Below are 68,522 nucleotides of genomic sequence, written 5' to 3'. Positions count from 1 at the left end.
GCCTGAAAGAGAGCCCGTGAGACCCCAGTTAGCAGCCCTCCCACCGCACCTGCACAGGAGCAGGGCCCCCCGGGGTCAGCTTCCCGTCTCAGTCTCCACCCACAGCCGTGCCAGACGCTGAGGGTACAGAAAAGCACGAGACAAACACGGCCGTCCCCTCGGCAAGCCGGCAGTCCTGGGGACATGCGTGTGAGAGGCCACGCATGCGGGATGGACGTGCTAAGAGCGGGGACAGGATGTGTGTGCACCTGACCCAGCTGGGTGGGGCACCACGGCCAGGCTGGGGTGCTGCGGGAATGTTCTATAAACTGAAATCTGGAACGTTACCAGGATTTTAGCCAGACTGGCAGTGGGGGCAGGCGGTGGGGAAAGGACGAACAACAGAAATACAAAGCATGTGCTCTCTCTCTACACACACATACACACACACACACACACACACACACACACACACACACGATAGCTGCTATCCCAAAGGTGGCATTCATGGGAACATTTTTGCTGAGCTAATTTGCACTTTGGGGGCAAATCAGAGTGGTGACAGCAGGTTTCTGACTTGCACAGCAGGGTGGTGAGTGGTGCTGCTGACCGACGAACGCAGGAAGCATCAGGAAAGAAGCAGGCTGGGAGGCAGAGGCTGGGTGCGGTCTTGACACGTGGAGTTTAAGGAGCCTCCGAGCCCCCCACGCGTGATATCCCGTCACCCGGTGTTCCGTTGCAATGTGATTTTCTTCAGGTGCCACACAGCCAGACGGATTGGGAAGCACGGCGCTGTGTGTATTCCTACGCTAGCGGATCTTAGGCGAGATTTTCCGACATAAAGGCGCTTGGTTGACTCTGAGTTAGCCTGACAACCAAATAATTCACCACCCGTATTCCTTCCTCCGTGACGGGAGGGGACGGTCACTTTCTTTGGCAGGAGGCCCACTCAGCCTGCGTTGCTCCTTTGAATCGCCACCCCGAGATCCGCCTCCGTGTGAATCCCATCGGCACGTCCGTACTTTTCAAGTCCTGCGCGCCCATGACAGCTTAGCCCCCAGGTAAGTTGGTTCACGTCCCGAAACAGGGGGTTACCGCCTTCTCTGGAAAGACACATTTGGGACTCTTGCCTTAGAGGCCATCATTCAGACCCATGGTCACAGATGAGAATAGCTAGGGAGAGAACATAGAGAGAGCAAGGGCCCTGGGGCCTGGGTCTGTAGAACTCATCTAAAGCTCCCAGAGGAGGGAGGCTGAGAGCGCGGGAAGGAGTAGCCAGGGAATGGGGAGGAAAACAGGACAGGCGTCCTGGTGTCCCCGTGCCCCGTGTTTAAGGACGGACGGGGTCGTCTGCGGTAACAATGGGAGCACACAAGCAAACACAGCAGGAACCTGCCCGCCAGATAGGCCTAGACAGAGAGTTAGTGTGGCCCTGGAAGTCCACGGCGCCTAAGAACACGTGGGGGCAGAATTCACTCTCAGGCGGAGGGACGGGAGTCCAGATGCTGCGTGTGTGGAAATGTAATCCCCCCCGTGATACTAGAAATCTGACCGGTTGTACAGCGGAGGTCAGTGACACTAAGTCGCAGCCCGGGGTCCCCTACTTAAGAAGTGGCAGAATCTGGATTAGAGCCCAGATCTTTCTGATTCCAGAACTCCTGACGGTTACACTTCGATGTGTCTAGAAGCTCATAGCGTGCGCGGCCTGGAGACACCGACAGGAAGTAGACTTAGCCTCGCCTTTGAGGAGGTCACGGCCTAGAAGTCGAGAAAGGCAATGAAACAATCATGATGCATTGTGACAAAATAGAATAATGGAGGCATTTAGGAACTACTGAAAGGGGCACCTGGTGGCTCAGCCCCCCTTCGGCTCAGGCCACCATCTTGCAGTTTGTGGGTTCGAGCCCCACGTCGGGCTCTGTGCTGACAGCTCAGAGCCCGGAGCCTGTTTCGGAATCTGTGACTCCCTCTAGCTCTCTGCCCCTCCCCCGCTCTGTCTCTCTCTGTCTCTCAAAAAATAAATAAACGTTAAAAAAAAAAAAAAAAGGTAAAGAAGCACAAAGATTGTACCGAGTATAAGCCCGTCTCTTCCCGAGCTCCCCAGGCAGGGCTGGGCTGAGCACTGACCAAGAGCTGAACAAAGAAAGCTGGGTGGGTGGCGAGCCACCTTCCAGGACGAATTCCCTGCTGTCCATGTGGCCACAAGGGGTCGCTGCAGACCTGATACGCTCTCTCCACGGGTCCCTCGGCCTCTCTCCAGCAGCTGCTAGAAGGAAGGAGAGCAAGGCGGGGAGGGAGAGTGTGGTGACCAGATGCCTCCCGGCGAGTCCTCCCCCTACAGACCAGCTCGGACCTCCGTCCTCTGTCCGGTTCCATCCTCATCGACTCCTGGTCTACCCAGCTTCTGTCCTAAGGACTAGGCTTTCGACCCCTTTCTGCAGCTTGCTGTTTTTCAGACTCAGGAAATGGCTCCGGGTCTTGCCTTGGGCCTCCGGTCACAGCCAGGGATGCGAACCGGATCCTGGCAGCCTTCGTGGCTGACTACCTTCGCACACATCACCCCACCTCTCTGGGACGCGCTAGTAAAAGCCGACGGGGGAGGCAGGGTCGGGGGCTCAAGGCTTCCGGGCTGGCTCCCTCTCTGGTCAGACAGCCCAGAGAACAGCTCCACGGCCACAGAAAGCTCTGGCAGCACCAGGGGCCTCTCACGTTTTTGTCTCACGGAACCTTCACAACAACCCTACGATGCAAGGGTAACCATGCATCCACCGGAGGTAAGGACCCGGACATGCACAGAGGTTGCAATCGCAGCCCGGCCCTCAGCGGGTTGGGGTCCAGAGCGAGGATTTAAGCTCAGATGGGTAGTTCCAGGGCCCAACACGCTGTCTCTGCACCCAGAGCTGCCCCTAATCTGGGCTGTGGTTCTTTCCCCCCAACCTCCTATGAGTGGGACTGACCTTCTGGTCCTCAACACCCACTGTCCCTCACGGCTGACCCTGAGTGATGGGGACACTGAGGTTTAAGCACCCCCCACCACCACTTTTAAAACTGAAGTGGGATTGCCGGATGGCTCAGTCGGTTGGGCGTCCGACTCTCGACTTCGGCTCAGATCATGATCTCACAGTTCGTGAGATGGAACCCCCCGTCGGCCTCTGCACTGACAGCACGGAGCCTGCTGGAGATTCTCTCTCTCCCTCTCTCTCTCCACCCCTCCCCTGCTCATCACCACCCGCCCCCCTCTCAAAAAATAAATTAACAAATTGAAGAGTAGTTGACAAACAAAATTATATTAGTTTCAGGTGCACGACCTAGGGAGTCACCAGTCCTAGACATTATGAAGTGATCGCCATCTGTGGTTGCCACACCGAGTTGTTACAAACTGTTAACTGGATCCCCCATGCTGCACATGGTGCCCCTGTCGTATTTATTTTATAACCTCAAGTGTGTGCCTTTTAGTCCCCTTCCCCTATCTTGCCCACCTCCTCCCCCTTTGGCGGCCACCGGACGCTTCTCTGTCTTTCTGAGTTTTTTTCTGTTTCAGGTTTGTTGTTGTCCTTGTTCATTTGTTTCAGTTTTCAGATTTCAAACGCAAGTGAAAACGCACTGCGTTTGCCTTTCTCTGACTTATTTCATCTAGCATGATGCTCCCTAGGTCCATCCACGTTGTCACAAATGGCAAGAGTCCCTTCTTTTTATGGCTAAGACTCCAGTGGGTATATATACCACAGCTTCTTTGTCCCTTCATCTGTCAGTGGACACTTAGGTTGCTTCCATAGTTTGGCTCTTGTAAATAATGCTGCAATAAACATAGCGTTGCATGTATCTTTTCAAGTTAACGTGTTGGTTTTCTTCAGATAAATACCCAGAAGTGGAATTGCTGGACTGTAAGGTCTTTCTATTTTCAATTTTTTGAGGATGGTCATCCTACAGGTCATCCACAGCGGCTGCACCAGTCTGCATTCCCACCGACCGTACGTGAAGATTTCCTTTTCTCTGCATCTTTGCCAACATTGGCTATTTCTTCTCTTTTTGAGAGGGCCCTTCCAACCAGGTGTGAGGTGGTATCTCGTTGTGGTTCTGATTTGCATTTTGCTGATGATGAGTGATGCTGAGCATCTTTTCATGTGTCTGTTGGCCATCAGGATGTCTTCTCTGGAGAAATGTCTGTTCAGGTCCTCTGCCCATTTTTAAATTAGATTGTTCGTATCTTTTACGTATTGAGTTGTACGAGTTCTTTATATATGTTGCATATTCGCCACTTATCAGTTATATCATTTGCAAGTATCTTCTCCCTATAGGTTTCTTTTTCATTTTGTTGATGGTTTCCTTTGCTGTGCAGCTTTCTAGTTTGATGTAGTCAAACTCTTTTGTTTTTGTTGCCCTGGCTGGAGGAGACACACCCCAAAAAACATTGCTACGACTAATGACCCAGAGCTGACTACCTGTGTTTTCCTTTAGGAGTTTTATGGTTTCTGGTTGTACATTTAAGTCTTTAATCCATTTTGAGTTTATTTTTGTGTATGGTATAAGAAAGTGGTCCAGTTTCATTCTTTTACAGGTAGCTGTCCAGTTTCCCAGCATGGTTTATTAAAGAGACTGTCTTCTCCCCATTGTATGTTCTTGCCTCCTTAGTCAAAGATTAACTTGACAAAGCGTGGGTTTATTTCTGGGCTCTCTATTCTCTTCCACTGCCCTCTGTCTATTTTTGTGCGAGTACTATACTGTTTTGATGACTGTAGCTTTGTAGTATCATTTTAAATCAGTGAGCATTATGTCTCTCACTTTGTTTTTCCTCAATTTGCTTTGGCTCTTCAGGGACTTTTGTGGTTCCATACAAATTTTAGCATTATTTTTTCGAGTTCTGGGAAAAACACCATCAGTATTTTGATAGGGCTTGCACGGAATCTCTAGATTGCTTGGGGTAGCATGGACATTTTAACAATCGATGAGCACAATACATCTTTCCATTTATTTGTGTCTTCTTCAGTTCTTTTTATCAATGTTTTAGAGTCTGCAGTGTATAGGTCTTTTGCCTCCTTGGTTAAATTTATTCCTAGGTATTTTATGCTTTTAGATGTAATTATAAATAGGATTGGTTTCTTAATTTCTTTTTCTGATAGTTCCTTATTAGTGTATAGAAATGCAACAGATTTGTGTGTATTTATTTTGTATTCTGCAACTTTACTGAATTCATTTATTAGTGCTAATAGCTTTTTGGTGGAATCTTTAGGATTTTCTACATCTATGCAAATAGTGACAGTGTCACTTCTTTTCTAATTTGGATGCCTTTTATTTCTCCGTCTTGTCTGATAGCTGTTGCTGGGACTTCCAATAATACGTTGAATAAAAATGGTGAGAATGAGCATCCTTGTCTTGTTCCTGATCTTAGAGGAGAAGCTTTCGGCTTTTTACTGTTGAGTATGATGTTAGCTGTGGGTTGCTTATAAATGGTCTTTATTATTTCGAGGTATTTTCCCTCTATGCCCACTTTGCTGAGATTTTTTTTATCATGAATGGATGTTAAATTTTATCAAATGGTTTTTCTGCATCTGTTGAGATGATCATGATTTTTTTGCTTATTTTTTTATTTTTTAGAATTCAAGTTAGTTAACATATAGTGTAACATTGTTTTCAAGAGTAGAACTTAGTGATTCATCACTTACATATAACACCCAGTTCTCATCCCAACAAGTGCCCTCACTCATTAATGCCCATCACCCATTTAGGCCATCACCCCACCCAACACCCCTCCAGCAACCCCTACTTTGTTTTCTGTATTTAAGAATCTTTTATGGTTTGCCTCCCTCTCTGTTTTTGTCTTATTTTTCCTTCCCTTCTCCTTCTCCTTCTCCTTCCCTTCTCTTCTCTGTTTTGTTTCTTAAGTTCCACATATGAATGAAATCATAAGGTATCTGTCTTTCTCTGACTTATTTCACTCAGGATAATACACTCTAGTTCTAACCACATTGTTCCAAATAGCAAGGTTTCATTCTTTTTGATTACCAGGTAATACTCCACTGCATATATGTATCACATCTTCTTTTTCCATTCATCAGTCAATGGACATTTGGGCTCTTTCCATAATTTGGCTATTTGTAATAGCACTGCAATAAACATTGGGGCGCATGTGCCCCTTCAAATCAGCATTTTTGTGTTCTTTGGATAAATACCTCGTAGTGCAATTGCTAGGTTGTAGGGTAGTTCTATTTTTAATTTTTCGAGGAACCTCTGTACTGTTTTCCAGAGTGGCTGCACCGGTTTGCATTCCCACCAACAGTACCAAACTGTTCCCCTTTCTCCACATCCTTGCCAACACCTGTTGTTTCCTGAGTTGTTAATTTTAGCCATTGTGACAGGTGTGAGGTGGTATCCGTTGTGGTTTTGATTTGTATTTCTCTGATCGTGAGTGATGTTGAGCATCTTTTTATGTGTCTATTAACCATCTGAATTGTCTTCTCTGGAAATGTGTCTATTCATATCTTTTGCCCATTTCTTCACTGGATTGTTTTTTGGGTGTTGGTTTGATAAGTTCTTTAGATTTTGGATACTAACCTTTATCTGATATGTCATTTGCAAATATCTTCTCCCATTCCATCAGTTGCCTTTTTGTTTCGCTGATTGTTTCCTTCACTGTGCAGAAGCTTTTTATCTTCAGGTCCCAGTGAGGGAGGCTTTTGTTTCCCTTGCCTCCAGAAATATATCTAGTAAGTGGTTGCTGTGGCCAAGGTCAAAGAGGTTGATAATTTCCTGTCTCATGTTTAGGTTTTTTATCCATTTTGAATTTGTTTTTGTGTATGGTGTGAGAAAGTACTCCAGTTCCATTCTTCTGCATGTTGTTGTCCGGTTTTCTCAACAAAATTTGCTGAAGAGACTGTCTTTTTCCCATTAGATATTTTTTCCAGCTTTGTCAAAGATTAGTTGGCCATACATTTGTGGGTCCATTTCTGGGTTCTCTATTCTGTTACATTGATCTATATGTCTGTTTTTGTGCCGGTACCACATTGTCCTGATGATCACAGCTTTGTAACACAGCTTGAAGTCTGGAATTGTGATGCCTCCAGCTTTGATTTTCTTTTTCAACTTTAGCTATTTGGGGTCTTTTCTGGTTCCATAAAAATTTTAGAATTGTTTGTTCTAGCTCTGTGCAGAATGCTGGTGTTATTTTGATAGGGATTGCAGTAAATGTATCGATTGCTTTGGGTGGTATAGACATTTTAACAATATTTGTTCTTCCGATCCATGAGCATGGGATGTTTTTCCATTTTTTTGTGTCTTCTTCAATTTCTTTCTTAAGCTTTCTATAGTTCTCGGTGTACAGATCTTTTATTTCTTTGCTTAGGCCTATTCCTAGATACCTTATGGGTTTTGGTGCAATTGTAAATGGGATCTATTCCTTGACTTCTCTTTTTGCTCCTTCATTATTGGTGTATAGGAATGCAACCGATTTCTGTATGTTGATTTTAGATCCTGTGACTTTATTGAATCCATGTATCAGTTCTAGCAGTTTTTGGTGGAGTCCTCCAGGTTTTCCACATAGAGTATCACGTCATCTGCGAAGAGTGAAAGTTTGACTTCTCCCTGCCAATTTGTATGCCTTTTCTTTCTTTTTGTTGTCTAATTGCTGAAGCTAGGACTTCAGCAGCATGTTAAACAACAGTGGTGAGAATGGGCATCCCTGTTATGTTCCTGACTTTACAGGGAAAACTCTCACTTTTTCCCCATTGAGGATGATATTAGCTGTGGGTCTTTTGTATATGGCCTTTAGGATGTTGAGGTATGTTCCTTCTATCCCTACCTTATTCAGGGTTTTTATCAAGAAACAATGCTATATTTTGTCAAATGCTTTTTCTGCATCAATTGAGAGCATCATATGGATCTTATCCTTTCTTTTATTAATGTGGTGTATCACAGTTGACTGATTTGTGAATATTGAACAAGCTCAAGATGATCATGATTTTTGTCTTTCATCTTGCTTATGTGATGTATCAGGTTGACTGATTTGTGTATATTGAACCATCTCTGCATCCCTGTAATAAGTCCCACTAGATCATGGTGAGTGATCCTTTTAATATATTGTTGAATTTGGCTTGCTAATACTTTGTTGAGGATTTTTGTATTAATGTTAATCAGAGATATTGGCCTGTAATGTGTGTGTGTGTGTGTGTGTGTGTGTGTGTGTGTGGTGTCTGTCTGGTTTTGGTATCAGGGTAATCCTTGCCTCATAAAATTAGTTTTGAAATGTTCCTTCCCCTTCAATTTTTTTGGACTAGCTTGAGAGTAGGTATTAATACTTCTTTAAATGTTCAGTAGAATTCACCCATGAACCTGTTTTGTCCTGGACCTTTGTTGGAATTTTTTTTTTTTTTATTACTGATTCAATCTCCTTACTAGTAATCAGTCTGTTCAGATTTCCTATTTCTTCATGATTCATTTTTGGAAGATTATATGTTTCTAGGAATTAATCCATTCCTTCTCGTTGTCCCATTTGTTGGCATATAATTGTTCATAGTACTATCTTATGACCCTTTGTATTTCTATGGTGCCAATTGTAACTTCTCTTTAACTTCTGATTTTATTTATTTGGCCCCTCCCTTTTTTTCTTGATGAGTCTGGCCAAAGTTTTACCTACTTTCTTTTCTTTTCAAAGAACCAGCTCTTAGTTTCATTGACCTTTTCTATGTTTCTGTCTCTGTTTCATTTCTTTCCACTCTGATCTTTATTATCCCCAATCCTTCTACTAACTTTGAGCTTTGTTTATTCTTTTTCTAGTTCCTTCGGGTATAAGGTTAGATTGTTTATTTGAGATTTTCCTTGTCTCTTGAGGTAAGCCTATCATGGCTATGAACTTCCCTTTTAGAACTGCCTTTGCATCCCAATGATTTTTGAAGGTTGTTTTCATTTTCATTTATCTCAGTGTATTTTTTATTTCCTCTTTGATTTCCTCATTGACCCATTGACTGTTTAGTTCCATGTTGTTTAGCCTCCATGTTTATGTTTTTTTCCAATTTTGTCTTGCAACTGATCCCTAATATCATACCATTATGGTCATAAAAGATTTTTGATATGATTTCAGTCTTCTCAGATTTATTAAGACATGTTTTTTGGCCTAACATGTGGCCTATCATGGAGAATGTTCCATGCACACCTGAAAAGAATGTGTATTCTGACATTTGGGGATGCAATGCTTGATATGTATCTATGAAGTCTATAAACCCATCTGGATGAGAATTCCCTCGCCCCCATTATCCTCCCCACCTCCTTTTAACCCAGAATTTCCCTTAGAGTTTTAGTATTATGGGTTTTGATCCCTCTCCCAACCCATTTCCATCTCAGTTCAAGGTCAGTCTGGGTTCTGGATAATTCCTAACCTAGCAGCAACCCACCTTCATCCCCAAAGCAATGGTATGCAGCCAGCTCAGCTTGGAGAGCAAATCCCACTAACACCTTTAAAATTGCAGCAACATCTGGGGCTCCTGGGTGGTTCAGTTGGTTAAGTGTCCAACTTTGGCTCAGTTTATGATCTTGCAGTTGGTGGGTTGGAGCCCCACGTCGGGCTCTGTGCTGACAGCTCAGAGCCTGGAGCCTGCTTCAGATTCTGTGTCTCCCTCTCTCTCTCTCCCTGCCCCTCCCCCACTTGTGCTGTCTCTCTCCCTCTGTGTGTGTGTGTGTGTGTGTCTCTTTCTCTGTCTCTCTCTCTCTCTCTGAAAAATAAATAAATATTAAAAAAATAAAAATAAGATAAAATAAAAGAAAATTGCAGCAACATCTCACTCTTCAAGGGTAGAGTGAGAAGTCAGGGAGAGTTCACATGCCCAAACTGCTAGAACCTGGTGAAAATAGAAGCAGCTAGGGTAGAGGCCTCAACTGTTCTGCATGCAAAGCACAGTAAATGCTTGCAAGCTAGACCGTTTGCGGTTGCCCCATCTACCCTAGCTGCAGCCCTGCAGAGCTGCTGCCCCACACTCTGGACCTGCAGCTGAGCAGAGGTGGAGTGGAGACAACTCAAGCCAAGAGATATGGTGGGAAGAGAACAGTAAGGGAAATGCATAAATGTTAACATCTTAGGGAGACTGGATAAGACACCGGTTTCCTACATTACTTCCTCGCTAAGTGCACCTCTCTCCCGATCAACAGAGTCATGACAGAATTGCCTGTCATTGTCGGATTGGTTTCCCATTTCCAGTCAATCAGAAAATCTAGAACACAAAAAGTTAGAAAGGTCACACTCTCCATTCCTGTCTTTGGCAATAAGCACATTGAATTCTTTCCAGACTCTATGGAACTTCTCACCTAAAGACTTCTGAGAAAAACCTTACTCTCAGAAACTGCTTCCTGGCATTTAACCCGTCCCTCCATGCTTCAGTTTAAACTCACATGTTCTGTCTTTAGAGGAGATGAGGGTTCATGGCCTCCTTCTCTGTTGAGGGCTCATAAAGTAGCTTCCAGATTTTATCTATTTTTTTAATGTTTATTTATTTTTGATAGAGAGAGAGAAAGAGAGTATGCGAGCAGGGGAGAGCAGAGAGAGAGAGGGAGACACAGAATCCCAAGCAGGCTCCAGGCTCCAAGCTGTCAGCACAGAGCCCGACGTGGGGCTCGAACTCACAAATCATGAGATCATGACCTGAGCTGAAGTTGGACGCTTAATGGACTGAGCCACCCAGGCGCCCCTCCAGATTTTTATCTATTAAAAGTTATGCTGCAGTGAGCAGTCCTGTGTATGTCTTTTGGTGCCAATACATATGCATTTCTGTTCAGTATGTACCTAGAAGCAAAAATGCTGGGTCATCGGGCATTCGTATAACCCATTTAGGAGATTTTGCCATGCAGTTTTCCAAAGTGGTTGTACCAATTTACACTCCTACCGGAGGTAGCCATTCTTATGGGGAATGTAGTGTTTTCATTTAGTTTAAATCTGCATTTCTACAGTGATTTATGAAGTCAAGCTTCGTTTTCTGTTTATTCGGCGCTCAGGCGTCTGCTTTTGTAAATTACCTATCCAATCATCGTGCCCATTTTCCTAGTGGGTTGTCTGTCTTTTTCTTACTGACTTGTAGAAAGTCTTATATGCTGGATATGGATCCTTTTTCAGTCATATGTATTGAAAATATCTTGTCACCCTGTGGCTTGCCTAATTGCTCTCTCAATGGTGTCTTTTTAAGGCATAGTTCTCAAAATAATAGCCTGACAGTCTTAAAACCTCAGATTCTGGAACTCTAGCCTGATCTACTCTGACCTCATCGATCTCTGAGCTCCTCTGATGGTCTTGTGGACCATTTTCAGGATTCCTCTTTTCCACCTCATTGCAGTGTCCAAACACATTTCTCCTTGGATAGGAGGGAAGCTTGGAGAACTGGAGGTCACTCAAGGTAGGGAACAGATCTTAGTGTATCCAGAACTGTGCTGCCTTGCAAGCTAAGTGATGCTGAAATCACACAAATTCTGGTAGTCTCTGGATCTTCCCATAGCCGTGTCCCATCCTGGTTCACTAGCATGAGCTTTTCGAAGCCATGGAGAATGTTCAAAAGTGCTTACTAGTAAATTCCCTGACTCCTTCATGCTTCATGGTGAAGAAAGTTCACTTAAATAATACCCCCTCAACCAGAGAGGAAATTTGAACTTTTGAAGTTTCTTCCCCACTTCCTCTATATAGGCTATGAAGCAGTAACACCACCTACGTCACAGGGGTCACTCACCCACCCCTGGGCCTGTGGCTCAGATGCTCTCCCCTCCACCCCGACTTCTCATCTGCCTTCGGTCGGACCTGTATCCCCGCTCTGTGCCAGGCCAGGCCCCATGCTGCTCTGCAGGGTTCTGCTGTTTTTCGGTAAGTCATCGAGCATGGGCTTTACTTCCTGGGCACCAAAAACTGTAAATTATTTATGGGAATCCTAATTTCCCCTTTCCAGGTTCAAGTGGGTTTTATGGCTGGAGCTTGAAATGAGTGTGTGCACATGGGGTGTGGTGGGGGGCTTCCCTGATGTTTCCCATTGCATTTTCCTGGGTCCTTGGTAGGGCAGGCCTTCAGTGTATCAGAGCTAAACTAAGGAGGCAGAAAATCACCTTCTGAGGCCCACCCACATGTTTACCCCATGAAATAAGGTTAAGTTACTCATTGGGCTGCCTCAAAAGGAAAATGAAGTTATGGAAGAAGGAAGGCTTTGGGCAGGGGTGGGCTGGAGGACCAGGGAAATGGGAAAACGCAGTTCTCTGCATTTTGCTCAGCAGTAGAAGGTGGGATTGTACAAAAAGTATTTTGGGGGGCACCTGGGTAGCTCAGTCGGCTAAGCATCTGACTCTAGATTTCAGCTCAGGACATGATCTCATGGTTCATGAGCTCGAGCCCCATGTGGGCTCTGAGCCCACAGTGTGGAGCCTGCTTGGGCTTCTCTCTCTCCTTCTCTCTGCCCCCTCCCCACTTGAACTCTCTCTCTCTCTCTCCCTCTCTCAAAATACATCAATAAACTTTGGGAGAAATCAAAGATAAATTTTTATGAAACCTCCACATTTTTTTAGAACCACTCTACAATGTCCAGGCTGCTCACCTGATTAAGAGGCTTTGCCCAGAGTGTTCAAGCCCTTTACAAACTGGCCATCCTCCTTCTGCCTCTATTGGGGATTGTGGTGGGGAGGTCTGTTTCAGGTCTGACTGGTCCTTGGGGATGGTTTGAAGAATCAAATCCATTCTCTCTGATCTATATCTCTCTCTTTGAGCTACCTCCCCAGGGGCCACCCGTCACCCTCACCAGAGACTGAAGGGACTGGTCCTCCAAGGGCAGAGGATTATGAGAGTGGGGAGAGGGCCACTGGGCCTCCCCGACTCAACTCAGTCTCAGCCACTATCACCCTGCCACACTTAGAAGGAACAATTCTGGGCATATGTTTCATGTTACAATTTCTGAGTTGACTTACTTTTTATTTTAAACTTGTTCCCAATAGTTTGTGTTTGTTTTTTTGTTCGTTTGTTTGTTCGTTCGTTTGTTTGTTTTTTGTTTGTTTTCATTGAACCAGAAAAGCAAACCATTCCTAAATGTGATCTCTTCCTGGACAGGATTTGCGGGCATTTGACCCTGTAAAGAAACACTTGTTCCGCCCAATGCTCTTCCTTCTCCCACCTCATTGTTACCCTGTGTGCTTACAAATGGCCATTTGGACAAGGGAAAAGGTCTAATGGTCATACTGGACAAGGTCAGGATGGCCTAGTGCCTGGATATATTCCAGAAGAAAGGTTATCATGGGCAAATCACCACCTTGTAAGAGGAACAGCCCTTGGACTTGACTGGATAAAGTCCAAGCGTTTCCCAACTTGGAACCCAGTATCTGGATGGGGAAGACCAAAGCAAGAGAGGAGAGAGTCAAAAGCTGACTGACTAGGGGACAGAGTGGTGGAGGACCCAGATCTGACAGGGTCATGCGTGATGCTTGGGGACCCCAGAAGACCAGCCTAAAATGGAGACCCCATGGCTAGATGTGGAGGAACAGAGTTACCATACGTGCACAGCTGCTATTTCCTCTTAGATGTGGGCAGAGAGACAGAGAAAACACCCTGCTCAGTAGTACACATATTATCTCATCTAACCTTTCGAATCTTATTGGGTGGGTATTTTTTGTCCCTATTAAGCAATTGAGGAAACTGAGGTTCAAAAAGGTTAAGAAACTTGTGTAGAATTGCTCTGGCAACAAGAGCAAAACAGAAATACAACTCCAACTGCACTTGTTGCCAGATTCATGCTTTCTCCATCCCACCCGGATGCCTCGGGCAGGACTCTGGTTGGGTTCTTTTTTTTTTTTCAACGTTTTTTATTTTATTTTTGGGACAGAGAGAGACAGAGCATGAACGGGGGAGGGGCAGAGAGAGAGGGAGACACAGAATCGGAAACAGGCTCCAGGCTCCGAGCCATCAGCCCAGAGCCCGACGCGGGGCTCGAACTCACGGACCGCGAGATCGTGACCTGGCTGAAGTCGGACGCTTAACCGACTGCGCCACCCAGGCGCCCCTCTGGTTGGGTTCTAATCACGTAAGACTGGAAAATAAAATTCATTTAAAGTGCCTGGTGGGGCATGTTCACACAATAAATGGTGCCCGTTACTCTTACTGGCCATCAGGGACTCGACAGGCGAGGGGACCCTGGCCCTGAACGTGCTGGGACACGGCCGTACGTTAAAGGTGATTTGAAGTTTAGGAGATGAGACTTAATTTCCTTCTGAGCTGAGCATCAGCCAGGTTCAGCCCCAGGACTGGAACCCACCACCCGTAGACACACACACCGTCCATGACAGGTGTCTCTGGGCTTCCACGTCACGGCCACCCCTAGCACCACGGAAGCCATAGCTTGGCAAAGCAGCGGGTTCCAATGTCCTAGACCTCAATTGTGACAAAGTCCCTCACACTTTGCTGAAATCTGCTTCCTTGGTCTCTCTCATTTCCTCTGAATTAGTCTCACTTCTACCTGAAAGTCTCTTCCCTCTTTTACACTTAGCCCATCAAATATTTGGAGACCTACTGTGTCCCTGCTTGGCTGTGTCTTCCTCGAGTGGGGAATGGTTTCTTGGCGTTGCTCATCAGCCTGGTCTGCTTGGGCTCGATGCCCTTTGTCAGTGGACCAGGCCCTGTGCCTTCCCCTCCCCGCCCCCCACCATGGCCTGAGTAGTGCCAAGGTCAGCGGGGCTGTGGCCTCCATTGTCCAGGACTCTGTTGTGCAGCTTATTCAACAGCGGCTCTTGGCTGTGTTGTCGCCTCATCTTCAGCCCATGGCCCTCTTTGTAGGAAGTGCTGTAACGTGGCCGCTGCCCCTCTGCGCGTCCCGCTGCCCACTGCCTTCGTTACAGGCACTGGCTTTGTGGGCACAGCTCCCAGGTCTCATGGGGTCTGGGGACACAAGCTCATCTGAAGTGTCTCTCTGCTCTCTGGATGCCCCTTCTCTGGTTGTAGGGCTTCAGTGCCCTCACTCCTGTTTACTCATCACTTTGAAGCTGCAGAGGTGATTTGCGGGTGAGGAGGGAAAAGGAAGAGGTACATCACTATACTGCGAGGTATTAGTCACTCTGAGGTCAGGCCTCCTTTCTGCTTTCAGTCAATGCGGTAACCGCTCTTCCAGGTGGTGGGTCACGGTAATCTACGCAAACAGTCCGCAGGGAAGAAATGGCTGTGACGGCTCCCACTGTGTAGACAGGACCAGGAATTCAAGGCTATTGGAATTTCAATGATCTGTCCAAGTTCACATAGAAAGAGGTGGAATCACGAGTCCAGTTCAGGTCACATGACTCCGAACCCTGCTTGTTTCCCACTGCACTAAGCCCAGGAAGGACATGTGCTTAGGGGCGCCCTGGGGGGCTCAGTCGGTTAAGCGTCACGACTCTTGGTTTCGGCTCTGGTCATGATCTCATGGTTCCATGGGTTTGAGCCTGGCGTCGGGCTCTGCGCTGGCAGCGTGGAACCTGCTTGAGATTCTCTCTCCTCTTCTCTCGGTCCCTTCCCAGCTCGTCCTATGTCCGTCCGTCTCAAATAAATAAACTTAAAAAAAAAAAGTTTCCAAGAGATATGTTTAGATGGACCCAGTGAGAGATAGAGGGTTGATAAGAAAGACTCATAATTCTGCAGACACTGATCCTGTGGCTGAGCTAACCCCGAGCTGAGCGGAGAACTAAGGCTAAAAACCTCCGTCTGGGTCCCAGGCCACGTGGACAGCAAGGGTGACAGCGAGTGAGTCAACACACCAAACAGCCGCACCTCAAGCCCCTGGTGAGAGGGTCTTCACCCACCCCTCCCAAGGCCATTCCCACGTTCCTCCCTGTCTACACAGCACCTAGGACATGTCAGTGTGAAGGACACAGTAACTGCCTGAGGACGGCTGGCCCGACCACGCTCACCCAATACCACTGACTGCTTCACCCCTTGTCACGCAGTCTAGAACACTCTCCACCACGTCACACCCAGCTGTGCCTCCCCACCCCACTTCCCACCTATGCCATCCCCTGTGCCTTTCATACCTGTCTAACCTCATCTGTCATCACTTCGTGGTTTGGCCTCTCTTCCCGGGCCACCTATGCTCCTCAAATATTCATTCATTTAAAAGCATTCATACCATGGGGCGCCTGGGTGGCTCAGTCGGTGGAGCGTCCGACTTCGGCTCAGGTCACAATCTCATGGTCCGTGAGTTCGAGCCCCGCATCGGGCTCTGTGCTGGCAGCTCGGAGCCTGGAGCCTGCCTTGGATTCTGTGTCTCCTTCTCTCTCTCTGCTCCTCCCCCGTTCATGCTCTTGTCTCTCTCTGTCTCAAAAATAAATAAACATTTAAAAAAAATAAATAAAAGCATTCATACCACATATAAAGGTCCAAGCATAGTGCGTGATGCACTGGCCTGTGTGTTATCCCCTCACCCGTCCCATCTGACCCGCCCATCCGGGGATTCCTCACCTCCCTCAGCCGTCACTTCCAGGCTCTACTCTCCACAGCCACGTAGACAGATCTGGCTGCAGGAAATGCCAGGTCTGCTCTCTGAGTTCTTCGTAGGCATTCAGACCCACTAGTGCAAGAGTCCACTCTTGTGTCTCCCACGTCGCGTGCCCTGCCCCACGTGGCTGGGCACAGAGGAAAGCATTTATTCAGTAGATGCTTGTTGAACACTAACCCTTCCGGGCACGGGTCCGAGACATAGGTGACAGGACCGTGAACAAGTCTCCACCCTCGTGGGGCTTACGTTCCAGACAGAGTGAGGCAGCTGATAACAAGTAGGCAATTTAAAGAATAAGATAATTTCAAATAGAGATAAGTGCTCTGATGATAGTACAGTGGGGTGTTATAATAAGGGTTGAGGAGAAGTCCTTCAATGGGGGGGCCCCAGAACCACCTAAGGAAGCGACATTTGAAAGAGACAGGGAGCAGAGGATTCCAGGCGCTGGGTCCAACGTAAAAGCTAGGTGGTTTGGTGCTTGGATGGCTGAATGGTTGAGGGACTGAGGGACTGAGTGGCTGGGTGGGTGGTTGAATAGCTAGGTAGCTGAGTGGTTGAGTGGCTGGGTAGTTGGATGAGTAGGTGCTTAGGGGGCTGGGTGGTTGGTTTATTGAATGGACATGAGCACCCATGCCTGAGGGGACAGGCCTCTTTGTGAAAAGGTTCTATTATTTACCCTAATTCTATCACTCTGTTCTCTTACAGTTCCCTGTGTTGGGCAAAGTGGTGAGTCTTGTGTATGTCCCTTCCATCTCCAAGTGTGTCTCTGGACCAAAACTTAGTTGATGGGCCACTGGGTCCCCCGGAGGCATCTTCACAACAGCATACTAGGCCCATTCCTTAGGAGCCTTGACTGATACCCGGGCAGAAATGAGACCTGGGACTCCACTGTTCTCAGGCTGAGGATAATTCTAGGTGGCTCAAGCCCCAGCAAGTGGCTCTGGGGCTCATCCTATTCCCTTGTAAGTGGCACTGGCCTCTGTCCCTCTCAGGGTGGCTCTGGAGCTTCTGTATTCTCCACTCAGCAAGGCCCTGGACTCCCTTCCATCCCTCGTATGTTCAGAGAAGGCAGCTTTGACCCTCAGCTCCTTCTGCCTTCTAGTCCATCCTGACCTTCACGGAGCTTTCTATCAAGTAGGAAGAAGCCTGACCTATGAACATCTTCACCTCCAAGGACATGTTCTATGGTTCCGGAGGCAATGGGGGCTGCTGGGCAGAACTCAAAGCCATGCTCAGTGCTGCTCGACAGAACAGGAGTAAAAGCAAGGCTCGTCATTCAGTCACCCCGTGAGGCTCCAGGGGCGGGTCCTGAGGACTGAGGCAAAGGCAGGATATACCGCGAGTCCCTATCTGATTCTTCATTATTGTTCTCAGTTTATCAGGCCTGGCTCCTGAGACTCTCTGGAACCAATGGTGTCTGACTTGTCAAAGAAGTATGACCTGGGGACAGACCCAGGCTGGGGTCCCCGGGAGCTCTTCTCTTGTCCACATCAGGCCATAGAACGCGTTTTAAGAATGAGGACAGACAGGACAGATCCCTCCCCACGACCGTGGTGGAAATGAAACTCCCTGCTGGGGGAGGAGGTGGAGGCCAGGGGCCTGAGAAGGAAGGCAGGAGGGATGAGCCCTGGCAGGCACTTCCTACATCCATCCATCTGGCTTCTGGCTGGCGGTCCGGGGCCAGCTGTTCTCAGAGGTGGACGCTGCAGAAAGGCTTGACTGGGGGAGCCAGGGGGCAAGTAACCAGTCTAGGGAGGTGAGGATTGGGTGAGAAGGAAGGAGTTAGGACAATGGATGGAAGGAATTCAACTGGACCCAAGCTTGGCAACATCAAAAGGGCGAAGTAAAAGGAGCAGAGGGGAAGTGCAAGGGATAAAGGCCAAAGAGAAGAGGCAGGGGAAAGAGGGTGGGAGGGGAGTAGAGAGAGAGAAGAGGCAGGGGAGAGGAAGGAGGGGAGGAGGGGGAGGGGAGAGGAAAGCAGAGGCCCCGCCCAGGTCTGGCAGGAAGGCCTGGGGGGCGGGGCAGCTCAGCAGGTGCCATCCAGCCTGTGTCCCCAGGGGGAGGCCTGAGGCGGGCTTGGCGGGGGGGGGGGGGGGGGGGGGGGGGGGGGGGCGGGGGGGGGCAGGGGGGGGGAGGGGGGGGACAGAGGGAGAAAACGGCCACGCAGTGTGCGGCTCCGGGGCCACCCTGTTCCCCTGTCTCACAGCCTGGCTGTACCTCCGAGCCTGGCCAGACCCCGTGTTTGAGGGAGATGCCCTGACTCTGCAATGTTATGGATCAACGAACAAGGCCCTGTCCCAGGTGAAGTTCTTCAAAGACGGAAGATTACTCCAAAACCCGAAGACCAGATGGTCCCTGTCCGTGGGGACAGCTACCCTGGAAAGCAGCGGCCAGTACAGCTGCTCTGGGAAGGTGGCCTACGTCCCATACCTGGGCAGACAAACCTCAGAGCTGGTCAAGGTTCAAGTCCAAGGTGAGTCACCAGCTCAGGGGGGTCGGGGGTGGGGCTGGGATGCTGCTCAGGGATCTGGTCTGTAGAGGTCAGCAGCTGTCCCTCTGGCTGCCCCTGATGCCGGGCGACCACAGGGCCCCCCGTCTAGAGCCAGGGGAAGGAAGTGCCCTGAACCAGCCTGGGCCAGACCCTTCCCCTCTGGGGACCAGCTGACCCCTACGGCCCTCTGGCTTTGGCTCGGGACTCCAGAGAGGCTCTGACGGTGTGGGTCGTAGCTGGGAGGCGGGTCCTGGGACACAATGACAGGGTCTCCCGTGGGGCGTGGGGCTGTGACCTGGGATACGCTCTGGCTTGGACCCGGCCTCTGGGGACTCAGGGTTCAGGAGGCCCCCCCTGAGCCTGGGCCCACGTCTCCCCAGAGCCGTTCCCGCCTCCTGTGCTGAGCGCTGTCCCCTCTCCCGAGCTCCGTGAGGGGAGCCCGCTGACCCTGAGATGCCAGACGAAGCTTCACCCCCAGAAGTCGGCCTCGAGGCTCCTCTTCTCCTTCCACAGAGATGCCAGCACCTTGCAGGACTGGGGCCCCCACCCGGAGCTCTACCTCCCAGGAGCCCAGGAGAGAGACTCTGGGCTTTACTGGTGCCGGGCCACCCTTGAGGGTGGTGTGGCCCAGAAGCAGAGCCCCCAGCTGGAGGTCAGGGTGCAGGGTGAGTGGGGAGGGAGGGGAGACACTCCCCAGGGACCTGGGCTTTGGGCAACGGGACCCGTGGGCCTATGGGGAGGGATCCCCAGGGGAGGAGGGGCCAGGAGCCTGGGTGGCACAGCTGAGCCTCCCCCCTCTGTGCTGCCCCAGTTCCTGTGTCCCAGCCTCTACTCACCCTGAGACCTGGCCCCACCGGCCTCGCTGTGGGGGCCATGGTGGAGCTCCTCTGTGAGGCCCAGAAGGGCTCCCCTCCAATCTCGTACTTGTTCTACCTGGACGGGAAGATCCTAGGGAACATCTCATCTCCCTATGGAAGAGCCACCTGCTTCCCGGTCACCGTGACGTCAGAGCGGGATGCCAGATACTCCTGCCGGGCAGAGAATTATGTTTCCGGAGAGACCAGTGAGCCCAAGATACTCTCCCTGGATGGTACGTCTTGTCCCCGAGCTGGGCTCTGAGCCCCAGCAAGCTGGCAGGGGGCAGGTCCCACCCCTCCGTGTGCCCCCTACCCACACCCTGCACGAAGCTGGGCCCGGAGCAGGCACTGCATGACAGAACCTGGACGCTGCTCAGAGTATCCGTCCACTGGACCTGGAGGGAAAACAGGAGATCCTTGGTGGGGGGTGGGTGAGACGGCTGCCCGTCCTTGTTGGCGTCCTCGGGGCCATCCCTGATTCCATCTGCAAAGCTCCCCAGGCCACGCCATCCCCCCTGATGCCAGCCATTCTGCCTCTTTCTGTCCATCTGGGGTACAATTCTGAATTTCATCCTCAGCACTCATGGTCACCCCTACCTGGGGCTTGTCTGCCCCCAACAGCCCCCACTGGCTGGTTGCCGGGCTGCCCGCGAGCCTGCTTGGTGTGCTGGTCATCGCCACTGCGCTTCTGGCTTGCTTCAGACCCTGGAGAAAAGCTGGTCAGTAACCTTTTTGACTTTCTTGGTGGTTGAATCCCTATGCCAGGCATTACCCAGCCTTTGGAAGGCCTGCCGGGGCCAGCTGCTTCCTTTTCCGGGGTGTTGGGTGAGAGGAGGGACTTCTCTTTACATGTCACCCAAAGTAGTCCACGGAGGGACCCTTACAGCTTCCAAAACGCACACACACACAGTCACCCAGGGATGTGCACAACACACGACTGCACGCTTGGGCATGAATGGAGGCACAAGCAGAGGAATTCTCACCCGCCAAACGCAAGCTCCATCAGATTCTTTCACTTTCGAAAGATAATCTGTGGCTGCAAATATAGCAGGGAAACCCCAGACCTCCAACCCTCTGTCACTAAGCTCAGCAGAGGAGAGAGAAAGAATAAGAAGCCCGATGCGTGTCTGTGCACCTGTGCACACACACCCCTCTTGTCCAGCACCGAGCCCGAGGTGAGTGCCCAGGGGACATTCAGTCATCCGAAGGGAACACAGTGGAGAGGGCCAAGCAATGGCCCGCTCCCAACACCGCTATTTACTAATTCCGTGACCTCGGGCCAGTTCGTGAAGTGTCTCCCTCCCGGGGTTATTGTGAGCATTTCGGCTGATGACAGCTACCTGACAGGTGACGTGTTGGGCTGGCACTTGGTGGGCGCTCAGTACATTCTCCGTCTAGTCGACGCAGATTCCCCAGACCACCCCTTCTCCTGCCACACGTCCCCTAGTCTCTCCCGTCGGAACCGCTGAAAATAAGAAGCGTGGTTAGAATTCAGAGGCAGTGGGGCCCATAGAGAGAAAAAGGGAAAGCAATCAGATAAATGGCATTTCCAGGGAGCCCATTGATGTTGGGAGACCCTCCTCCTCTCCTGTCCGGTCGTGACGATGAAGCAGGAATGGGGGCTCCCACAGCCATCACCTTGGGTGGCTCCAAACTTATTCCTATTCTAATCTTTCTTCGCCTCAGGCCACATTTAAGGGAAGGCCTATCAGTGCCAAAGCTGTTTGATCCCAGCTTCCTCCTAGGCCTTCAAACCCACCTACTGAGACTCAAATCCACCCCACCCCCTCCTCCCCAGGGACAGCATTCTTATTTTCCACTTGCCAAGGGAAAACGCGATTGCTCCCACAGACCTCCAAAGCTGGGTTTACTTATTCAAGTTGGCAGCTCCTTCTGTTAAGGAATTCCCGATGAGTTTTTCGGGAGCCGGGCCAGACCACTCCATGAGAAAGACCACCCAGTCATACACTCAAAGCATTCCTCCCTGAGCACCAGCCAGGATACCTGAAAGGGCCTCTCCCTAGCCCTGGACCCTCTCCCCTGCCTTACCAGCACCCCAGGTAGGGCTCGGGCCAGCCTCCAACTTCCTCTCCCCTTGTTGACTTATCAGTCTTTGTCCAACGAACATTCCCTCTAGTCCTGAGTCAAGGTTCCATGCAGGCTACCTTGCTTGAAGGTATATCTACCCGGATGGTAGGAGAAAGGTGGAGGCAGGCCCAGAGCTAGATGGGGAGGCAGCTGGAAAAGCGGACCAACACTGCATGTGTGACTTCTAGAATCCCTGGGTCTACAACAAAGCCCTCTGCAAAGGGCCCGGCCATTTACCTGGTGTCGGTAACACGGGTGTTTCTGTTTCTGTCCGCTCATCTCTGGGTCAGAACATTAAAGACAAAGCAGTGCAGTTGGGGGGGGGGGGGGGGGGCGAGTCGCTGGGGAGGGGTCCTCAAGAGGAAAAAGCCTCCCTCTTCACGTGGAGGTTCTGCCCCTGCACGGTCCACGCTTCCCCCGCCCCCGACCCCCACTGCCAACCCGGGAGCAGCTGGGTTCTATTGTATTAAGGAACCTGTCGCCAGAGAAAATAGGGCTTCGGGTGGCGGTCCTCCTATCTCAGAAGCTCGGCGACACAAAGCGTTTAGAGTATCACATGGAAGACCACCTCCGGGCCCAGTTCCAAAGCTCCCCGAGAAAAGCTGTAGATCAACAGCTTCATCCCCCACACCCCGTTCCGGAAGATTCTTAACCATCTCCAGATAACCTAGCCACTTCTTCGACAAGCAAAAACCATGCCGCCACCAAAGATGCCCAACGGGCTGCATCTCGCAAGGCAATTTTCAAAACACGTTGGCCGATGATGGTGTCCCTGGCACCATATGCAATTGTGCAAGGGGCCCACTTCAAAGCAGCCCTTGCCTCGATGTGCAAGCCCTGGTTTGTTTGTTTAAGAGCATTCGTTTTACCGCCTGTTGTCACGCCTCCCGTAAAACAGAGGCCCAATGAATTCCTGGAGTTCTTCAGTGAATGGAGACTCAGAAACACAGCCCCTGACGAGGGAGCGTTAGGGGATGCTTAACAACCAAGAGCTTCTCGGAGTCTCCGTAAATGCACTCTTGGTTCTACGGGAGGCTCTGTTTCTGCCAGTCCTGCCCGCGATTCCGGTGCCTTCTTGCTGTCAGAGCTAATGGACATTTCCTGGGCACCAGGTGTGAGCAGGTGCTCTAAAATCCACATGTGGCCCAATTCCTATCCCAGGAGCTAATCTTTAAGGTTCTGGAAGCACCCGCTTTCACAGAGGCAGCACACCAGTGGAGAAAAAGCATATAAACCTAGATTGAGATTCTGTCCCTACCCCTCACCTTGTATGACCTTGGAGAAGTCGCCTCTCCCAGCCTCAGTCACCTCCTCCATAATACTACATACGATACTATGATATCATAGCGTCGACCTTTGCAAGACGGTTGTAAAAAGACTCTCAGACCCCGAAGGGTTAGGAAGGGAGGCTCTTTTGCCGTCCAGCTACGTGCTGGGCACGGGGTTAGCCACTGTGCCATGAAGTAGACATCGTGTTTGAACCCCCTGGCCCAGTGTCTCGCACATAGTGGGTGGTCACAGTTATCAGCTTCTCCTCCTTCTGTAAAGCAGCCTGACTGGTGAATCTGGGCCCTCTCCATGCAGGGGACGTGACCCATCCTTGGCGACCCTACTTCCTCCCGGTCTGTGATTCCCATGGGGCCATGCTACCCTCTAGGGTATTTTTCAAAGGAAACATCCCATAAAAATTAACCGTGTCCAGACCTGTGAATTAGCCCTCGTAAACAAACCAGACTCAGACCTCCAGCAGCCTCCACCGACTTTCTTTCTCTCAGACTCTCTACCCCCTACTTTCCAGCACGCTTTCTCAGGGAACTCAACAAATTGCGCCTTTGTATCTCCCAGAGTCCCTTCCATCTCAGAATCCACCCCCAGCCCCCGGTGGAGAGCAGGACCTACTGTATGGCGAAGGTGAGTCCCTCCAGCAGGACCACGCATGGTCTGTCCCGGAAGGCAGAGGAGGGCCTCTGAAGGGGAGCAAGAATGAGCCCCCTGGGAGCCCCCAAGTCTCAGGAATCAGTCATCGGGGAAGGAAGCGGATGGTTTCTGGGGAGAACTAGAGGGGACAGTGCCACGAAGCCGGTGGAGGCACAGGGAGGTAGGAGGGAAGCCCGGCCTCCGAAGAGAGGGCGTGGAGAGGTTAGACCAATGGTCGGCAAACTCTGGCCCGTGGGCCAAATCTAGTTCACCACACAATTTTGCATTTGTGAAGAACATTGCATATGTTTTGTGTATGGCTCCTTTCACACTACAGAGCTGAGTGGAGGCAACAGAGGCCGTATGGCCTGCAAAGCCTCAAGGGTTGACTCTTTTTTACAGAAAAAGAGTTTAAACCTCTAGTTGGGGCTGGTGAAGCTACTGGAACCTGCTGTGGGGGCGGGCACCTTCTGCCAAGATGGGTATCCCACATTAATGGCTGCCACCCACTCCCAGCTACCGCCATGACAGAGCCCCCGACTGGCTTCCCTCCATAGGTGTCTTCAGGACACGGGGGTCTTGAGGTGGGAGAGCAGGTGGGTCCTATTCGAGCCCCATTCCTTCTTTCAGTTCGTTGGCAGAATGAGAATGAAGATGATCATTACTCTGTAGTGTGCACAACCTCACGGAAGAGTAAAGGTGAGTACTCTTGGATGAAACTGGACATTTTTGCCAATGTAAAGGGGAAGTTTGGGGCCTGGAGTGAAGTATCATTACCAACATTACCGCTGTGCCATGACCACGATTATCATCATCACCTCCTCCCCCCATCACCACCCCCACCATCACCACCATCCCCCCCAAAATGCTACGTCCACCATAATGACTGTCTTCCACATCATCTCCATCACCGTTGCCACCCTAACTAGGGAGTGTTTCCGCCTTTTTCTCAGCACTGTGGAGGAACAAAGAAAAGAGAGAGAGAGAATAACACAGTGTGCCTTTGCCCCAGAGTAAAAGTCTCAGCAGGACAGTCCCAGCTCTTAGAGGAGCCGAGACCCTGAGCTCCGGCCACCGACACCAGAATCAGATGGCAGGGACAGGGAAAGTCTAAGTCATCCCTCCAACGGGGGTGGAAAGCAACATGGCGTCATGGGGAGAATATGGGTTTCTGAGTCAGTCGGATCTGAGTTCGAAACTGGGCTCTGTGTATTCACTGTGCTGCTACAGGGCAAGTTACTTAAGCTCTCTCTCTTAAGCTCTCTAATGTATAAAAAAATGGAGACAACGCTTAATTTTGCAAGACTATTTTAAATTACTAGGAATGGAACCAGGGTTCTCGACACTTTACAGGTTATCTGCTGTGCCACAGGTATTCAAAACCAGGAAGCTTCTGGTTCTTGTTTTGCTGCTATTTCTATTCCTGGGCTGTACAATGGGTTTGAATCAGCCTGGGGTTCCTGCTCCTTCCCATGAAGGGCACCAGGGGAAGTGGACAGACAAGGAGTCTCTTGGACTCAGGGGCAGTTTCCCCAGGACCCTAGCATGGCCGGGTAGACGGGAAGGCACACGCACGTGGACACGGGTCATTTCAGAGGAGAGTCACAACGGGGACTTGAACACGAGAGAGACAAAAAAAGAAGCCAACCTCCAAATATGGTTTTCACTGGCTGCAATAAGGAAATGTGGCCGTTTTAATCGCAGCAGGGCAACGAGGCAAAGGCATGATTCAGGGCCGGGTGGCCTCCTCCCAGCTCACGATAAGCTTTCCCTGATGGGAGGGCGAGGGGTTCAGAAACCCAAAGTCAGGAAAGGCCATTGTATTCCAAGATTCACAGGAAGGGGACGCTGGATCTTCTATCATTGGAAGAATGTTTCACGTATGCAAAGATTTGATATTTGTCTACAGTTCCCCTTCTTACAGACATGACCGCAGGGAGTATCAGCCACTCTGAGCCTCCGTTTTCTCATCTCAATTGGAGAAGGAATCAATCATTGCTACTTTGCAGGATTGGTGTGAGATTAATATAATAAATATAATGCTCACACCGGAAGGATTGCCTGGTGCATGGTAGCTGTCTAATGAGGTAGCTGTTTTAAAGGCACCTTTGATAGGCTCATCTCTCTTTCTTCTCCTTATAATCCCTGTGACCACCCCCTCCCTTCTCCCTGGCTGGGGAAGCTGAGGTCCCAGGGCTGAGTGGCTGGCCCGCAGTCACATGGCTGGGCTGTGGTTGAGGTGGAAAAACCCAGACCTCCTGTGTTTGGATGAAGAACGAGGGGTCCCCAGAGGCGAAAGGGGGAGCAGCGCTCCCTGGGCTGGTCTGTGCTCTGTAAGAGAAGACAGCGTGGAGGAGGCGGGCTGCAGGTGCGGATGTGCCAGGCACCCTAACCTGAGTGTTTCTCTCTCCCCCACAGCCGGGCCTGCTGCCTCAGCCTCGGGGACTCAGGTGAGCTGGGCCCCCTGCCCTCCTCCCACCCTCTGTGTTACATCTGCCTCCTGATCCCGACCCGCCTCTCCCACAGGACAGTTCTGTCATCTACACGGAGGTGACACAATCACAGCTGTGAGCTTCCAGCCACGAAACGGAATCCGAGAAGCAGGACCCACAAAGCCCTCCCTGGTCACTTCGAGGAGGTTCTCCACTACTGACGGCATTCCCCCCAACGCCACCCTCCAGTGCTCCCCAGGAGGCCAGCGAGGACCCCAGCCCCTTCTGTAGGTCCCCAGTCCCTGAGTCCGGCAGTGAGGGAGCCCCGTGTCCTGGCCAGGGTCCCCGGGAGACTCGAGGAGTGCCTAAATGATCTCGGAGCCCCACTCTGAGCAGAACAGGCAGCGTGTGGGCAGGGACATCCGCACTCACGCGTGACGAGGGGACTGGACATGGGAGCCACAGATGTTTTCTTTCACACGAATGGAAGCATTGCAATCCCTTCTGTCTACACATCTGTAAGTGCTTTCTCCCACAGCCCTCGGTCCCCATGGATGTGCTTGGCCTCACCCTGCCGGAGAGAATTAATCTGCACACCCTGAGGGCTGGCCCTGGGCAGCTCCCATAAAGCATTTCCAACTTCCAAGCTTCTGCTGAGGCCCCTGAGTGACCGGAGGGCTGAGGGCCTCTCAGAGGCTCGGGGACATCAAGGGTCGGGGGAAAGGGCCTGGAGCCCACAATATCACACAACTCTTAACCCCTGAGCCAGAGCCCCCCCAGGCCCGGAGAACACTGCCTTCGCATGCCACCCATTTCTGTCCACACCCCTTCGAGGCTCCCAGGTTACCCACGTTTATGGAATGAGGCCTGCCCCGAATCCCCCCGTGGGGAGCACCGCAGAAAACCGTTACCCCTTGTGTTTACAAAGATGCGTGCTGGTAGAACATATTTGTTCATAGAAAAGCATCAATATTATTCACCAATACCAATCGCTTGTAGTGCCTGCTGGTTCAGTTTGGTCTGGGGTTGTGGAGCCCACACTCAGTGACACTGAGAGGGTCGCACTAGTAACTAGGAAGATCAATTATCCCTGCTTCTCCTCCGAGCCCCGGTTCCTTCCGGGTCCCTGCTCCCGGGTCACAGAGTGGGGTCCCGCAGACCCCGCCCGCCTCTCCTGGGAAGAGGTCCACGTTTTCAGAGGACTCCGGCCCGGACACCCAGAGCTGGACACGGTCAGCGTTCATCCTTGAGCTTAATAGAAACGTAGCCACTCAGAGGCAACCCCACATCTGCTGAATCTCAGTCCGCATTTAAAATAAGATTTCTAGGCAGTTCATATTGCACAGTAAAGTCTGAAAAGCCTGGTCTGCCTCCAAACTTCATGGGAATACCTCTGCCACTTGCCTTCTGGAGCATCACTGGATGACACAAGGGGGCCCAGAGAGCTACTAGGCCAACGCACGTGCTGGCGTTTCTCACTTCCCTATGCCTTCTCTTTCTTCCCTCCCCCCACCTGACCTTCCTCTTCCCCAGCCTCTGCCTCCTCTTCCCCATCTCTCTCGAGGTTGGTCCAATCCACATCCAGGATACACCGGGGCCCCTCCCCCTCGCTTCTTGTCTGCCAGGCCGAGAATCACATGCCAGGTCATTGGAAGCACAGAGTCCTATCTGGTCAATCAGGAAACAACTGTAGAAGCCAAGCCTTGCCACGCCCTCTATAAACGGGCCGGGCCCCTGGGCCCCTCGTAAAGAGTCCAGTCAAAGACAGGACAGCTCATGAAGGAGACACTGATGCTGGGGACCCGGAAGGAGCCGGCCCTGCCGATCATCCCCACGGACCGCCTCCTCCCTGAGAATTCACGCCTCCTGCCCTCTGTCCTACACCAGCGACACGGGGCCCAGCTGAGGATGGTCTTTACCGGTCCAGGATGGGCTACGGGGAACAATGAAAAGCAAGAACTTAGACCCTTTTATAGCACCCTGACGGAGCAATTTTGTTTGTTTAATATAGTCCTAAAAAATAGGGCTTAGATTTTGTATGTTTCTTTTTGTTTTAGTTTTTAGTACATTGCTTTTATTGTATCCTACCAAAGTATGGGTCCGCGATGGATGGGAAAATAAAGAAAAACAGTTCCTTTGACCCAGATAGGTGAAAAGTCCCACCCTACACACACACACACACACACAGACTCGGTCTACATACGCGCCTGGCCCGGTCTCCGGCCCCCCCCCATGCTCCTCCCCCAGAATTCCTCCCCACCCCCACTTCTATTGACAGAGCCAAAAATATCCTTTCCCCTTAGTTTAGAAAAGAAGGAGCCGGCATTTTTAAAAATGAACAATTACTCAGAAAATTGAAGACAAAGAAAATCCCGCAAAAGAACATAGAGAAAGCAGCGGCACCCGGGTGGCTCGGTCAGTTAAGTGTCCAACTCTTGGTTTCCATTCAGATCATGATCTCACGGTTGGTGAGTTCGAGCCCTGCATGGGGCTTTGCGATGACAGTGCAGAGCCTGCTTGGGACTCTCTCCCTCTCTCAAAATAAATAAATAAACTTTAGAGGGGGGAAAAAAGGCCACAGAGAAGGCAGAGCCTTCAGAGGGGACCCCAGGCGGGACCCCAGACTCTGGCTGGAGCAGGCGGCCCCAGGGCTCGCTGCCAGCCCTGGAAGCAGGAACCTGCTGCTGGCCCTGGAAAGTAGTGGTGGCGAGGAGAAGAGGACTGTCACGGGTCTCTGGGGACAGACGCTGCAGACACCAAGGAAGGCGGCACATGGCATCCCCAAGCATAGCTGCCCGCAAGGCCCTGCGCTGCAAAACTTCATTCTCCTCTCCGAGTCAGAGCTAAATGCAAACCCCCGCCCCCAAGCCGCGGCGAGTTGTCTGCCTGCTGCAGGGACAGGGGCTCCGAGGGGCCGCAGCACCTGCTGGGCAGGCGACAGAGATCACCCGCTGGGTAAGCGGGAGGGAAAGGACTCCAAGCCCAGCCGGGCTGAGGGCGGAGGCAGCCACCGCCCCTTCGGGGAGACTGAGAGCGGACGGGGCCTCGCGGCTGCCCTCTGCTGGCCCCCTTGGGTCCGACCACCCGCCGGACAGCTTCACCGCGCGGTGCCATCAGGCACCGGGCGTTGCTTTGTGTGCGGCTAAACGCTTTAGATGCCAACGACTAAAATGAAACGTGGCCCTTCCCTGAACCGGGCAGGTTGCAGATACTGGGATTTCTTTCAATTCTGGGTTTATTTTAGATTTGGCTAGAAAGTAAGGTCTTGGACAATTTGTGCTAAGCAAGCCTCCGCTAAGCAGCCCTGCAGGGGGCGCCTGGGTGGTCCAGTGGGTTAAGCATCAGACTTTAGCTCCGGCCACGATCTTTGAGTTCCTGAGTTCGAGCCCCGCATGGGGCTCTGTGCTGACGGCTCGGAGCCCGCTTTGGATTATCTCTCTGTCTCTCTCTCTCTCTCTCTCTCTCCCCCTCCCCCAATTGCACTTGTCTCTTTCTCTCAAAAATAAATAAACATTAAAAAAAAAAATACAAATAGCCCTGTATCCTTCATCTTTATATTGACTCTCAGGCTCTTTGAAAGATCGGCCTGCGTTGTACTTGTTTGGGGATTCTTTCTGCCAGCGGGGTGCAGATGAGCGGTGACTGGGTCGGAGAACCGTCGTCCAGTCCTACGCTCACGGGCTTACCGTGCTGAGTGCTCACCGGCACAAGGTGCCCAGGGTGGGGATCCCGCAGATGTTTGCTGAATGACTGAATGAGCGAATGAGAGTCCGGCCCCTCCCTCGCTCCCCCCACGAAGCACAGTCCTGGCATTGTCGCTTGTGTATGCAGCCTGCCTTCAGCTCTCTGGGGAAGTATGTTTTTGCCTCAAAAGCAAATGCTACCAAGCCTCGGACCACCCCACCCAGTTCCTATGGGCTGGTCCCCTTCTCTCCCACCTTCCATCTCAACCTGCCTGCACCTTGCTCCCGGGCACCAAAGAGCAAAGACTCCGCTCCCTGCCCCTGTCCCCAGCAAGGCCAGGACCAGGGTGGGACAAGACAGGCACCATGCACACAAATATTAAAGAGGCAGCTCAGGCCGTGCGCGCAGGCTGACAGTGTCCTCTGGTGGGAAGTCAGGTGCACCGTTTCCACACGTGCAGGCACTGCCCCTGCTGCCCAAGCTGGCTGCGGAGGGAGTGGCGGGCATGGGCTGCCCCACCCTGGGCAGCCTTGGGGGCCAGCTGGCGCCCGGTGGCACCGTGTCGGCTTAGGCAAGGCTCTACCTGGCCTCTCAGCCCCCACCCCCCCACCCCTCAGAAGGTAACATCTCTGCCCCCTTCCCCCACCCCGGCTCCCAAAAAGCCCACTCAATGCCCCTCCTTCCTGCCTCCCTGTCTGCCTGCTCCCCTTTTTGTCCCTCCTCCACCTCTCCCCTGTTCTGGGTGGCCCCATTCTGTGTCCAGGCCAGTCCGAGAATTAACGACAAGGGTGAGTGGGCAGGGCAGGTGCCTCCCTGACACGCACACCCTCCCCGAGATTCCACTGGCCCCGAACAGAGCTCAGGCGGCCCGCGTGGTCACTGGGGACACCTGCTCCCCGCCCCCGCCCACAGTGGAGGTAGGCTGAGGGCAAGGTGCAGAGGGGGCCGCAGCCTGGAGCCCCAGCGTCTCCCTGGGTCAGGCTTCCCAGAAGGGCCCAGCTGCCAGCTGCTCTCTTAATTAAGGAATGTGGGAGTGGTGCCTTTGAACTCCCAGCCCGTGACTCGAGAGCTGTCCCCGCGGTGTGGTAATTACCGTGCTCTGCGCCAGTGACCAGCAGCGGGGGTGAGCCTGTCTCCGCAGACCCAACCCAGCCCGCACTGCCCCTGTCCATCTCTCTCCAGCCGTCACACAGCCTGGAGCTCTTCCCTTTGGGAGACTGAATGTCCGCTGACCCCCCGCCAACCCCCTCCTCACCCTTCCTTGGCTTCCCTGAAGTTCCCCTGTAGGTAAAGGGCACGGGGTGGGCTGGAAAGGCAGCGATTTCAACTCAGTGCCTGCTTGGACAGACCAAGTGGGAGAGGAGGGAGTACAACCGCCCACCATCTGCCCTGCAGGAATTGGGCGCCCCTTTCCCTACATCCCCGCCACGGCCCCACTCCTGCGTCTCAAGCCCTCGCCGTCCCAGGCCTGACACCTGACCGGACACCTGACCAGGGCACTCTGGCTTGGGGAGGCTGTCCGTGGCTATCGACGGGGGGCGAGGCAAGGGGCTGGGGAGGTTGCCGGAAGGGGGAAGGGTAGGGACCTGGCCCTGTCCTCACAAAGCTTCCAGTCTGGGACCGGCGGATGGAGCTACTCACACCCGAACCCCCTTGCTCTGCATTAACCTGCTCTCCTCTCTTCCCTCCCTGGCCACTTAGTAGCAACGGTTAAGATTCTTGTGAGTGCTGACCACGCACCAGACCCCATTCTAAATAAGCCCTTGCAAGCCACCCTTACCAGGCTGACTGTCATTATCAGGTGACACAGCCCATCCCCTCCTCCAGACTGCAGACTGCTCAAGGTCAGGGCCACGCCTTCCATGTCTGTGTTCCCGGCACCTGGCACATAACTAGGTGCTCAATAAACCCCTGATGAAGAAGGATGGAATTCACAACGGGGTCATGAATGAGTCCCCTCCGCTGGCCTCTCTGCCCCAAAGCCAGGTGGCTTCCGAGTTCTGTCCCAGCTCTGCCCTGTCCCTTCCTCTCTACTCTGGGGGCTTCCATTCTAGTCCAGCCAGGACCATCCCAACGGCTGCCACCCAGGCTTCCCTGCCTCTTCTTTCTCTGCCCGCCTGCCCTGCGTGCAGTCCTTCCACCAGCCAGGCACCCTCAGCTCAGAAGGGGCCACATCCCCTCCCTCAGAGCCTTCCCTCGGCCCACCAGCTACAGAATCTCCTGGAACACAGGCTGGTTCCACTAGATTCCCGGGTCCTGGCCCAGCCCCCACTGAACCAGAGTCTCCAAGCATTTGAGCCCAGCGAGGTTGAGAGCTGCTGCTCCCAGAACCAAAACCTGATGCCTAAAAGCCAGTATTCCAGCGATCTGACCCTCGACCTCCTTTTCCAGCCCCACCCACGCCAGCCCTGAGGGGCTCCTCCCCTCCCTGCCCTCCTTCATTGTCCTGGAGCCCACCTGGGGCTCCCCCTGCCTGGCCTTATCCACTTGGCTCTTCTTTTCCGGCCTCTGGCTCATCCCTTTTCTCCGCCTACCCAAATCATGCCTATCTTCAAGGTGCGGCTCAAAGCCCACCTTCTAGGGAAGCGTCCCCTGCCTGCATCCACGGACGCCTCTTCCCCACCGCACCCTCTGCACGGAGAAGCCGTGCTGCCCATGGCACAGAGCCTGCGGCACGGCCGACCTTCGTCCTGGGCATATCCAAGCCAGGACACTTGGCTTGTGAGCACCTGGAAGGCAGGAAGCCTATCCTCCTGCTGTCCCGACACCATGGCTGCCTCGTTCCTGGTCGGGTCCCTAGCAGAGGCCAGGAGTTCTGCGGGACCAGACACGGCGAGCCACGCTCGGGACGCGGGGACTCCCCTCGTCTTCCCGAAAAGCCTCCCCAGACTGAAGCGGCCACATAACCGGAAGCGCGAAGAGACCCAGGGCGGGGGAGACACAGCTCTGGCAACGTGGCCCGGGATCCCAAGGGTGAGGCTCCCGTCCCAGCTCGCACTCATGACCTCCGCACGGGGCTGACCTCGGCCCCACGCCTGACAGGCGGCAATGAGACCCTCGTGGAGGAGGCCTGTGACCGTGTGCAGGATTTGTGCGCTCCTTTCCAAGTGTTTATTAAACGCCCACGGTGTGCCGAGCGCCAAGGGGAACACAGACATGAATGGGTGAAGACCTCGCCGGCAAACAGTGCGTGGAGACAAGAAAGCCATCACAGGACAGCGTGCCAAGGGTCATGGCAGAGACCCAGCCGGCACTGGGCTCGGGAGAGGAGGTCCCTCACTCCGTCTGCTCAGGTGGGAGCCCGCTGGCTGCAGCCTACCCGGCCCGGAGGGGCGAACGGAGCAGGGTGCCCACTGGAGGAGCCAGCACCGGGCTGGAGAGGGTGCTCCCAGGAGGAGCACTCCTGGCTTGGGATGGCCAGAGAGCAGGCTGGGCCGGGGAGGCCAGCTCGGACAAGCGTGCCGGAGTCGAACTTAGGAGAATCTTGCACACTGGGCCGAGAGTTTCGTCTTTATTTTGAGGGCGGCGGGAGGTGCGGAAGAATTTTAGAGAAGTAACAGAGGGAATTGCGATCTGGAGGCCTCTCTGTGGCTGCGGCAGGAAAGGCGGCCAGCCAGGGGGCCAGTGGGATGCAGGGAGGGCCGGCGGGTCCCACAGGAAGACGTGGGCTTGTGTTGGGGCGCCTGCCACTGGCAATGGCATTGGCCAACCACGGGCACGTGAAAGAGGCTGACTTACAAGAATCCGCTCCTGAGAAAGTCCAGCTAGGCCGACAGCCAACTTCCACTTTCCTCTGGATATTTTCACTTTCGGGCCATCCTGTTCTGAGTCAAGATTCCTCCTTCTGAACATGGGACTTCCCAGAAGGACCACAGCTCCCTCTGGGTATCCACTTGACCCAGGATGTTCTGGACTGGGGTTGTCGAAAGAGCTTGCTGGCCTCTCTGGAGAAGGATGGCCATGTGGTCCCTGTGGAGTCTGCTTCTCTGGGAAGGTAAGTGGGGCAGGTGTGTGACCAGGGCCCCTCACCAGCCTTCTGGGCAGGGGCCTCATCCCAAGCAAGGACCCAGGGGCCGAGGAGGGCCAGGGAAGGCGGAAGCAGGTTCTCAGGCAACCTTGAAAAGCCGGAGGGAGCCAAAGAGATGCAGGGTCCTGGATGGGATGTGCTGGCTGCTCTAGAAACATCCGCGTCCATGAGACATGTCCTGTGGTCCAGGGCCGTTAAAACTTAGGCTGGTGGTGCCAGTGGTTCGGACAGAGACGGTTGTGAGAAGGGCGAGGGGATTCTCGTAGAGGAAGACAGGGCAGAGCAGACTCTCACAAAGAAGCACGTCTTTCCATCAGCCTGCGGGAGGCCTAGGAGCCTCGACTGGGAGCCAGCACCACTCTGCACACCCAGTACGCGTGTTAGGGCTCCAGTCCGCATTAACACTGTAGCCTCTGCGGCCGGGCCCGATGCGTAGGGCAGGGGAGGGCAGCGAGAGGGGCAGGGGGCCGGCCAAGCGTCGCCCCCAGAACACGACTCCTCAAGCAGACGCCCGGGGCTTGGGTGCGTTCTCTATGGGCCGTGTTGCGCCCCACACCCCGGGTGCCCCCTGTGCCAGGCGCCAGGTGAGTCCCCCAGGAATCCCATCATCCACCCAGTACGTCAGTTGAGTTTCTGAACAGTGGCGGGCAGGGGGTACATAGAGGACAAGAGGAGCTCGCCGTCTCGCGGCAGGCGTCTGACTCATCTATGGGCAATCGCAGCAGAGGAATAGGGCGCCGCAGGGTGCTGGGTGCACAGAGAAGCAGGGTGGATGTTGCCCTGACGGGAGGGGGGGTTCAGGGGAGGCAGTGGGTCCGGATGAACAGCGATCGGCCAGCAAAGGGCTCAGGGGTACCTCCCGCAGAGGCATCACCCCACCTCAGCCTCTCACCTCCGCCAGCTCCTGACGGCAGAGACAGGCGCCCTCGGGTCCCTGGCATCCGTGACTCCCCCTCCTTGGCTCCCCGGACCACAACTAGGCTCAGGCCTCACTGATTGCACACCTGAATCCCTCTCCACCCCTCCCACTTCTCCCCATCGCTGCTGCCCACCCCCCTGCAGCAGGAGTTCACTCACTGCAGGTGGAAAAACAGCAGCAGCCCGCCCCCGAAGCTTCCGGCACATTCCCTGCGCTCCCCCCCCCCCCCCCATGGTCTTTCGAACCAGAATTTCATCCTGTTACTCTCTTACTTAAACCCTGCGCAAGGCCTCCCACGGCTCTAAAGATAAAACCAGACGCTGCTTTCAGGCCCCGGCTGGCTCTGGCCACGGACTCCGCAGTACGGTTTCTGACTCCCCCCTGCAGAGAACTGGTTTCAGTTCCCCTGCACCCTGCCCTCCTGCTCGCCTGCTTGGCCGGGCCTTCCTACCCTCCGCCGTCCTTCCCTCTGCCTGAGACGCTTCCCGGCTCCAGACAGCCCTCTTCTCCTAGGCCTGGCTGATCCCCACTCCCCCTTCTGGTCTCAGCTTAGCCATTTCCCCTCTGAGCCCCTCAAGACCATTCACCCTCCCTGGGTTCTCCCGGAGCCTCCCTTTCTCCCCATCGTGGTGCTTACTATATTTTAATCATTCGCTTAGAGTCTGACTTCCTCTGTGAGCGTAAGGGATTCTCTCCCTTACGGTTTTATTCCCGGTCCCTGGCACGGTGCACCTGCTCAGCGTGGGTGGCGGGAGCGTGGGGAGAGGGGCCCTAGTGTGCTGGCTTCGCGGCAGCTTGGCGGGGTGCGGGAGGAGCAGAGGGAGAGAGGCGAGGAGCTGTGGGGCAGGCAGACTGATGGGCTCCGTCCTTTCAGCCCTCCTTCCCGTCGCCGTCCATGGTGCCCAAGTGCACGGCCAGATCGGGGGCTCCGTGCTGCTGGCGGCAGAGTGCCCCCCTGGCTTCCAAGTCCGAGAGGCCATCTGGAGATCGCTCTGGCCTTCGGAGGAGCTCGTGGCCACGTTTTTCCGGGGCGCCCCGGAGACTCTCTACCACTCCCGCTTCCTGGGCCGAGCCCAGCTGCACAAGAACCTGAGCCTGGCACTCCAGCCGCTGGAGTCGGGAGACAGCGGCAACTTCTCCGTGCTGCTGGTGGACACGGGAGGTCGGGCCCGGACCCAGGTCCTGCAGCTCAAGGTGCACGGTGAGTACCCCCGACACTGGAAAGGCATCCTGCGTCCTGGGAGCTGGGGAGGACAGGGCTCCAGGGGCCTCTGGCCTCTGACCTCCCGGCTGACGCAGGGCACAGCTGTCCCCACGGCACAGCTGAGAAAGTTCCTCCGGTGCTCCCAGGTGAGCTCCCGGCTGGGGCAGCCTGGCTTTGCCACCCCGCGGTCCTCGCCTGAACTCCAGAGCGGCCTCTTCTTGGCTCGGTGGCCAAGGACACAAGGTTAAGCCTCCCTGGCGCTCACCTTTCTCCCTTAGAAAATGGGCGTCGTGAGCAATGTCACAACGAGGCGCCTGCAAAGGGGGAAATAGAGCGCGTCTGGGAAAACATCTGAGAGGGCGCTGGGCCCGCACTGCAAACTTCTAAGCTCGTAAGATGTGCCATTACCTGACAAACTCCTACAGGGGAAAAAAGTACGGCCCATCAGACTACGACGCGATGTTTTTTATCATACAGTATGGAATTTTTATTTGACACTGCTTTCGAGAGTTCTTTTCGCCGTGTTTAGAGATTTTCCGATGTATAACGGTCACAGGTTCTCTCCGTTATTCACTGTCGCAGAGCAAACCGTCCCCAAACCTACGGGCTGAAAGCAACGCTGTTAATTTCTCATGATCTGTGGGTGACGGGGCTCGGCTGGGTGGGCCTCCTGCTCCCCGAGGTCCGCCAAGGTCGTTCAGGCGGCTGCGTTTGGCACCTCAGCTGGGGCGGCTGACTTCGCTGCGGACTAGGTGGACCCTGCTTTCCAGCAACTTCCCCCCTACTCCCTCTGCCTCCTGCCACATCACCTCTGTCACCATCAGCCCCTCCACTTCTGCATCTACTGCCCCCTCTCATTCAAAGCTCTCAGCCTAATGGCTCGGAAAAGGTGGGTGAGTTACCCCCAACCACTATTGCAGTAAAACCTCAGACATTTGGTAGAGTAGTGGGGAGAGCAAAGCCCAACTTTAAGAATGAAAAGCACGAGCGACACCTGGGCGGAAGAAGACGGTGAGGGAGAGAAGGGCAGTCGTAAACTGGGAAGGAGAGAGCGCCCCCCACGAACCAACCCAAAGACAGCTAGCTGGCTGCCCTTGGGTGAGCCCCTGGGGGTGCCAGTGTGCGGTTAGATGGGTGTCCCGAATGCACGCAGCCCTGAACCCAGCTGCCCAGCTTGGCAAGCAGCGGGGGGGGGGGGCTGGATTTAGGCAGCCCCACCCTCACCTGTTATCCCCTCAGCCCCATTCCCTTGTGCAGTGAATAACCTCCGCAACCACACGGGCAGCCCTGGAGCCTCTTCCTATTCTAAGTCTCAGCTGCTGCACATGTGAAATGAGGACATTGAATGTGATAATACATGCAGCACCCACACCACTAAGCTCTAAAATGCCTTGTTCTCAGCATCTGAATTACAGATTTTAAGGAAATTGCTGTTTTATTGCTTCCAAATACATAGCGTGATTAGAACTAATTGCACAAAGCTGCCAAGCAGCCGTCCTGGGGAGCTCTGCTTTGACAATAGATAAGAATGATTTGAATTAGCAGATCAGTTACTAGAAATGTCAATGGGTGTTTCTACTGTGCCTGATAGTGTTTGGAGGCAGCTTGTCCTCTTAAGTGATGTAAATATCCACCACACGCACGCGCACGCACACACACACACACACACACTCGCGCGCACACGCATGTGTTAATCTTTGTTTATACTATTAGTGTGCCCAGCAAATCTTTCCTTTTCCATCTCACAAATCCCCCCAGATTGAGCTGGCATTAATGAGGTTTTACTCGGCTTGACTTTGGAATACTGTCAGAGACTGAGCCCTCCCGTTGTCACTAGAATGCTCTCTCGCTGGCCCCCATTGCCACAGAGACTCGGGATTTACTCATCAAGCTACACAGGAAAGGGAAGCCACAGTCTAGGATGCCAGGACTCCAATTTGCGCAGTGGTCCAGGTGTCTGTGCACCTAGAGGGCTAAGGTTATGAAGATAACAAAACAGAACCCCCAGCCCCCTGCCCGGGTCTCCTTCGTAGGGCGTTGCAGCCTTGTAATTATTTTCTTAGTTATTCAATCACTTGTCTTCTCCACCAAACTGTAAGCTCGAATAGTCCAGGAATGTGTCTGTTTTCTTGCCTGACTCAATATCTGCCGATCATCTCTCTGGCTGATATATCATGAAGAAAGTGCTATGACAAGGGACAGACGGAGTTCTTGGAGAGTTCGGAGCCTGGAATGTGAGGGAAGGCTTCACAATCGGAGCAGTAAGCGACGTGTCCGAGCTGGGTCTTGAAGGATTGGTAGGAGTTCCCTAGGAGGAAGAGAAGAGAAAGGTACATGTGCGCAGGTGACCCATATGAGAGCATGAGAGACGCGGAAGGGCGCCGTGCTCCGGAGAACTGGAAATTCATTAGGGCAGGTGAGTCAGACCGGCAGGAAGCTACAACTGGAGAGGTTGGCGTTGACTATCTCCTGAAGGGTCTCGACTCCCAGACTAAGGAACTCAGCTTCTGTCCTGGACAACGGGAAACCAGACTAGGCTCTGCAGCAAGAGTGCGGCGCCTGGTCAGAGGTGACCTCCAACCCTGCATGGATCCCGGGGCTGGTGCTCTGGGCCCTGCCCAGCATCACTGTAACCCGTGCCTGCTCTTCTGTTCTTGCCTAGATGCAGTGCCCAGGCCCGTGGTGCAAGTATTCATCGCTGTGTCAGGGGACGCTCAGCCCCCCAAGACCTGCCAGGTGCTCCTGTCCTGTTGGGCCCCCAACATCAGTGACATAACCTATAGCTGGCGACGGGAGGGGACCGCTGACTTTGGTATTGAGCCAAGCAGCCTCTTCACGGATGGACAGGTGTTGAAGGTTTCGCTGGGACCAGGAGACAAGAGTGTGGCTTATTCCTGCACTGTCTCCAACCCTGTCAGCCGGGACGTGGCCACCGTCACCCCTTGGGAGAGCTGCCATCACGAGGCAGGTATGCCAAGGGCCAGGGGTCAGTGGTTAAGGGATTGTGAAGCCTCCAGCCCCCCTCTGACCCTGCCCCCTCCGTGTCCAGCCCCAGGAAAGTCCTCCTACAAAGACATGGTGCTGGTGGTGGTGCCCGTGGCCCTGCTCCTGACCCTGGCTGGTCTCCTCTCTGTCTGGCACCCCTGCTACTCAGGTAGGAGTCCTCCAGATGCCAGATGTCCTTGGAGGAGGAGGACCTACTGGGAAGGAAGGCAAGGTTGGACCTCCTCTGTTTTAGGCTTCACATGGTCTGTCCTCCTTCCCTCTATCACATCAGGTCCTGACTCTCACCACACCCCCTGGTCTCCAATCAGATTAAACAAGGCGAAGTGTCTGTTGCGCTTCTGAAAATGAACGCTCCTCTTGCCTGCCTCTTCAGGCCTTCGTGCCAGCCGTTCTCTCTGTCTGGAATGCACTTTCCATGGCTTCCACCCAATCCCCCTTCTTCATGTGACTATCTCCTCCACAGTCTCCAAGGTGCACCTGCTCCCGGAGGCCTTCCTGACCTGCTCCCCCAGCCCAGGCGCGGTTGGTGTTCTTCCTTTAATCTCCATTGCTCCCAGCCCTCGTTGCACTCACTCTCCCGCTGCCTTCTCAGCCCCTTGAAGGCAAAGGCTGACTTGCCACCGGGTATCTAGCGATGGTCCCTGGAACAGCGCTCGTAGGGATAAAGTTCTGTTGAGCGCAAGCCTAAATGAACGCCAGCCCCGTGCTTGCCCACCATTCCTAGGAAATGCTCCCTGAGAGAAGTACCTGTCTGGCCGGGAGCTGATAAGTCCTCCTTCTCCAGGAGAAGAGAAAAGGGGAAAGTCAGAGGTGGGGCTGGGTTCTGAGCCATCCCTCCGGCACAGCCCCTGCCTGGACCCCAGGATGCCCTGCCCCTGACAGAAACACCCCACTGACCTGGGCTTCATGGGGATGTCCACCCCAGGCTGTCCGGGATGGCTTCGGGCCAAGCCAAGATTCCAAAGTGAGAGTGCAGATGTTGGAAGGTAACCTTTCTGATCTCTTTGCCAGGGAAAAAGCAGAAGGACATCTGTACCGACAGAGTGGCTCCAGAGACGGAGAATCCCCTTGTGTAGGGTCTGCAAAGAAGGAGGATATAAACTGTTGCCTGGACCATCAGGAAGTACACGATGCTCTGGGCCATAGCTGGTGTCTGGAAACGACCATGGTCCTCATGCCTCTGGTGACACTCCTGTCCCACCTCCAGGAGCAGCCCGGGAAGCTCTTGCACTGGGAGCCACCACACGGAAAACACTGGCACAACCTTCCACGTCCCCTCCTTCTCCGCCCGCCCCCCACCCTCCGCTCCTTGCATGTCCTGGCTCTGCTCGGGGCAAGATCACAGAGCACCCCCTCCTTCACCTTTGTCTATCTCTAGATCTCATGATAAGGCCTTGGTCATCAGGGGACATCGGGGTCTCAAACTACAGGGGTGGGGCTGGGGCCAGAGCTGGAAATGGGCGATTCACAGTTTCTCTGTTAGTTCAAATGTCTAATATCTTTTAGGGTCCGGGACCCAGACTGGATGCAATTCTTTGGTGCCAATTAGTTAATACTTGCATCGGTCTGCTAGGGCCGCCGTAACAAGATATCACAGAATCGGGGGCTTAAAGAACGGAAATTCACTTTCTCATAGCCTTGGAGGCTAAAAGCACAAGACCAACGTGTAGGCAGCTTTGGTTTCTTGTGAGGCCTCTCTCCTTAGCTTGCAGATGCCTTCCTTGTCTAGGTGTCCTTCCGTGGCCTCTTCTCTACGTGTGCACGTATCCCTGGTGTCTCTCCCTCTTTTATAAGGACACCAGTCATAATGGACTAGGGCCCATCCCAGTGACCTCATTTAACTTTAATTATCTCTTTGAAGTCCTATTTGCAAGTACAGTCGTATTGTGAGATCTTGGGGGTTAGGACTTGGACGAATGGATTTTGAAGAGACAAATCCAGTCCACAACAATAGTTCATCAGCAGTGGGGGGAGGGGGGGGTGAATGCCTGAACAGTCAATGTCCCTGTGGATCCTGGAGAACATCCAGTGTCTTAGAGGGGATGTTCTGTGATAACAGTGAGGAAACGGGGCAAGTTTTGAAGTATTTTCCCAGGGAAACTTCAGTCACTCACTAGGTCAGTCCTGTGCCAGGATCTCCCCTCTTTCTCCCAGTTGCTGGAAAGTCACTTTACCTTCAACGAATGGTCAGCACAGCTGGCCTCTAGCGTCACATCCCCACTCCTCCACTCAACTTGTTCTGGAATTTCCCTGCCTGCCGGCTCTGCTCAGTGGTCCCCAGCGGGTCACCGGGGCTACACCTGTCTTCTTGCCTTTCCTGCACCCACTTGTCCCCACCCAACCTTCCCCCTGTCCCCCTAAACAGTGCTCGTGGCCTCCCAACCTGGAAACGGGTGTTGCCCCCACCTGCCACCCAGAGGCATTCCCTGTGGTCACTGATTTCTCACGCAAAACTGGCCTCCATCCCTAAAAATGATGTGAAAGAGACAGCCCAGGATCTAGCAAGGAGCCATGGTGGCTGTGTGGAGGAAACACACACACACACACACACACACACACACACACACCCTGTATCCCCCCCCACTTTCTTCCCTCCATCTCCTAGGCCCCACCTCAGATCAGACAAATTCTGGATGGGGGGTGCGACCCACATTTCCCCCTTCATGAGTTAACTCTTAGTGACCTCATTTAGCCGTGGTTCTGTGATGCGTTGCACCGGGGCCTTTTTAAATAGGCCTACACCGCTCAAATAGACAGATGCTCCTATTCCCCACGATATACTTGTCAGCTAGTGGACTAATCAGCCCTCCACCGAAAAACTCAAAGAACTTCCGAGAGAACCACGTGCTAACAAGCACCGGGACCGATGGTTTAAAGGTCACACAGGACAAACATCGATTGAAGGTTCGGCACGTGCTGGGTAAGGTCTGAGGCAAATCAGAAGCGGACAAAGCCCTTCCTTCGTGGAGTTTATATTCTAGAAATACAAACAAGCAAGGAGGTATGTGTCAGAGGTCGATGGGCTCTAATAAGAAGATAAAGCAGCGGGGCATCTGAGTGGCTCAGTCGGTTAGGCGTCTGGAGCTTGATTTCATGGTTCCAGTTATGATCTCGCGGTTCGTGGGTTCAAACCCCGAGTCAGGCTCCGCGCTGCTGGCACAGGGATTCTCTCTCTCTCTCTCCCTCTCTCTCTGCCATGCTCTCTCTTTCTCTTTCTCAAAATAAATAAACTTAAAAAAAAAAAAGAAGATAAAGCAGAGTAAAAGGCTAGAGAACGGTGTGCTGGGGAGGCGGGGCCCATCTCAGATGGACGAGTGGGGTGAACCGTGCGGTGGGTGGGCCAAGAGTAATCCAGAGAGCAGAGGGTACAAAGAAAGGCCCGGAAGTGGGGGCAAGGTTAGTGCTTTCCAAAACTCCACTCTAGTGGAGGCCAGGGAGGGTGCGGTGGGGGAGGGCGGAATGGGAGGGTCGGGGCGACTGGGGCCACAGCAGGGGGGACCTTGTGGTCTTCAGAATACACATCCCTGGGGTTGAGGTAGCCAGGAGCGCCCCCATCTGTTTGGGTGCCAGATTCCTCCCACGACAACCTTTATACCATTATTTCCGGTAGGCTCTGTTTTTCGCTCTTTGTTTTCATCCAACTTTCCTTGAGCAAGAGGCTTTGTACCTGTCCTTCCATGCAAAGCACAAAAGCAAGAGCTGCTAGGGTGGAGGGGTCCTGTGACACGATGCCGGAGAGAGTGGAGAGGGGGGGCACGGCAGAAGAGAAGTGTGAGAGATACATGGTTTTTTGGCATCAGTGGGGATAGGAACGCCCAGTTCCTCATTTAAAAAAAGTTTCACAGGGGCGCCTGGGTGGCTCAGTGGGTTTAGCGTCTGACTCTCGACTTTGGCGCAGGTCGTGATCTCACGGTTTGTGAGTTCGAGCCCTGCCTCTGGTTCTGCGCTGACGCTGTGGAGCCTGCTTGGGATTCTCTCTCTCCCTTTCTCTCTGCCCTTCCCCTGCCTGTGCTCTGTCTCTCTCTCTCTCTCTCTCAAAAATAGATAGACATTAAACAAATTAAATAAAAACAAAAAAAAGGACGGCACAGAGCAACCATCTCAACCACCCCCAGATCCGGGAAAGTTTCGGTGGGTGCCTCCCCTCGGGCTGTGCCCTGGTCAGCGTCGGCCCCGTCTGCCGGGGGTGTGGGGGGGATGGCAGGCTGAGCACATGGGTAAGTAATAGAGATACTCCCTCTGCACAACTAGCCAGTTCTGGGAGCCACACTTCCAGGGAGCCACTGGAAAACTTGGGTGTCAAGAAGAGAATGACCCAAATCGCGAAAAGTCTAGAAGCCTTATCATCCGAGAAATGACGGAAGAAACTGGTCATACTGAGCCTAGAACAGAAGACTCAGGGGGCACCCAAGTGTTTGAAGGGCTCTCCCGTAGGCAGGTTGTACAGCCGAGGCCACAGGAACACGTCCCTGAGAGGCAGATGGTGACTCATACCAGTAATAGGACCTTCAAGCTGGAAGGAAACTTTGTGGTTTCTCAGTTCAGGTTTCTCATTTCTCAGGGGGGAAAGCCAAGGCCCAAAGAGATGGCTACTCCTTGGAACAACATAATTGGTCAGTGACAGAGTCAGAGTTAGCTTCAGGTTATCGAATCGGCCCAGCCCCTCCGCTGCACCGCACTGCCAGGGAAAAGCTCCCTGCCAGATGGAGAGCCCAATATGAAGTGAGCTGTTTCGGTGACAGCGGTGGCACAGAACCCATCGCAGAGCGATATTACAGACTAGAGCCTTTTCGTGTCAGGTGGGAAGTCGCGGCACATCGGGAATGACAAATATGCGCTCCCTCCACGCCGCCCTCCAGCACCGTGTCGGGCATAATTACTTATGACACACTGGTCCCACTGAGTCCCCAGGCAGCCCAACGCTCAAGTGACTCGGGCCAATTAACAGAAGTTGGGAGCCAAGATGAAACCTATTAGCCATCCTTGCCCTACACAACCCATAAGAGCCTTCCCACATCACACGAGAACTGTAAAGTAAGGGAAGAATGAGGGGACAGCGAAATGAAGGAGGCCGATGAGACGATTCAGCTTGTGTGTCAGAAACACGCCAGCTTCCTGCAAACAAGATTTCTCCCAGCTTCCTTTCCTCCGCCCTTCTCTCGGCCTGTTGCCCAGGAATGTACCAGAAATGAACAGGGGGAGGCATCAGTGGGAAAGCCAGGAAAGCACAAAACGACACGCGAAATCAGCCAAATAAGTCAATAGGATACATGTGGCCGTTTAATAAATCATGCTCTTGGGGCGCCTGGGTGGCTCAGTCGGTTACGCATCCGACTTCAGCTCAGGTCACGATCTCAGGGTTTGTGGGTTCGAGGCCCGCGTCGGGCTCTGTGCTGACAGCGCAGAGCCTGGAACCTGCTTCGGATCCTGTGTGTCCCTCTCTTTCTGCCCCTCCCCCGCTCATTCTCTCTCTCTCTCTCTCTCTCTCTCTCTCTCTCTCTCTCATAAATAAACATTAAAAAAATTTAATAAATAAGTAAATAGCCATGTTCTTTAGGATATCTAACAATATTGTGAAAACCTGGCATCAGAGTTCTTTGGAGGCAAAGAACAGAAACCAACTCTGGTTTTAACTAATGCAAAAGGAGGAATTTTCTAGAAAGCTGTAGGTAGCTCAGTGTCTTAGTTCAGGCTGCTCTAGAAGAATACCAGAGTCTAGGTGGCTTAGAAACAACAGAAATTTATTTCTCGTGGTTCTGGAGGCTGGGAAGTCCAAGATCAAGGTGCTGGCTGATTCGGTGTCCGGGGAGAGCCCGCCTCCTGGCTCACGGATGGATGGCCATCTTCCCACAGTGTCCTCACATGGCAGAAGGGGAGAGAGAGCTCTCTGGGGTCCCTTCTATAAAGGCACTAATTCCATTCCCAGGGGCCCTGTCCTCAGGACCTGGTCTCTTCTGAAGGCCCTACCTCCAAATACTTTTACACTGGGAACTGGATTTCAGCATATGAATCTGGGGAGAGGGAACACAAATGTTCGGTCTACAGCACTGGGAGAGCCAAAGAAAACACTGAGGAACCGGGCCTCAGAAAGGACAAAGCCAGGTGGCCTCGGGGATACAGGCATTGGCACAGCATCCTCGGGGCCGCCGTCGAATAAATCTGCTCTCTTTCTGTTCAATCTGAAGATCGAAATTCCCGGCAAACAAACTGGGCGCAGTCGGCCTAACTGGGATCAGGGGTCCTCCCTGTGGGGAACAGAGAAGAGTCGTGGGACATCTTGTCTGAGGGGGTGTCGGTTTAACAAAATCAAGGGCAAGAAGAAGTCTGAACTGGGATCAGTAGGAAAGGCAATGCGTCTATCGGTCCATCTGGAACACACCGACCGCTCACCTGCCGGTCTCCTCTTGCCCCAGCACCAGCCGGGAGGCAGAGGAGGCCGGATAGAGGCATCGCAGTCCGATGCCAGCGAGTAAACTGTCATGCAGCCCCCAGCGTGTGCGCCAAGGCATCTCCTGGCTCCTGAGACGTCGGTCCCCAAGGAGGGCAGTCAGGTCCCCGAAGAAAGTGACGAAAGGGACAGAGACTTCAGCTGGGAGTGAAGCTTCCATCAGGAGGAACTACGGCACAGAGGTTTCCAGGGGCCGGTCTTCCCAGGGCAGCATCCCCGGTGGGTCGGCGGGTTGCCCTTAGCGTCCCCTCCAGGGGACAGCAGCCAGGAGGAAATGGAGAGCTCTCACGTATGACTCACCCGAGAGGGACCAGCTAGAGCCTCGGCCAACTCCGGGCAGCGGTCCCTGCAGAGTTTGTTCTTCCGAGGGTTGTGTCCAGCAAGGACAGGTACAACAGGGTGTCTGCCTCTCCACTCCCTGTCCAGTTATTCCCGGAGGCCGCGAGCATAGATAGTGTCACCCTTCTGCCAAGGCGAGAGGGCCGCGGCCCCGGGTCTGTACCGCAGAGCCTGCTGTGAGTCTCCTGCACAGGCAAGGGTCCGTCCACCTGGAGCTCCCTCTTACCCTTCTAGAACAATCCAGAATCCTGGAATCCCTTGTCCACATGGGAACCTGGGCCTTGTACAAGCCCTTTCCTGCACTTGCCCTCCCAAAGATGGAACAAAGTGCCTGTATGGGCACCCCTACGCCTGAGGGCAGCTAAGAGGCAGCTTTGGGGGTCAGCTCGAAGCTCAGACATGGAGCCAGGGTGCCACGCAGGTGGGCAAGCCCTTCACAGTGTGGGACAGAGTTGTGGGCAAGAAGGGGAGGGGGGAGTCTTCTTTGGAGACTGAGCTCTGCTACGAAACCCCCAAAAGCCAAGATTTCGGAATCTGGATCTGGCCTTCCGGGTCATTTTGAAGGTGTACTTGTCAAAGTAGGAGGGCAGGACGTGTTTTACGTAACAAACTGTTAGCTTGGTTTAGCACTGCAAGTGTTAAGGGCAATATGGACACTTCTCCCCCTGGATTTCTTTCTATCATGATTCCCACCCACCTCTTGAACCTGAGACCTCCCCCCATGGCGTCCCCCACCAGCTGTCACTGCAGCTCCAAAGGAACACGGGGGAGTGGGTCTTGATCAGACCGGGACAACGGCCCCTGGTTTCCCGGAGGACTGAGCAGTCTGTCCCCAGCAGTCACCACGCAGCACATCTTGTAATGAGCGGGTAGCACCCTGGGAACACAGCCGTGAGCCAGACAGATGGGGCCCTGCACCCAGGAAGCTTGCAGTCTAGTCTAGAGACAGACAGACACTAAACAAATACACACAACCTCCAATTAAAACTGTGTTAAGCTCTTTGCAACTACGGGGATGGAACTGGAGGGTATCATGCTAAGCGAAATTAGCCACTCAGAGAAAGACAAATATCCGAAGACTTCACTCATATGTGGAATTTAAGAGACGAAACAGATGAACACAAGGGAAGGGAAGCAAAAATAATATAAAAACAGGGAGGGGGACAGAACAGAAGAGACTCTTAAATACGGAGAACAAACTGAGGGCTGATGGGGGGGTAGTCGGTGGGGGGATGAGCTAAATGGGTGGGTGGGGGGATGGGCTAAATGGGGGAGGGTCATCAAGGAGGACACTTGTTGGGATGAGCCTGGGGGTTATACTTGGGGATGAATCGTTGGAATCTACTCCTGAAATGAGTAGCGCACTATATGCTGACTTGGATGCAAATTTAAAAATAAATGAAATTTTTTTAAAAAATGCGTTAAGCTCTACGGAGAAGAGCCAAAAATTGTGAGCAGGAGTAACGAGGGAGCCAAGTAGGGCCGGGGCAGGTTGACACAAAGGGTAACTCCGGGGACCAGCCCACGCTGAGACCCGCAGGGACGGCCACGGGGGAAGGCCTGCCGTGCTGGGGAATGAGCCACCCAAAAGCCCTTCTGGAAAGATCCAGAAGTGTCTGCAGGAAGGTCCCTGTGGCCAGGCAGTGATGAGCAAGCTGCACTCTGGGAGGCAGGAATGGCAGAGGTCAGTTCACGCAGGGTCTGGTAGGACACGGGAAGATTTAATATTTAATTCTAATGCGAAAGGAGGCCACTGGAGAGTTTTACGAAGGGAAGGAAGGCAACCAGACTTGCATGTTTAAAAGCTCGCTCTGGGGCCTGGGGGGAACGGACGGAGCAGGAGAGCAGCAGGTGAGCTGTGGCAGTGACAGCAGCAAGATCGAGACCACGGGGACAGCGTGGCTGCGGGGAGGGGTCAGGGAAGACACCGGGGCGTCTGACCTTAGTAACCAGGAGGAAGGAGGTGCCATGTACCCAAACTGGACATGCAGACAGAATTTTCGGGGAAGGGGGCTTTAAAAGAAACAAAATAGGGGCGCCTGGGTGGCTCAGGTAGTTGAGCGTCTGACTTCAGCTCAGGCCAGGATCTCACGCTCCGTGAGTTCGAGCCCCACGTCGGGCTCTGTGCTGACAGCTTGGAGCCTGGAGCCTGCTTCGGATTCTGTGTCTCCCTCTCTCTCTGCCCCTCCCCTGCTCATGTTGTCTCTCTCTCTCTCTGCCAAAAATAAAGAAACATTAAAAAAAAATTTTTAAAGAAACAAAATATTTGGAGGATGAACAGCGTGTTGAATTGAATCATATGAAAATGGCCATTTGTAGAAGTTAAAAAAAAAAAGGTCCCATATGGATAATTTCATACAGTGCAAGCTAATGGTTTACATGCAGATGATTTGAGGAAGAAAAGCCACCACTTCTGCTCTGCTCCACTCCCCGCCCACCCCGCCCGGTGACAATGGTTCATGCCCGGAGCCGGGTAGGTGTTTCCATTCCAGATCCTTCTACGCGAACTTGAGGCTGGAGGGGCTACAAGAGCCTCAGGCCAGAGGGCCCCCCCACCGCACCCTCACTGCACCACCGCGCTGCCCTTCCTGCCCTGGTCAGCTTCTCTTCCCGCCCTGAATCCCGCCAACCCAGCCCCGGAAAGCCTGGAACACTCGGCATCTGAGGCTAACAAGGGTGGGAGGTGCTGGAGCTGCATGGGTGGCCATGAAGGGCTGTCCTTGACCCCAACACCCTCCGGAAGCAACCCACCTCATGCCCACTGCTGCAGCATCCTGCGTCCCACCTGGGTTGTCCAGGTGGAGCCCCCGATGCTACTCAGGAGCGTGTTTCCAAGCAAAGGGACAGTGTCATGGTAGGACACTTCAGAGGAGTGATGGTCAGACACCACACTGTCCCACACAGGTAAGTCGCGCTAGCCAGGTCAAGCCCACGGGGTAGTGAGGACATCGAGAGGAGTGGCCTCAGGGTCAGGCCGGCTGGTGGAAGGACAGTCTGGTGAGCCTTGGTGGATGGTAGGGAGGGGAGGGTCCAGCCTTCCAAAATGGAGGCCAGCGCCTGCCTGCATGGGGCTTTCAGCCGCAGAGCTGGAGCAGGGTTGAAGCAGAGAATATCTAGCTACCGAGTCACTCTGGGCTGGAAATGTTCCAGATTCTCCTGAAGGGTCAATGAGTTACCTAGGGGAGCGGAGGGCAGGGCAGGGCAGAGAGCCAGGGGCAGCATGAGTCAGGGCCTAGGGGTGGGGGTGTTCTCAGGCCAACAGAGGGGGGCAGTGGCGGTCTGCTGTGGCCCATCCCTTGGAGCTGAGGCCATCTGGCCACCACGGACCGTGGTGAACATCCTACCCCTTCACACACGGCCTCCTGTGAGGTTGTCCAACCACCCAGTTTGAAGGACACACAAACATCCCATCACCAATGTCTCTTTGCCTTGGGGACCAGCATAGCCTCAATGCTGCTGTGAGATCGGGGCCTCCTTCCTGGTCCCTTACACCACCGAGAAGAGGAGTGCTCCTGTCCTGCCTGGGGCAGCGGGCAGGGGAGACAGAGAACAAGCTGGAGTCCCGGAAGGATGAGGCCTCATTGGACATTTTCAGTAGAAGTGAGGGCCCTCAGCCTACAGGATGGAGGAGGGAACAGCACATTCCCACACACCCTTATCCCTGTCTGGCGAGCATCTCAGGCCACACACACACACAATGTGGCCGCTCTGCCCTGCAAGGCCTTATGTTAGAAATGACTGGGCATGGGGCACCCGGGGGCTCAGTCGGTTGAGCGTCCGACTTCGGCTCAGGTCAGGTCTATGAGTTCCAGCCCCGCATGGGGCTCTGTGCTGGCCGCTCAGAGCCTGGATCCTGCTTTCGATTCTGTGTCTCCCTCTCTCTCTGCCCCTCCCCTGCTCATGCTCTGTATCTCTCTCTGTCAAAAATAAATAAACATTAAAAAAAATTAAAAAAAAATAACTGGCCAGTCAGCCACCTTCCATCACAGGGCCTGACACACTCACGCACTTTGTCCCTTTTTCCAGGCTCTTCCTGCACCTCCCAGGGAGAATACAGCCCTTTATCCATCTTGTTCTCTGATCAAAGCTCTGAAACCAGCCCCGGCTACCCGGGGTCCCAGGACCCTTTCCTCCGGTGACCTCAGAGCGCCAAGTGTCCCAGCGTTGCAGGAAGCCGAATCAACCATCATGAACATTATTCTTTCATTTTTCCGGATGAGGCTAAGGGTCTCCCTAGGGAGCCCGGGAGCGCCCAGAAGGTTTAGTAGCCCCTCCCACCACCGACACACAGGAAGTGCATGGCCAAAACGCACTCGTGAACAGCGCGGTCAGTGCAGGGTGTGGGGGGCGTGCAGGTGGAAAACAAGGCACTCTTCTTCAGACACCTCTAGCTGAGGAAGCCAGGAGTCTCAGGGTGGGAGATTCGATACCTGGCTGTCCCCCTTCCAGGCAGCGTAGTCCTGTGGTTGGGCTCAGACCACCTTTGGGGCCTCCAAGGGAGCTCACGGGCACCCGGGAGGAGACAGGCTGCTTCCCATGAACTTCCCACCCCCTCAGGGGCCCTGGGCCAGGGGTGAACTCTCCCTGCTGAAGCTTGCCTGTCTCCCCGCATCCTCGTCAACCCTTTGAAACGACATGTATTGAGCGCCTACTGCATGCCTGGCGTTTTTGTGTCTTAGGTACGCGAGCGAATAAGACAAAGATCTCTGTCCCCGTCACGGGGTCGAGTGTCAATCAGCAATCACCACGATAAATACATTCCTGTCCTAGCATGTTTAGAAGGGGCTGCATTCTATGGGTTAAAGAAAAACGTAGAGGGGGTAGGACCATCAGAAGTGTGGGCGGAAGGGCACTATAACCTTAAATAAGACTCAGTGAGATACTTGAGCAGACTTGAAAGAGGTGAGGATTTAGCCGTTGGGAAGGCTGGAGGAAAGCCATTCTGGACAGAGAGACAGCCAGGGCTGATACTCTGTGGTGTTCAAGAAGCAAGAGTCAGCGTGGGTGGAGAGGAGAGGGCCAAAGGGAGAAGGGCCGTAGGGTATGTCCCTGTGGCACCATGACAGGTCTGGAGGATTAGTGTCAGGGCTTTGACCTTGGTTCCAAGCAAAAGGGGAAGCTGTTTCGGTATTTGGAGCAGAAGAATGGTCTACGTATCACTCTGGCTTCTCCGCTGAGAATGACGTGTAGGTGGGCAAGGGGCGGGGGAAGCAGGAAGCAGGGACCCCAGCCAGGACGCTGTCGCTGTAACTCAAGCTGGGAGCCTTCTGGAAGGAGGAGAGGAGGCTCAGACACTGGAGCTCCTCTGAAGGTAGAGCCAACTGGACTTCTGACAGGTTGGATGTGTTGCGGGGAGGGCAAAGTGGGGGACAGAGCTGCCATCGACAGTTGGGGAAGACGGTACCAGAAGAGACTCAGCAGAGGTCAGGGGCGTGCTGAGTCTGAGATGCCCATTCGACATCCGAGCAGGTAGGGAGCATGGGGTGTCAGAGTGAGGTCCGGCCCTGGTGCATAAGTCCGGGTGCTATCGGTGTATCGACTTTAATTTTTTTTTAAGTTTTTTTAATTTATGAGCTGGGGAGGAGCAGAGAGAGAGGGAGACACAGAATCCGAAGCAGGCTCCAGGCTCTGAGCTGTCAGCACAGAGCCCGACGTGGGGCTCAAACTCACGAACTGTGAGATCATGACCTGGGCCGGAGTCGGACGCTCAACCGACTGAGCCACCCAGGTGCCCCATTGGTGTATTGACTTTAGAGGGCTAGGTGGAGAGCTTGGAAGGAAGTCATTGCCATCCCCACTCCTCTCCTTCTCCAACTGTGCGTTACATTCTTGGAAAGGCTTATGGGCATTGAAAGGAGGGAATCCAGCTTCCCCGCAGGAACCCCGTTACAAGAACAGCTTAGGCTCCTGACCAAGCAATTTTCTGATGGCGATAATCACGAACATGCATTTCCTCAAGTCCTTAATAAGCTATGAATGAGAAGCCCCCTCCCAGGGCCCCAAGGTGGTTCAGTCGGTTAAGCGTCAGATTCTAGATCTTGGCTCAGGTCCTGATCTCACGGTTTGTGGGTGTGAGCCCCACATCAGGCTCTGCGCTGACAGCGTGGAGCCTGCTTGGGATTCTCTCTCTCTGCCTCTCTCTCTGTCCCTACCCTGCACACTCATGCTCTCGCTCTCTCTCTCAAAGTAAAGAAATAAACTTTAAAAGAAGAAGCAGAGGAGGAAAGAAGGAGAAGGAGGAGAAGGAGAAGTCACTTGCCGCCACCCCATGCCATACAGGGAAGAGCTTCCTACCGAGCCTGGAAGTCAAAGGCATGGGGCACAGTGGCCTGTCCAGGAGAGTGCTGCCTGGGGGCCGTCCCCCTGTTCTGGAAGGTCTGGAGCGCCAGTAGACTCTCCCCAGGTCCTACCTGACTTGCTCATCAGCGGATGAGCAATGTTCACCTTGAGGAGGGTTTGGGGGGATTTGTGGGGCTTTTTCCCTCACGTACCCCCAAGGGAATCACAGCCATTTGCTGTTGGTGGTACCCAAGCTGGGGGAGAAGCGTCCAGCGCTGTCTTTATCCGTCACACTAATCTTAGGGAAGATCAGCCCAGGGAGAGAGTCTGAGCTCTCAGAGGGAGTAGATACTGGGAAAGGACGTGATCCAGCCCTGCCCTCAGTGGAAGTGTGATGGAGATAGGAGGGTGGCAGGACACTCCAGGACAGCTCAAAGATAGCAAAGTAAACATCCTCTCCCCTCCTCTGGGAGCATGTAGAGCCTGGGGTAATAGAACCAGATATGGTCAGTCTGCCTCTGAAGACCTGACACAGGTTGAGAGAGACAGAGAGAGAGTTTGGGGGGAAGTAGGGAGAGAAGTGGGGGAAGGAGGGGAGGAGGGAGAGAGGGAGAGAAAGAGAGGAAAAGGGAAAGAGAGAGGGGGAGGGGAGAGGGCAAGGAGGGGGAGGGGAAGGGACGGGGAAGGAGAGGGGGAGGGGAGGATGGGGGGAGGGGAGGGGAGGAAGTAAGAAGTGTGGCAGGCAGTGGGGCTCAGGCCAGGTGGGGGCTGGGGCTGGAGGCGGGATTACGAGTTGGCTGAGCCGAGAAGCACGTTCAGGCAGGTCGGACAGGGAGGGGCCTTGGGCTTCCAAGTGGCGTCCAAGTGGGAGAGGGGGAGGGGCACAGACCAGGGGGTGTCCGCAGGGACTGACAGGCAGAGACAGGCAGGAAGTGGAACCTGTCCTGAGCCGAAGGAACTCAGCCCCAAGACTGAAGTGATTCTCCCAAAAATGTGTGAGAAACTCCTCTGCTGGGAGGGTGGCCCCTCAGCTTCGGGACAGCTGGGTGGGGACCCCTCAGCAGGGACTGCGCACCTGGGAGGGGCTGTCGAGGTCCCCGCTCCAGGGGTTGCCCCAGTGGGCACCGTGCCCAGAGGGCAGCAGACGCGGGCCTGAGTGCTAGTGGGTGGACAAGACAGGGCACAGGAGGGCACGCCCCGCCCGGTCCAGGGAGGTGGCCCTGAGGATCCTGGCAGCCGGTCCCCAGGCCTGACTCTGGGACCCTGCTGAGCTTGTGTTTCTGGTGCTTCCTGTTATTATTATTAGTAACCCTATTACTAATGAAGATTGTTGTCAATATTAATACCCGCGTGTGGATTCCGGAGCTCAGAGGCAAGGCCTGGCTCTCCTCCCACTTCCCTATTGGCTGCTTTCTGGGCTCCCTACCTCCTCCCCCACAGGGTAAGTCGCCTCCAGGTTCAATCCCGAGGCTTCATTCATTCCGTCCCCCTCCCCGGGTTGGGCCCGCACCACTGACCCAGCCCCCACGCCCTCTGGCCCAGCGGAAGTCACATACCAAGGGCAGGCGGGGAGGCTGCAAAGCCTCAGCGGTGTGCCAGGCTCCGTAATAAGCACTCACACAAAACAGCCCTATGACTAGTCCATTTTACAGATGAAGAAGCTGAGGGCTGGGGGCTTATTAAATACCAAGAGTAAATGGGAGATCGCTGATCGCTCCAGAGGGGCCGGATGGGTGCAGAGCGGGGCTTTCCTGGGGGGGAGGGGGTTCCGGGGAGCGGGGGTTCCCGGGGAAGCACAGGGACAAGGCCAAAGTTCGAACCAGTCCCCGGCCTCCAGACAGTGATTGTGTAACTCTCAAAACCCCTTGGCTTCCGGGGAGGCAGGAGAAACAAGGAACCCTTCCCCAGAGTCACCCGGGGTCTGCGGGTCTGGACCAATGGAAATGTCATCGGGCAGCAGGATGTGGCTAGTTGAACGGCAGCCCAGAGAAGAAGATTCACTGGGATTCCATGCCTCTGGGGTCTTGAGAATGGGGGCTTAAGAGAGGGTGACTGCAGCACGACTTCCTAAAACCTGCAGAGAGACTCAGGAGGAACTGGGTCAGGAGGGACTCGGCGTCTCGTGAAGAGACGTCATACTCATGGAAATTCCGTGGATGCCAAGCTAGGGATCTGGTGGTGACCAGGGACGCACAAGTTATCTAATGTTCCGGTGAGCAGAGGATCCGACCCCGGCGAGGCTGGGGAGGGACACCGAAGGCAGCGCTAGGAAGCAGAGCGGAGACAGCCGGCTTCGTGCTGCTGGTGTCTCCACGGAAAAGCACAGAACACCTGGGACCAGACTTGAGATTCCCTCTCCCGCGTTTGGGTGGCCCCCCTACAATGTACAAGCCCCCCCCCCCCGCCCCGTTCAACGCGGCCATTGTTAAAAATTAACTTCCATAAATTTACAAATAAATTGCATCCAGACAAGAGAGGTAGGTACTCAGAAAACGCCTCACTTCCGAATTATTTCACTGAAGTTCACTACTGCCTCCGTGGTGGGGGTCATTTACCTCCACGGCACCTGTCTCGTGGAACGAGCGTCCCGCATGCTGCTCCCACTCGACGCGGGGACAGCTGGAAATCAGCCGCACCGGGGGACGCGCGCATCTCAGAAAGGCCAGATGTTACCAGTCAGGGCGTCCCTGCCCCCGTCCCTCCCTCCACTCCCAAAGCCACTGTTAAACATTCACCGCAAGTGTTTTCTCCACCCCCCCCCCCCCCCCCCGCACCCCAGCGGTGAGCCCACAGGTACCCACTGAGAGCCCGCCTCTAGGCACTTCCTGGCGTGCACTGAGTCACCCTCTTGGAAGTTGTTTCCAGAACCTCTCTAAAATCTCTTACTGCTTTTTAATAAGCTTTCCTTGCCAGGGCCTCTCACTGTTCTCACCCTCCAAGGAAGGCTGTCTGAGCACAGCTCCCTGGTTCCTGGAATGAAGAAGATGATGTCACTCAACACAACCCCCGCAGCCAGCTGTCCATCCCTCGCCACCTTGCAGGAGGCTGAGCTGGAGGCTCCTCGGACTGGGAGGGCCCTCCCCAGTCATCCCGTTCAGTCCCCTGCCTTCGGGCCAGAGTGTGCCAGGCCCCGTCCCTGCCAAGGACCTAGCTCTCGTGGATGTGTCCAAGCAAACAAGGGGATGAATTCGGTTCCTGCGGTTCTCTGTTCCCCTCACCATTCAATGCCCTTCTCCCCTGTAACCCTGCCCCCACCCCAAAGCATTTGTCCCTGGTTCCTTCGGTCCCACTGTCTCTCCTTTCTCTTCCCAAGCTCTAGCAAGGCAGAGCCTCCAACGCCAGCACCCTTTTGTGCATATCCCAGACAACCGGAAGGGCTTCCTAAGCGGCGTGTGACCACGCAGGGTTACAGGGCTTCCTCGGTTCAGAGACTTGAAACCCAGGTGCTTTGGGGTGCACCCATACCCCACACTTGATGCGGTGGGTCGCAGGGTAGGAGCGGGGAGGGTTCGGAAGCCTCCAGGGGAAAAGAGGCAAGCAGACGGAAATGCCCGGGCTCTCGACAGGCAGGTGGCTAGGCAGAACTGTGCTCTTCAGAAGACCCTCCAAGCCCCTAGGCCAGACACACTTCTGCTTGTGACTGCTGCGGCCATTGTGGGGGTGGGGGAGGGAGGGGACAACCACCTGGTCCCCTGGAGGCAGCCGAGAACAGAACATGTGATGCTTAGGGCTCCCTGAGGGCAGAACCGGGACCCAGGGATAAAAGCTCTGGGAATAAAAATTGGGCCCCCGCAGTAGCAATATCTCTCGGACAGAGGTCAAATGGACCGCTCTGGGAGGTAGTAAGATGCCATTGGAGGTATTCAAGGGGCTGGAACATCCTTGGCCAGAAATGCCGGGGAAGGAATTCAGGTATCAGAGAACCGGCCTGAGGTCCTAGAGTCCAACATGCCTGGATCGACACCTTCGTTATTACCTTTGTGGCCTTGGTCAAGATAGCTACTTCCTCAAGCCTCTGTTTCTTCATCTGCCCAATGGGATAGTGCACGACTTCATGGGACTAAAGCGAGGATTGAAGAAGACAAAAAAAAAAAAAAACAAAAAAAAAACAGGCAAGCGCCTGGCACCTAATGGGCACGCAATACACGCCCACCCCCTTTCCTTTAAAGCAGGCGTGGGGGGTGGGGGGGGCGGAGTCGCTACATGAGACGCCGTTCAAGGTCTACTAGCCCCAAAGTATGGCTCTGAAATCCTTCCTGGTGGGTGGCACGGAAGGAAGGCATACAGCCTGGAGAGAGAAGGAAGTCCCGCAGGAGGTAGATGAGGGAGGAGGAAGAAGGCGCTGAGGGTGGCCGGTAACCTTTCGGGAGGTCAGCCCTGCCACTCCCCCCGGTCTCCCCTCGCCTGCCTCAGGAATGAGAGGGGAAAGCAGGACTCCGGGCCTACCAGGCGGTTCCCCCTCCGCAGGGTGACGGAGGGGGGTTGGCAGCCCCTCCCAGCCCAGCCCGACCGTCGGAGGTGGGAGGGAGGGACCGGGGAGGAGAGGCAGCAGCCTCCCGCCCGCGCCCCCGGCCGCGCGCCAGCCCCTCCGTGGAACCACAGCCACCACAATCTCGGGTCTTAACAGTCGCTTTATTGTGCTAACACCGCCGCTCGGGAGCTCAGACCTGACACGCAACCATCCAGTCCGGCCCCGGGGCCCTCCGCCTCGCCTGGGGACGCCGGGCCCCCGGCCTCGACCGCGCTCGGCGCTGCCCCCTACCCACCCCCCCGCCGTCCCCCCCACCCCCCGCCACCGCGCGCGGACCCCGGGGGAGGCGCCGTGGGTCCCGGAGGCCCGGAGGCCCGGGCGGGCGTGGCGGGCGCGGGGCTGAGCGCGTCCCCAGCTGCGGGCGGGGAGCCCCGCGGCGCGCTCACACCAGGAGGCCGTCGGTGCGCTCCCGCCGCCCCTCGGCGCAGTCGGCGGGCTCCGCGCTCTTGACCTTGACGTAGACCGGGGAGGGGCCCGCTTCGCAGGCGGCGGCGGCGGCGGAGGCGGCACAGGGCGCCAGGGCCACGTCCTCGGGGCCGCCGCAGGGCGGGGGCGCGTACTTGCGGCGCAGGGAGCGGCTGACGGTCTGCGTCGGGTACCCCAGCAGGTGGGTGACGCTGCGGCCGCGCCCGCCGGCCTTGCACCCGGGCGCCTCGGCGTCCTCTCTGTGGAAACAACAGGCGGGCGGGTGAGCGGGCTCCTCCGGGCGCGGCGTGGGCACGGCCTGGCCGGAGCGGGGGGCCGCCGGCAGCCTCTCGGCCCCGCGCCGCCCTCCACCGGCGCCTCGCCTCTCCCTCGGCCTCCGCCTGCTCTCCTCTGCCTCCTCCTGGCCGGCGACCCCACGCCGCACACGGGGCCCGTCCGCGAGCGTCCGCCAGCCCCCGGCGGGCAGCCCCACGGGCGCCCCCCCGGCCCCTTCCGACGTGCGCACCCGTCCCCGAGACGGGGAGGGAGGCTCGGAGGCCCGGGAGGAGCCGCCTTCCCTGTCCTTCGCTCTCCTTAGCTAACACCAACCTCGCCCTCGCCTTCTCCTCTCCTCGCCTCTGCCCCTCGACCTCCTTCTCCACCTTTGCCTCCTTCCCCGGGGCTTTGCGGTCATTAGCACTCCTAGGCTTGTTCTATGTTTATTTCTAGTCGGTTTCGAATATACCTTATTAGCACTATCCTTACTATTGACTCTTCTTAAATAAGCATGTCCAGAGTTGTCACCGGCGTGAAACAGGGCAAACACGGGGGGGAGAGGGGGGGAAATACAGTCCCTGCCCTCCAGGAGCTTACAGTCTAGACAAGGTGCACAGAGAGGTGCATAGACAGGAGGGAAACGGAGGGCAGGGGAGCAGAGGTGAAGACTGGCGCGGGACGGGGAGAGAGGAGCCACGGCGGGTGGCAGGTCGACATGCTGCGGTCCCCGGCACTCCTGGCGATGGCCGGCAGGGTGGGGGTGGGGGTCCCGGCCGGCCCGGTGGCAGGCAGGAGTGAGGAGGGGCAGGGCGCCGGTCCCCTGCCGCTCGGCAGCATGCAGCATGCATCAGGTTTTACCTGATCTCACTAGCCAAGTCGCCGCAGGCCCCTCCGCCGACCCCGCCGCCGCCGTTGCTGTAGCCGAAGGCACCGCGGGAGCCGCCGGCCCCGCCCCCGCAGCAGCAGCAGACGAGCCCCCAGATGCCCACCAGCAGACAGCCCAGCATGAGCAGGGAGCCCAGCACTGCGCCTATGATCATGCCTATGCGCCGGGAGTCTGTGGAGACAAGTGAAGACAGTCAGGCTTCCTGCAGCCCGGCAGGTGCCTCCTAACCGGGAAGTGTGGGGCCGGCCCTCTGTGGGGACGAGAGCCAGGGTCCCAGCCGGTGTCGGGGTCCTGGGACACCCAGTGAGGAAGGATGAGGAGATGCCTGTGTCCCCCGGGGCTTCCCAGCCCTGATGGAAATGGGAAGGCAGAGCAGACAGCCCAGGCTCCTCCAGTCCCGCCCTCCCCGCCCCAGGGCCCCCAGGGCCGCTGCCACTGCACCCACCTGAGACCTTCACCTCCACCACGCACACGCTGTAGCCCACGTGGTTGGCCACCGTGCACTGATAGAGCCCGTCATCCTCCCGGGAGATGTCCTTCAGCACCAGGTCGCCGTTGTTCAGGCCTGAAACTGAAAAAGCACCACAGGGCTGTGGCAAGGGCCCGGGGGCCACCCCAGCCTAGACCACTGCCGGTGGGGAGGGAAGGAGAGAAGGCGGATGCACCCACGCACACGCGCGCGCACACACACACACACACACACACACCGGCCCACCCCACTCTCCCGATGACTCACTCCCCCGGTGGTGCTAAAACGGAGAGACGAGGCAGCCCCTCTCCCAGCAACGGGACAGAAACACCATTAATTCACTCTGCCACCTTGGGCAAATCTCTCCCCTCTCTGGACCTTGGTGTCCTTCTTTGTACAGTGAGGACAAGGTGAGACCAGAGGAATTCTCCAGGTCCCTCCAGCTCTGAGAGTCTCTGTTTGGCAGTGAGTACTGTCCAGCCTCCCTGTGGGCCTCAGCCCTCTGAGTCCCGCCCCCCCATGGCCCCGGGAAGGCAGATGCTATCGCTCCCTCTCCCTCTGTGAGGCGCCCAAGGCACAGAGGGGTGCAGCCAGCCGCCTGAGGCTCACAGCGGGTCAGTGCAGCAGCCAGGATCCAGGCCTGGCTCTGTCGGTGTGTCCCCCCAAGGTCCCGCTGTTCGCTCAGACCCACCTTGGTTCAGGGAGCTGTGGAAGGACTCCTGGTAGGAGAGCTCCGAGTGGAAGCTGTGCTGCGAGTGGTAGGAACCGGCGCGGTAGGGGTGGGTGTGCCCGCTGATCTTGGCCCACTTGTAGGAGAGAGGCGGGGTGCCTCCGTTGGCAAAGCACTTGAGCACCACGTCGTTGCCGTGGGTCATGTGGCCCTCAGACCAGCACAGGGGCACCGCGGGCCGCGCTGCAGGGAACCGGGCAGGTGTGAGCCGGGGCTCGGCCGAGGGGCTCTGGAACCTGGGTGGGGGAGTGGGGGGCGCCCGGAGGGGTCCGGCCATACCTTGGACAGTGACGATGACCTTCCGGCTGGCCATGGTGGTCTTCTTCACCCGACACTCGTAGGTGGCCGTGTCAGACACCTGCAGGTTCATGAGGTTGATGGAGGCGTCATACTGGCTGGGGTCTGAGGCTGCAAAGCGGACCCTCTGCTGCAGGTGGGGAAGGTTGCCATGATTGATCCTCTTGTCCTGGTAACTAAGGAACTGGGAAGAAAGAGAGGAAACGGAAGTGGTGAGCCAGGCACGGCCAAGGAGGGCCACGTGGCTCGGTGGCCTCGGGCATTTCACCGAACTTCTCCGCAACTCCGCTTTCTCTGCTGAAAGATGCTGACGATGATACCTGACCCATTAACCTCCCAGTGAATGTGCGAGAGCACATGAGATCAGGCGCTTTGGAAAGCGTAGGAAAGTGTCGGGTCAGGCTGGGACCGTCCCGAGGCCTCCCCTGCCCTCCGGAGCAGGTGGGAGAAGGCCAACTAATGGTGATTTGTGATTACAGAGCCCGCGGGCCTGTCGCCTCATCCCTGGAGAGGCCACTGGGGACGTTCAAGGTCTTCATTTCCTTCTCTGCCCTCCTTTTCCCCTCAGGCTGGCCTACAGGTAGGGCAAGGGGAACCCTAAGCCCAGCACTCACCACATTCTCCCGGTGTGAGGGGTCTGAATTGACCTGCATCCACTCGATGTCCAGCCCGTTGGGACCATAGTCCTCAGGGTCCAGGATGTAGGGGCAGCCCAGCCTCACATTATCACCTTCTGCCAGGTACAGGATCTCCTGGCCATCCCCGTTGATCCGCACAGCAGACAGCAGTGCTAAGGGAGAGGCAGGGCAGGTGGGGGGAGGGGGGGAGAGAAGACCAGGGGGCGGAGGCAGTCAGTTTCTGCCCCTGTCTCCGCCATCCTGCATGGAACTGCCTGGGGAGGAGTGGCTGCTGTGTGTGTGTGCGCGCGCGCCTGTGCGTGCGTGTGTGTGTGTGTGTGTGTGTGTGTGTGCGTGCGTGTAAGCACGCGAAGCGACCAGAGTTGAACGCTCCGATGGAAAATCCTGGCTCATTAAAAGATGCCTTTTTCTGGGCCAAGAGAGTGTTCCCACGTGGAGACCGGAGGGTGGATGCCATGGCCGCTGGGGTCCCTTTCCAGCCCCAGGAGTCGAAGACGTGACATGATTGCGGGTGTCTCTGCGTATGACACCTGCGTGTCTGTGGCTGTACCCTTGGGTGTGACCACGTGTGACTGGCTGTGTCAGGGCGCTGAGTGATCGCTCGTGCCTGTGCGCGATGGCAGGCAGCTGGGAGGGGGAGCCTGGCTGCGTGGGTCTGGCGCTGCTCGTGGCCTGGGCCTGGGAATACGGCCACATGCATCCGTAGGACAGTCTGAGCCTTGTGTGATGACACATGGCATTCTGGATTTTGTGTCCGTCCCCCTGTGCCATCGAATGGCTCAGGCACAGCCGCCCACACATGCTGGCTCCAGTTGGGGCCCCTCCCACTGCTCACAGCCCTGGTTCCACTGAGTCAGCCCCGCTGAGAAGCCAAGATCTGGAAGCTCAGGACCCAGCTCCTTGCCCTCCCTCCCCTGGAGCCCCAGGCAAACACTAGCCCCAACCGGTTGGACCCAGAGAGGAATACCGGAGTGTGGGGATTGGGGGGGGGGGGCCCCCGACCTTGGCAGGCAGGACAGGCAGGCTCCACCCCCCAGGCTCCTGCAGCCCTCCCTGCCCAGGCCCCTGGCCCGGCCTGGCTCACGCTCCGGCCCACCAGACAGCCAGCAAATCCCCGGAGTCCCAGCCCTGGTCTCGGCAACTCCCGCTCTGCCCTTCTCCGGATCTCTCAGGGCCCGCGTCTCTGTTAGAGTGTCTCACACCTACGGTTTCACACGGTCACCGCCCCGCATCGCCACACTTAACAGACCTTCAAAACGCAGACACATCTCTACGCAGGTCCCACTTTGCTACCCACACAGACACCCGTCAGATCCAGACAGACACGCGTCTGCACGCACAGTGCGCGTTCATCCAGAAGGCATCCATCCCTGCCCACGGCGCCCTCCCCGTGCACATCCGCTCAACACTACACGTCTCTGCAGAAGCTTGGTTCACTTCCAGAGGGCCAGCAGGGGCCTTTTTAACACCCCCAGACACCTCAGGCATCCCCCACCCCCAACCCTGGCAGGGCCAGCAGCCCTAACCCCACGGGCTCCAGAGTGACCCAGAGCAGGCGGGCCGGCCACGGGGCACTAGCGGATCGTGGGGACACCTCCTCCAGCCCCGGGCCAAGGGAGATGTGATCGGCTCTCCCGAGATAAGGATCCTGGCACTGACTGCCAGCTCCTGGGGCGCCAGGAGGCACACACCAGGGATGAGCCAGAGCCCAGAGAGCAGAGGCTCCACCCTGGGAAGGGCTGCCGGGAGGGCTGTCCCCATACCCAGGGGGCTGGCCCAGCAGCCCAGCAGGAGGGTAGATCTGTAGGGGAGGGGGCTGGGGAAGGAGGGGACAGGCTAAATGAGAGCGCCTCCACCCTGCACTAGGCAGTGTCTTCCCTTGTCCCGGGCCAGGGAACCTCACCCTAGCCTTTCAGTCTCTCCAGAAGCCTCTCGACCTCCACCCTGTCCGCCTTTCCACACCCCTTACTCCTCGCTGTCTCACCTTGGTCCCTCTTGCTCCTGCACTGAGGAAGTCTTGCAGGGAGCATGAGACAAGAGAGGGAAGAGAGCCAAGGAGAGAGAGCTGGACAGGAGTCCCTGGAGAGAAGGAGGGAGGAAGGGGGCCAAGGCGACGCAGTGAGCCCCCTCCCGTCCCCCAGCCAAAACACCAGGTACTGTGCGCCCCCTGTGGACGTCCTTGGTGCGTTTCCCAGCTGCCTGCACAGCTCCTAACCCTCCCTCTGGAGGTGACAGAGCAGAGAGAGGGTGTTGGAGCATAGACACACGGAGTGCCGGTCTGTCCTGCCACACACCCACGCCCCACACCACACACATGGACGTGTCCCGGGTCCCCAAGACCACAGCTGGAGCTTCGTGAGGGGACCCTGCTGTCACCCTGCCAGTAATGCAGTCTCTCTCTGTCTCTGTCTCTCTGTCTCTCTCTCTCTCACACACACACACACATGTGTGTGTGCACGAAGGCTGAAAATGCTCCTCGAGTTCCTGTGAACCCAGACCCCAGGAGGGTCTCAGCCATTTCCAGCCATGCCCACACACAGGGGCTCCTGCTGGGACTTGCCCCAACAGGGGCAGGGGGCCACAGCGTCAACCTCTGAGCCCTGCCCTCGAGGTGTGCCCCCTCGGGGTGAGGGGGTTCTGGGAGGCGCCATCCCCACTGCCCCCCCCCATCTCATCCTGGGGGGTGGCGCTACCCTGGAGCTCTCAGAGCACAGTCCGTCTCCTAGGGGGCGCTGTCTCCTCTCAAAGCAACTCCCTGCCCTTGGCTCTAGCCTGGGGGTGGGAGTGGGTCCTCCCCGGGGGGAACAGCACGCAGAGAGGAAAAGGGGCCTTTCCGGGGAGAGCCTCCCCGGCGACACCAGCCTCGCCGTGCACCTGACACCCTGCCCCACCCCCAGATCCCCAGGCAAGCTCTCCAGGCAAGCCCTGCTCTCCGTGCACAGCGTGTGCGTGCACGTCCGAGCCCCACACGGCTCACAGGCACCGCGAAGATCCATCAAGGCCTGTGCCCCAAACCCTCGGGCACGGGGCCGTCTCGGCCATATCCACAGCCAGCTGGCAGCGGGGCCTCAGACCACCTCCGAGGCGCCGCTGCGGGCCCATTGTGGTCCCTTTCCCTGCCCTCCTGGCATCGCGTGGGTGTCCTTGCCGGATGCCCAGCCCCATACCTGGGCTCAGGCACACGAGCAGAAGGTGGAACGCTCCTCGGACTGCCATGTCTCTAGGCTTGGTGTTTCCTCCGCTTGGGCTGGGTGTCCCTGGGGCCAGCGGTGGTGGGTATGTGGGGACAGGTAGAGGGAGGGGGAGCGGAGGGCCCAGACACTGCCCGGGGTGGCAGTAAGGTGCAGTGAGTGCCGGGGCCACAGCCGGAGTTATTTCTATAGGAGGGAGGGGGCCTGGTCCCCGCCTTGGGGAGGAGCCCCGGGAGCCTTAATTATCGGGGTGACAGAGCGGCCTACCCAGGTATTACCCAGCCCTCACCCAAGCTCTTCCCTCTCCCGAGAGTGGCAAAGGGAGGCCGGCGGGACTTGTAATTAGGCACCTGTTAAGCTTCCACTTCCTCCTGGCCCCATGCTCGGGGTAACAACAGTCGCCTGGTTCTACAGCGTCCACAGAGCTCCCCTCACCACTCATTTGCTGCCTCCTTCCCCCGGGGAGCCAGGCCTGGGGAGGAAAGGTGGCCAGGCTGGGAAGGGTTAACCCGGGGCCCAGGGACACAGGGGTCTGACCCAGCCTTTCCTGCAAGCTCATCTGTGACCCTGGGGGAACCCCCCCACCCCGCCCCGCCCCTGGTTGAGGTCTGTGGGAAGGGGCAGCAGGAAAGGGGCCTCGGGCTGGAAGGAAGGCCCAGGCAGATGAAAGGGCCCGGGAACGTCCAGCCCGCCTTCCCCTGAGGCCTCTGGCCCTTCAAAGGGAGTCGGGTCTCCCCAGGGCTGAAAGAGGGAGGCGTGTGTGGGCACAGGGGCTTCCCCTGGCTGCCCCTAGGGAGCTGTGGCGCCCACCGCTACCTGAGGTGAGGCCAGCCCCGAGCGCAGGGGGTTCCTGGGCGCGGGGGTGTTGGGGGCCACCGGAAAGACCAGGAAGGGGGCGTGCGCACATCACATCTCTGCCTGTGCACACCTTTCAGGGGTCACTTGGTGCCCTTGCTTCCAGGCACAGGAGGGGAGACGAGGCCCCTCGAGACCTGGACTGCTCACTGGGGTGACCTGGGAAGGTTGGAGCTGGGTGGGTAGGGGAGGAGGCAGAGCGAGAAGGCGGAGGACCAGCCCCCGGCTCGTTGGCCTAGGGGGTCCCAGGACCGCCCACCCGCGATGGTGGGGGTCAGGTCCTGCGCGGTCCCATTCAGCAGCTCAGCTCCCTCAGCGGGGCCGACGCTGACAGGGGCCACAGGGAGGGCAGGGGTGAAGAGCCTTGGGGAGAGTTACGGGCCGCGGCCAGCTCAACGAGGAAGCGTGAGGAGTCCACGCGCCTCTGTGTTCCAAATGCCTCCACCACCCCCCTCAGCAATGACAGGGTGCTCTAGGGCCTGCCAGAGGTACCAACGAATATCTGTATTTCCTTGTTTATTTTGAGGTTTATGAGATTGCCCTGCACCCTCGGGAGAGCAAGGATCATTATCCCCCCTTTACAGATGGGGGGGGGGGATTCAGGGATTCAGCCCACCTGCTGCTGCTGAGCCTGGCAAAGTGGGGGGACGCCCAGGCATCCTGACCCTCAACCCAGAGCAGTCCAAGGAAAGGGCTCGGTGGTCGTGTGGGTTAGCAAATGTACCCACGGGGTAGAAGCTTGGAAGGCAAGTGATGGGGGATGGGGGGGGCGGAGAACCGGGGGGGCCAGGAAGAAGGGGGACTGCACGGCAAAGAGGAAAGCTGTGGCTCCATCAGGGTCAAGTGTAGGGCTGGTGGATTGGGTCCTGGCTGTTGGTTCATATCAGAGCCGGGGCGAAGGCTGGGTCGGGCGGTTGGGATCACCAGTGAGCTCGAGGTCACCCTTGAGGAACTAGGGCTAGATTAGGCTAGAGTGACAGCGAGAGCTGAGCCTAGGCTGTGTGACTGGGGTCGGCGTCAGGATAAGGCGCGAGCGAGGGGTTCATTCACAGCCACATGTGGTAATACGGCTACGGCCAAACTGGAGGCTGGGCCGAGGCCGACTCAGGGTTGGGGTTCCAGTAGGTTGAGGCTGGGGTTTGTGGTTTCTGCATTCGGGATTTGAGCCAGGGTGGGCTGTGGTTAGGGTCGGGACGTGCGTTAAGCGGGCCGCACGATTCATGGGGATGAGAAATGAAGTTTGACTTGAGACACGGGAAGACTTCAGTCCCCATCTGCTAAAGGGCAGACTGGCCAGCCTATCTCTATCCCTTGGCTCTAGGACACAAGCAGCGTCGTACCAACACGGATCAGTGTGTGAATTGAGGGTTTGGGAGGGGGTTCCAAATAGGCGTGAGCCCACCAGAAGCAACCTAGCCCCCTAACAAAGGATCCCCCCCCCCCCCGAGTCCTGCTCCACAGCCTAAGCCCGCCAGCAGTCAAGCTCCCCCAGCGACAGCTGGGGACCTGGTGCAGGAAGCTATCAGCAGGGAGTGGGGCTTGGGCTCCAAAGTGATCCAGAAGACAGGGCCCACCAGAGGCACTTTTACTGGGTCGGAGTGGGGGGTCCCAGGGGACGTGTGCTGGGGGAAACTGAGGACATAGATACTCCTAGAAGAACAGCCACTTTTGAGGGCTCCACACCGGGGGCCCTCAGAGCCTCAAAAGGCAAGTCACATTGTTGTTCTCCTTTGACCCACTAAGGGCTAATTGCCACCTCCTTGCAGTTTGGGGCCCATAAATGAAGCTGACGGCCTTCCTGCCTTGTGCCCTGAGCCCTGCAGGGTTTGGAGGCTGGTGACGAGTGAGTGCACTGAGTGTCAGCTTGGTTTTCACAGCAGAGGCCCAGCCCCCTGGCTCTGAGACCAGCCCCAGCCCGTGTCTCTCTCTGGGCTCATCCTCAACAGAAGAAGAGAGGCCACTCCCGGGAGCCCCCCCACCCCCACCCCAACTCCTCCTCTCCCTTTCCCTCACCCAGTCTCCACCCCAAACATCCATCTTCCCACCCACTTTCTTTTCAGGTCTCAGAGAGGCCTGGACAGATCCAGGGGACTGTTGGGGTCTGTCTGTGCCCCAGGGAGAAAGAAGACAGTTGAGAGAGTCCGTGCTCAGCAAAGGGGCACAGAAACACATGTGGCATCCAAATGGCCCGTCAGAGGCTCCGAGGGGGAGAGAGGAGGCAGAGGGCCCAGGCTGCCATTTGTGGTCCAGCGTACCCTAGACGGCCCCCCTTGCTTTTCCCTAAGAAATCCACAGTTCATTCAGCACAGGAGACGGGGCCTCCTTTGTGCACACCCGCCAGTTGGGGCTGTATTTGCTTCTCTCTTTTTTTTTTTATTTATTCCATCTTTTTTAATGTTTGTTTATTTTTGAGAGAGAAAGAGAGACAGAGCGTGAGCAAGGGAGGGGCAGAGAGAGGAGGAGACACAGAATCCAAAGCGGGCTCCAGGCTCCAAGCTGTCAGCACAGAGCTCAACGCAGGGCTCGAACTCACAAACTGCGAGATGGTGACCTGAGCCAAAGTCGGACGCTTAACCGACTGAGCCACCCAGGTGCCCCTGCTTCTCTTTTTTTTAATGTTTATTTATTTTGAGAGAGAGAGAGACAGTGAGCATGAGTGGGGGAGGGGAAGCGAGAGAGGGAGAGAGAGAATCCCAAGCAGGCTCTGCACCATCAGCACAGAGTCGAATGCGGGGCTTGATCCCACGAACCGTGAGATCAGGACCTGAGCCAAAACCAAGAGTCAGATGCTTAATCAACTGAGCCCCCCAGGCGCCCTGATTACATTTGCTTCTGTCCTAAGACAGAAACAGAATCTCAAGACACAGGCTTAGAAAGTAGTGAACAGAGACACAGAGGAGGGAAGAGGCAGATCCAGGACCCAGAGAGACCCAGAGGCTGCTTCTGAGATGAGGCACAGCCCAGCCCCACGACGTCTTGGGGAAGGACAGGCAGAGGCCCCGGCCTGCCTCCCCTTCCTCCAAAGCCTTGCACAGCAATTCCACACAACCGCTGTGGGCCCGGACCTCCTGCCCTGCCCCCAGGTCCCCAGGCTCAAGCTGGAGCTCCCATCTCCCCAGGTCTGCAACCTGCCCCCTGCTAAGCTACACACACACACACACACACACACACACACACACATGCACAATCAGCAGGCCCTTACCCCTCTCCCAGGCCCCCGTGTAGACCCAGGCTCACCCTACAACACCCAGGAAGTGGACAGCAGACCCCAAGAGTGAGCGTGCCAAGAAAACCCCCAGAGGAGACGGCCTGGACGACCATGGACGGACTGAGAGAGGGCATGACACGAGTCTGAGAGAGGGCAGACAGGTGCCCACGGGTGGTCACACAGAGGCAGGAAGCCCCTGCGGCTGATCCCTTTCGACAGCTCTCAGCAAGGGCTCACGGTGGGAAGGCAGCCGGACCAGGCCACGGTGGGACCAGAAGAGTGGGGGGACGGGGTGGGGAGGCCCAGGTGACATGGGGAGACACTGCCGAGCTCAGACAAGGAACGGTTGGTCGGTGACAGAGAGAAGGCCGAGATCCATGGGTGGGCTCAGTTTCGGGAACTGGGCCAGGGCTCGGGGACCGAGGTCAGTGCTGCAGGGTCAGGGGTGGTGGGCAAGAGCTCTTGACCCCTGCACCTCCCCGAGCCCCTGCTCAGGCCTCCCGAGGCTCCACGATTCCTGCTGGTCCTCCCAGGAGGAGGGGGGCTCCTGGGGGGGCCCAGATGTACCCAAATCCCTCCCATCAAGCGATGGCCCAGACTCACGGGAGCAAGCAGCACAGAGGGGTCCCCAGCCCCTAGCAGAGTGGCCTGCCCACTACTGTGTCAGCACGGCAAGGCAGGGGGTGGGAGTGGGGGGTTGAAGGTTAGGACCCGACATGCTGTCAACGGAACCACCTGGAAAGAGTATTTGAATTCCCGATGACAAACCGAAGAATTAAGAGACTCTGATGATAAGATGGGGCGCCTGGGTGGCTCCGTCGGTTGAGCGTCCGACTTCGGCTCAGGTCATGATCTCACCGTCTGTGAGTTCGAGCCCCGCGTCAGGCTCTGTGCTGGCAGCTCGGAGCCTGG

At 55.5% G+C, this 68,522-nt stretch overlaps 3 protein-coding genes across 3 annotated transcripts; 2 read left to right on the top strand and 1 right to left on the bottom strand.

Annotated features, from left to right (window-relative positions):
- The first annotated feature begins 11,519 nt into the window (after window positions 1-11,519).
- LOC131495834 (Fc receptor-like protein 6) lies at window positions 11,520-28,241 on the top strand. The gene is made up of 10 exons (XM_058700991.1): window positions 11,520-11,806; window positions 17,139-17,159; window positions 18,640-18,906; window positions 19,305-19,589; window positions 19,736-20,014; window positions 20,360-20,500; window positions 23,715-23,780; window positions 24,417-24,485; window positions 26,205-26,236; window positions 26,313-28,241. The coding sequence occupies exons 1-10, from the start codon at window positions 11,776-11,778 to the stop codon at window positions 26,355-26,357; spliced, it is 1,236 nt and encodes a 411-aa protein (XP_058556974.1). The 5' UTR covers window positions 11,520-11,775; the 3' UTR covers window positions 26,358-28,241.
- Window positions 28,242-33,421: 5,180 nt separating this feature from the next.
- On the top strand, window positions 33,422-42,058 carry SLAMF8 (SLAM family member 8). Its single transcript, XM_058700732.1, has 5 exons — window positions 33,422-33,896; window positions 35,723-36,049; window positions 38,715-39,020; window positions 39,102-39,206; window positions 40,070-42,058. The coding sequence occupies exons 1-5, from the start codon at window positions 33,806-33,808 to the stop codon at window positions 40,132-40,134; spliced, it is 894 nt and encodes a 297-aa protein (XP_058556715.1). The 5' UTR covers window positions 33,422-33,805; the 3' UTR covers window positions 40,135-42,058.
- Window positions 42,059-56,917: 14,859 nt separating this feature from the next.
- Window positions 56,918-63,729, bottom strand: VSIG8 (V-set and immunoglobulin domain containing 8). Its single transcript, XM_058700315.1, has 7 exons — window positions 63,524-63,729; window positions 60,333-60,508; window positions 59,701-59,902; window positions 59,383-59,604; window positions 58,668-58,793; window positions 58,195-58,393; window positions 56,918-57,320 (listed from the first exon to the last, which is right to left on the bottom strand). Exons 1-7 carry the CDS (start codon window positions 63,570-63,572, stop codon window positions 57,038-57,040), a joined length of 1,257 nt encoding a protein of 418 aa, XP_058556298.1. The 5' UTR covers window positions 63,573-63,729; the 3' UTR covers window positions 56,918-57,037.
- Between the last annotated feature and the right edge of the window lie 4,793 nt (window positions 63,730-68,522).

Source organism: Neofelis nebulosa, chromosome 15, assembly GCF_028018385.1.
Source record: "Neofelis nebulosa isolate mNeoNeb1 chromosome 15, mNeoNeb1.pri, whole genome shotgun sequence".
Lineage (NCBI taxonomy): Eukaryota > Metazoa > Chordata > Mammalia > Carnivora > Felidae > Neofelis > Neofelis nebulosa.
The sequence above is the reverse complement of the archived record's forward strand: the minus strand, read 5'-3'. Positions and strand labels throughout refer to the sequence as shown.

What these genes read in the sequence shown, in the direction of transcription:
- LOC131495834 (XM_058700991.1), top strand. Translation starts at nt 11,776, where the DNA reads ATGCTGCTCTGCAGGGTTCTGCTGTTTTTCG. An exon ending in GCTGGAGGTCAGGGTGCAGG is followed by an intron (nt 19,590 to 19,735) that starts GTGAGTGGGGAG and finishes GTGCTGCCCCAG; the next exon opens with TTCCTGTGTCCCAGCCTCTA. An exon ending in AACCTCACGGAAGAGTAAAG is followed by an intron (nt 24,486 to 26,204) that starts GTGAGTACTCTT and finishes TCTCCCCCACAG; the next exon opens with CCGGGCCTGCTGCCTCAGCC.
- VSIG8 (XM_058700315.1), bottom strand. Translation starts at nt 63,572, where the DNA reads ATGGCAGTCCGAGGAGCGTTCCACCTTCTGCTCGTGTGCCTGAGCCCA. An exon ending in CCTCACACCGGGAGAATGTG is followed by an intron (nt 59,903 to 60,332) that starts GTGAGTGCTGGG and finishes CTTTCTTCCCAG; the next exon opens with TTCCTTAGTTACCAGGACAA. An exon ending in GGTGGAGGTGAAGGTCTCAG is followed by an intron (nt 58,394 to 58,667) that starts GTGGGTGCAGTG and finishes TTGTCTCCACAG; the next exon opens with ACTCCCGGCGCATAGGCATG.
- SLAMF8 (XM_058700732.1), top strand. Translation starts at nt 33,806, where the DNA reads ATGTTCTGGACTGGGGTTGTCGAAAGAGCTTGCTGGCCTCTCTGGAGA. An exon ending in CCTGCAGCTCAAGGTGCACG is followed by an intron (nt 36,050 to 38,714) that starts GTGAGTACCCCC and finishes GTTCTTGCCTAG; the next exon opens with ATGCAGTGCCCAGGCCCGTG. An exon ending in CTGGCACCCCTGCTACTCAG is followed by an intron (nt 39,207 to 40,069) that starts GTAGGAGTCCTC and finishes TCTCTTTGCCAG; the next exon opens with GGAAAAAGCAGAAGGACATC.